Here is a 72,089-nt window from a genome sequence, read left to right on the forward strand (position 1 = left end):
CTCAGGCTTACATCTCAGTCATACAATGCTCAAACACCTGTCCTTTCACCAGTGCCTGTATTCCACCACCAAAAAAAAAAGAAAAAAAGAAAAAAAACCCAGTATACCTCCCACCCCCCACCCCCCACCCCCACCCTACAACCCCCCACCCCCACCTGCATAACTGATAAATTTCACTTCATTTTCTCTTTACCTTGATTACATTCCATATTTCAACACAAAACTCACTATTGTTGGAGTTTCAACACAGAACTCACAATTCTTGTTGGAGTTTATCCCCCCAAAATACGACCCTATTGACAAGGAAACATTTGATATTTAGTTTTCCACTGATGAGAATGAAGAGATATAAAGTCTTATAAAGGTTTAAGATTTCTGTATTTTAGTAGTTAAGTCCAGGGAGATTTAAGTTGGAAATTGCATCATTTCCCTCATTGGGGCAGCATGGAGCAAAAGCTTAGTTCACAGTCTGGAGACATGGCTGCAAGCACTTGCTGGGACCAGAAGTCATATCGCTGGTTCTTGATCCTGGTTGTTCAGCAGCAAATCGGCTGTGTAAAGGCATGGCCACCTGGCTTGAATCTCAGCAGAGCTCGAGCTGGTACCGACCCCGGCCCGAGACTGCCCAAGGGTCCCGCTGTTTCAAGTTCAAAACACATTCCCCCCCTCCCCCCGCACCAAGTTCATACCTGTTTAAAAGTTCCATAATATGGCGGATGCCACACCGCTTCCTCCTGGAGGGAAGAAAAACCAAGGAAGGATATTCCCCCCTTAACCGGCGTGGGGCAAAAACTTAGTTCAGAGTCTGGAGACATGGCTGCAAGCCGGTTCCTGGAATTCTTGCCTTGAATGCTAGGGTTCCTTTTTAACAAAACAGCTACATTTGAGTCTTTTTTTCTTATCCTTAGCTTAGCACTGTAGCACTGTTGTCCCATTGTTCATTGATTTGCTCAAGCGGGCACCAGTAACATCTCCATTGTGAGACTTGCTGTTACTGTTTTTGGTGTAACAAATAAGCCACAGGTAGTTTGCCAAGCTCTGCCGTGTGGGCAAGATACTCTCAGTAGATTGCCGGGCTCTCTGAGAGGGATGGAGGAATTGAACACGGGTCGGTCGCGTGCAAGGCAAATGCCCTACCCACTGTGCTATCCCTCCAGTCCTTCTTTCCTTGATTCTTGGGTCAAATGCACTTGGGTAAAAAAGAACTGCTGCTTCTTGATTGTCTGGCCCAGTACACATGCATGAGAACTGTTGCTTTTTCTGCGTCTTCCCAAGTGAGGAGTCAAAGGGAGACTTCCATTTATCTAAGCCTGAGTGTTCATTTTAAGAGGATGTTCTCTGACCTGTGCCCTCTATTAGGTGTGATTATCTTTGCCTCTTAGCCATTTCTATTATCTGTCTGATAGGCTACAATTCCTGTAGGTGAGATTTAAAATGACTATCAGAAAGTTTGACTGGAGTGATAGCACAGCGGGTAGGGCTTTTGCCTTGCACGTGGCTGGCCCTGGTTTGATTTGTCCATCCCTCTTGGAGAGCCCTGCAAGCTACCGAGAGTATCCCGCTTGCACGGCAGAGGCTGACAAGCTACCTGTCGTGCATTCAATATGCCAAAACAGTGCTACAGTGGAATGGAAAGTTTACGATTGTATTTAACCAAAATTCTTGGTGCCCCTCACTTTGACAATAACTAGCTAACACTATTGCTAGTTATAAATCCACAAGTGCTATTATTGGTTTTGTTCAACCACAAGGTGGTATGAAAGTGCCAATTGATGACTAAATCAATTTGCAATGTGAGGTGGGAGTGTATAGATTAAACATTTCACTTTTTTTTTTTAAAGTGCTTGTTCTAGAGGCAGACTGGGGATTGGGAGGGAAACTGGGCACATTGGTGGAGGGAAGTGGATACTGGTGAAGGGACTTATGTTGGAGCATGTCTGAAACCCAATCACTAAAATCTCTGTAACTCGTAGTGACCAAATTATATCACTGTATCACTGTCATCCCATTGTTCATCGATTTGCTCGAGCAGGCACCAGTAACGTCTCCAGTGTGAGACTTATTGTTACTGTTTTTGCCATATCGAATACACCACAGGTAGCTTGCCAGGCTCTGCAATGCGGGCAGGATACTCTCGGTAGCTTTCCGGGCTCTCCAAGAGGGGTGGAGGAATTGAACCCGGGTGGACGTTGGGCAAGGCAAATGCCCTACCCAGTGTGCTATCGACCAAATTATTAAAAAAGAAAGAAACAAAACAAAAATTTTCAGTTGGGTAAAATGAATAGGAATGTGTTGGGGGTGGGGAGGTGGGGGAAGGGAGGAGAATAAAAATTCCAAGTAGCAGAAAGGCACATAAAAATGCGTGGATCTGTGAATATCTATGTTGTGTGTAAGAATGATCAAATTGTATGGTGACTTGAGGGGAATACCCAATAGGAGTCAATTTTATCAGGTTTTACTTAAGAGTCAATTGCAGTATTCTGGGTGAAAACCAGAAGTTTTCAAATGCCCCTATTTTCAGGTCAAGAAACTTTTTTGTTATCTGTCTGATCGATTTATCACCAGCCCTCTCAATTTGGGTATGTACCTAAGTCCCTTTCTGTGTATAAGGCTCTGTCTAAGTCTATTTGACTTTTCAGGTGTATCTCTTTCAGAATGAAGTAGTAAACAACACCCAGACTTTCAAAACACCTTATCTTTTGCAGTGGCCAGGAAAACCCAAACTGTGTTAATGAGCAGCTAACACCTACTCAAACTGGTAACTGGGTCAAAATGTTAATTACTCTTCAGTAGCCACATTTCCTCCTCTCTCTTCATTTACTCTTAGACCTCTTCAGAGACTTTAATCAAGTTTGAGTTTTCCTTACTGCTAGACTACTGTGGTGTTAAAAATAAGTTAGCCCTTTGCCTGTCTCCTGGGCACCTATGATCTCGGGCGTCATTGGCTTCTCTCCCTTTCCGAGTTAATTATATTCAGTGTGAGCTTGAATTTTCAAATCCATCTGTTTTCCCCATCTTTGTAGACAGTGTATTTATATCTATCTTTTAAATAGGAAAGAGATAAAACAGTTTCCTCATACTTTATACATTTTGAATTCAATGCTTTAATCATATATTTTAGGATAAAGTCAGATAGAATTTATTTCACAGCTACTATATATCTTAGAACTGATGGAAAAACTGTTACTGCTCTTAATGTCTGTTATTTTCTCCTCTCGATACTTATCACAATTTATAATTACATACTTATTTATTTTCAATGCTATCTGGGCTATAAACTCTGGCAGGAAAATGTTTTGTTCACTAATTTGGAATTTTAGTATATTATATGGAATATACTAGGTGATCAATAAATACTAGAATGTATAAGCATGGAATCTATTTCATAATAACTGCTGGAAATTAAAATTTGGTTTTGTGACTCCCCTTCATGACCTGACAGACCAAAAAGAGAGCCTTTTCAGGGACTAGAGTCTGAAAAATAAGGAATTTTTATTATTCAGCTCCATAAAAAATCATGAAGAAATAATTGTTGAAAAGTCAAGAACTTCTCATTCTCTATTATTGATCAGATAGCAGTTATAGGAAGATCAAATAAATATCCAACTAAGAATGTCAGCTGAATTAGAATAAGTTTAACAACCTTGACATTTGACTTTTTCTTTCAGTCACAGATAGCAACAGTTTTTCTGAATAAGAACACTCAGGAAAATTTAACTCCTCAAAACTTCTAAACAAAGCTCAAAAATGCCATTAAAATACATTATACTGCTTTGATCACTGTGTTTAAAGTAATCAAATTGTTTGATTTATCATTCCCTTTATTTACTAAAGTATACAAAATCCTTCAGATTTTTACTGGTGAAGCAACCGTTTCAGAGTAAAACCTGTTAGACTGTTCTGGGATTTGAGTTCTCATTTTGATAATAAACTTAATCATTCATTATAACATTTTATTTCAGTCAACTGCACTACTGTAGAGGCTCACAATCTCTTCTATCAACAAGGATAATTTTATTAATTTTTACTTAACTGAATTGTAGTTTGATTACCTATTTCTGTGGAAGAAACCCCACCCAAGTTGATAGTTTAAAGCAATGATAATCCGTTACTTTGCAAAACTCTGTGGATATGCTAGATAGTTTCAATGTTGCTTTTACCTAGACCACTCACTCCGTTTTAAAAGCTGGACGGTCAGTAATGCTGAAGGGTGTGAGACGGTCTTGTCCTATGCTTGGGAGTTGTTGTTTCACTCTGAAGTACCTCAGTTCTTCCTGTGATTATTCAGCTTCAACTGGACTTGACTCATTTTCTTACCTTCTAAGGGCAAAGGTAGATACTTAAGTGCCTCTAAGGCGTAAGCGTTGGAATTCACACAGTGTCCTTCCTGCCACAATCTAGTCACAAGACCAGCCTACATCCTAGAATTAGAAATATAGGCTTCTCAATGGGAGAACTTGAAGAAAAAATTTCAATCTGTTTTTTAAGTACTAAGTGTTCACAACTTACAACAAAAGTATTAAATTAATGTCATCATCAATGTATGGATGGGTAGCTGAATATTAGAGCAACTGAAGAACTTGCTCCAAGTTTTACAACTTAGCAAGTAACCATTTAGGAAAGCAAGCATAGGTTGACTAAGTTTATAGCCTATAGTTTCCATTCCTAATTTTTCTATGCTCTTTATGCAATAATTAACCTGTATCTTTATTATGCTTGTTCATCTCAATAGCAAGCCTGACATTAAGAAATGATACAAAACTCTAAAGGATGATAACTTTCTGGATGGCCTCGTCCACTGTGCTAGGGTCACTGGAGCTATATCTGGCAGTGCTTCAGAGACCATTTTTCCTTTATTTGCTTTTTGGGTCACACCCAGCATTGCATAGGGGTTACTCCTGGCTCATGCACTCAGGAATTACTCTTGGCAGTGCTTGGGAGACCATATGCTAGGAATTGAACCCAGGTTGGCCTCGTGCAAGACAAATGCCCTACCCACTGCGCTATCACTCTAGCCCCATGATCCAAACCTCCAACTCTTTAAACTATCTCCATGGCCAAAAGAATAATGATTTTTATGAAACCAGGTATTATTATCGTCTGAGGGTTGCTATGTTATGGTAGAAGTAATGGGGCCAGATAATCAAGATAACCCAATTGGTCATTTTTATATTTTGGTGGGGACACACCAAGCTGTGTTCATATTTCACTCCTGGCTCTGTGCTCACAATAACTCCAGAAAGGGCTCTGAGACCATACGGGATACTTGGAATAGAATCCAGTTGACTATGTGCAAGACAAATGCTCTCCCTGCTGTAGTATCTCTCCAGCTTTAATTGGTAATTTTTAAACATCAACTCTATGAGGTGTAGCCAGTCACAGCAGCAGATATAACTAAGCGTAGGGATAAGTGTAACATCAAAGAAGGGCACCGGAGAGATAGTCTTCTCGTTGGCACCACACATGAGTATAGACAAGATGGCCTAAAGGAATAGCAGCTCTCATATATATGTGTGGATGGAAACCGAAGAGGCAACCATTGGGGCAGTGAGCATCAGCAAGGAAAGACACACAAGTGCCCAAGCAGCTGGCCACAGACCTCTGAGCAGCAGCATTTGTAGGTGGACATCATGCACTGGACAGCTTAGGATCTCTGTGTTGTAGAATAGACAGCATGAGACCTGGACCTTGCACAAGGGACCCTATGAGATCTGAACATCAGACACTGGCTACAGTGGCTATTGTGTGCAGCAGAAGTGTGCTTGTTTAAATTATTAAAGAACTGATAAATTCTCCGAAACATGTGGGGTTCAGTATGCTAATCTTAGATAGAGTTCTCAAAAGCCTAAAAGAAGTGGGCACCTTCTGTAGCACTAGTGAACAATAAAGTTGAATAAGTAGGTAAACACATATGCACTGTCAACTACTACTGGTAGTTAAGAAAACCAAATTTTTTATAAGTTATTGGATTCTATTTGCTAATATTTTGTTGAGGATCTTTGCATCCGTGTTAAGAACCTTCTGCGCTGCAAAAGATACAGACCAAAATACAAAGACGATCTACAGAATGGGAAAGAACATTCACCCAATACCCATCTGATAAGGGGTTTATATCAAGGATATACAAGGCACTGGTTGGAATCTGCAAGAAGAAAACATCCAACTCCATCAAAATATGGGGCGATGAAATGAACAGAAACTTTCCCAAGGAAAAAAATACGAATGGCAAAAAGGCACATGAAAAAATGCTCTTCATCACTAATCATCAGAGAGATGCAGATCAAAACAACTACCACCTCACACCACAGAGACTGGCACACATCCAAAAGGACAAAAGCAACCGTTGTTGGCATGGATGTGGGGAGAAAGGGACTCTCCTACACTGCTGGTGGGAATGCCTACTAGTTCAGTCCTTTTGGAAAACAGTTTGGATGCTCCTCAAAATATTAGAAATTGAGCTCCCATTTGACCCAGCAATACCACTCCTGGGAATATATCCCGGAGAGGCAAAAAAGTATAGTTGAAATGACATCTGCACCCGAATGTTCACTGCAGCACTGTTTACAATAGCCACAATCTAGAAAAAAAACCCAAGTGTCTGAGAACAGATGACTGGTTAAAGAAACTTTGTTACATCTACACAGTGGAATACTATGCAGCTGTTAGAAAAGATGAAGTCATGAAACTTGCATATAGGTGGATCAACATGGAAAGTATTGTGCTAAGTGAAATGAGTGAAAAAGAGAGAGATAGACATAGAAAGATTGCACTCATCTGTGGAATATAAAGTTACAGAATGGGAGACTAGCACCCAAGAATAGTAGAAATAAGTATCAGGAGATTGGCTCCACAGCTTGGAAGCTGGTCTCGCATGCTGTAGGAAAATGCAGCTCAGATAGAGAAGGGAACACCAGGTAAAGTGTGGTTCGAAGACTCCCTGGGGATGGGAGATGTGAGCTGAAAGTAGACTATAGATCAAGCACGATGGCCACTCAATACCTCTATTGCGAACCACAACACCCAAAAGGGAATTTCCTGCCACAGAGGCAGGGTGAGGGGGGATGGGGTGGGGGGTGAGAGGATACTGGGATCATCGGTGGTGGAGAATGGGCACTGGTGGAGGGATGGGTACTCGAGCATTGTATGACTGAAACACAAGTACAAAAAGTTGTAAGTCTGTAACTGTACCTCATGGTAAATCACTAATAAAAAATTTAAAAAATTAATAAAATCAAAACTTGGGGTTAAGGAGATACCACAGTTTGAATGCCTGCACTACATGACCCTTTGAACATCAGTTATTGTGGCCCTGGTGCCCTTCAGGACAATCCACTGCAGAGTCAGAGCATCACCATGTCCTGGGACTCTAGTATTGAATGACTGGCCCAGTTGGCCCAGCATTGCTGAGAGTGATCCCCAGTCCCTGCCCTCCACCCCCCCCCCCCTGAGTTCTGCTTGGGAGGAATACCTCTTCCACCAAAATCCTCAAAACTTTATTTTCAATATTCAAACCTTACGACTCCCAGTTATTAAGGTAATATAAATTCTTGTGGCACTGTTGCTATAGAAACATAATTTCAAAGTTATTTATATTTCTGAAAAATGTTATTTTCCAAATCAATTTTAATATTTTATATAATTAAATTATGTTTTAAGATCTAGGAATTTATTCATTATGGTAAAATTGCTTGATGACTGATCATTTCTTTGGGTAGTAGAGATAAATATATTTCAAGTTAGAAGATGCATGCATGGGTTCTCGATATTGTTTTATTTTCTCAATTCTGTGGTGTACATTTTTCCACATTAGTGTTTCTGAAATCAGTACAGTTTATTGAATTTTTTTGCTTCGCAAACTCAGTTGTTAAATTAATGGTGCATATTATAATATTTATTTTTAGAATTGATAAATCATTGTAGGCTGTGCTCTGGCTCATTCACATATGTGTAATTAATCTACAGGAAACACAGGTGACATTACATTTTCAGTTATTGAGATTGGGTGATATCTTAGACAGCATTTTCCAGTGGAGTCTAGCATAATGCCTTGGAAGCACAGTGTTCTTTAAACATGTATTAAATAGTAACCGTAAGAACAGCAGACGTCGAGAAAACAAGAGTAGAAATCAAAATTATTTGAGTGGATTTTAGTTGATTTGGAGCCAGTTTCTAAAAGGGCAAATGAAACAAGTTGATGCTGTCTCAGCTGAAGTGAAGTCATAAATGCATTACGGCTATAGTGTTTTCCCCAGCTTTATTCATGATCACAATCATGATCACAAAATCTAGTTGATCATCTAGTGGCTTGAGCGATCTCAGTAACCTGTGAATTCGTCCTATCCCTGAGATTTTAGAAGCTTCTCTCTTCTCGGCCTTCCCAATGATGCCGAATTGGAGGCTCTTTCAGGGTCAGGGGAATGAGATTCAGCTGGTTACTGGCTTTGGCATATAGATACACAATGGGAAGCTTGCGAGGCTGTCCCATGTGGGCAGGAAGCTCTCAGTAGCTTGCGAGTTTCTCCCAGAGGGAAAAGTAGGTTGTAAAATATTGCTTCTGGGAGCTTGCTTTTAAGTCTCTGGATGTTGGCTGTTGATGGGATTACATACACCTGGGTTCCTCTGCCGGTACCTTCATGCATGAGGCCTGTCCAAACATGTGGAGAGGGGCCTTGAGCATGGCTGTGGCTAGGTTCCGGTGGTCTTTGGCCGCCAGGAACTCTGCTCAGGGCACGGAGGGAAGCTGGAGCCCATCCCCTCCAAGGGGCCCTGGGGAAGACAGTCAGACGTGCGGGCAAGAGACTTTTCCCAGCTTTATTAGGGAGGAGATCTCTGCAGAATAAGCTCTTGGTATAAAGAATTGAAATCAAAAGTACTTATTAAATATATTCAACAAAATGGAAAGCATTAAAGTTACTTAACTTTAATGTAAAGTAAAAGAAAATCTTGTTAATTTAATTTAGATATCACTAACTTTATGTGCCTATATAGGTGCATATGTGTGTGCCAGTTGTCAAACCCAAGGTCTCATACATACAAAGCTTATGCTCTAGAAATAAACTACGTCTCTGGTCTAAATATTTTAGACTTTGCTTTATGCTTGATTTAGAGAATTCTGTGCTTATAAAATTAATCTCTGCCATTCTGACAATAAATCCCTCCAAATTTGGAATAATAGTTATTTCTTCAATTATATATTTGTTCTCTTTCAGTGACAGGGATTGAATCCATGACTTCACACATATGAGGCATGTCCTTTATTGTTAAAGCCTGATCCTGGTACTAATTTGACAATTTTGGAAATAATAATAAAATCATAATTTACTCAAGAAACTTTGTTATGGAGATTAAATGACAAAAGCCATTTTTTTGCTAGTTAGTTTTGACTGTCTCACAGGAAGGAACTATTATTTTATGGAAAGAATTCAGGGTTGTTTTTAGCTGATCAGTAGGTTTAGGTCACTGGATACACATAGTACTGTGATTAAAAATAGTTTGATATGTCTGGGCTTCATATTTCTCCTCTGTAACATTGGATAATCTCTAGAGTGTATTTCAGATTCAAGATTCTAAGGTCTTTGTGACTTCATAGTGATACAATAACTTTAGTTGATAAGTAGATTCCTGAGAATGTGTGAAAGAGGCCTTTAGACTATTAGCCATATTTAGTACATAGTTTACTAGTTTTGAAATCTGTATTGCAAATCATAATGCCTCCAAGTAGAGAGAGTATGGAGGAAATTGTTTGCCATAGAGGCAGGGTGAGGTTTGGGATGGGGGAGGGATACTGGAGACATTGGTCGTGATAAATGTGCACTGGTGGAGGGAATGGTGTTCAAATCATTGTATGATTGAAACTCAAACATAAAAGTTTTGTAACTGTATTCTTACAGTGAGTCAATAAAAACGTTTTAAAAAAAAATCTATTCTTTGTTTAGGAGAAACTACCTTAAGGAAAAGATAAGGAAACTTTAAGGAAAGTTTAAGGGTAGAAGTCATAGCCCGAAGTAAATTAGTACACAAACAATTTTTATTCATTGATTTGCATTACTCAATGATCAAGGTTTTAGTGAGGAATCTGAAATTGAATAAGCATAGAGAAGAGATACCACCATGATTTTACATGATGAGAAATATCCAACTATTAATTAGATCTGTTAACTATATACTATAGTGCATACATACTATTGAAAGTAAATGCATATATACTATTGACAACTATATAAAACATGTAGAGAATATCTATCAAACCACCTCTGCAAATCTATATATAAAATTCTTACACATAAAGAACTATATAAAGGTACAAAAATGAATTTAATAGTCACCATTTTTATTTTTTACCTTGATTTAATATTTAAATATAAATGAATTTACTGACTGTTATATTGGAATATTTTAATGCTGGTTTTAAAGCCATGTAATTTTCTATATTAAAAAAGACAATGGATGTAAGCATAACTTTCTTGCCAATTATCAATTATTACATGTTATCCATTGTGTCGGTCTTTGGATAGGGTTATATATTAAACCCTGATTAAAAAATAATGAATTCCCTTGTAATTATAGCTATGACAATGACTCTGTTTTAGATTAAAATAAAGGGTTTAGATTAAAATAAAGGTATAAAGGGTTGGGGCCAGAGTGGTAGTACAGGGTAGGGGATTTGTCTTGTATATGGCTGACTCGAGCATTGCCAGAAATAATTCCTGAATGCAGAACCAGGAGTAACTTCTGAGCATTGTCAGGTATATCCCAAAAGAAAAAAAATATAAAGGATCATCCAACCTCTTGTAATATTCAGGGCTCAAGTTCAGGACTAAAATATCTCCAAAGTGACCTACCTCAGTTTATATTTCTCATTTGTTTACACAACCATTTATCTAAACATTCATTTAAATATTACCTTGTTTCAAAATTTTCTATGAAATATTTAGAATTAAATGTTCTGGGTCATTAGTCATGTGTCTTTGTTTATCAAATGTAACTGACATATAATAATGGAGATCAGGGGTCTGGAGCGATTGTACAGTGGGTAGCGTGCTTGCCTTGCATGTGGCCAACCTGGGCTTGATCTCAGCATCCCATATGGTCCTCCAAGCACCGCCAGGAATGATTCCTGAGTGCAGAACCAGGAGTAGCCCCTGAGCATCATTGATTATGGAACCAAAAAACCCATCTATCCCAAAGAACCAAATGACAAACAAAAAAATGGAGGCCAAGTTGTTTAAAAATAGAGCTGGTATCTGTGACTTTTATATAAGGGACTGATTAAAAATCAGTTTCAGATACGTAATAATCTCTTTTGTATGTGGGATATACATAAACATAGTAAGAAATAAAAATGACCAAAGGCAACAGAGCATGAAAACTGGTCTACAGATCTTGGCATGGGGGTTAGGGTGAAGGTTTTGGTGGGGTGGAGGTGGTACTCTAAGATATTGATGAAGGGAAGCAGACTCTGGTGGAGGTTGTGATGCGAGAAAACTATGCACGAAACCCTATCATTAACAGTATTATAAATCACAGTGCATAAAATAAAATAGAAAATATTTTTAAAACTTCACAATTCTAGTTGCCTGTTAAAGAGCAGGCATACATAAATTGTACAAATTAAAATTACAAAAAAATTTAAAAGGCTATTGTAGACTGCCTTACATTATTATATCCAGAAACTACCTCTAAACTTTAAAGTTATATATATATGCAAGGATGCAATATGGGTTTTCAAAAGCAAATTTGGGAGACATTTTGGAATTTGGCAAATTTTGGAACTTTCTCATATTCAGCTTATTTTTAAAGTTTTGCTTTGAATTAGTTCTATTAAAAAAGAAAGCATGATTTTTCAAATACAGAACTTAGTTTCACATGTTCGTGAAACAGATGATTTTATGTATCTAAGTAAAAGAGGTGGGTTTGCAGATTTTATCCACAAACAAAATTATAGTATTAACCATTGTTGAAAACACAGGCTTGGAAAATATTTTCTTAATTTTACCAAAGTTCATGTTGTATACATGCCAAAAGATAAGTATAATGAGTATTTATGATCTGAAAACTAATTGCTTTCTTAGTACTCTTAAACAAATATATGCTATGACTTAAAGGGAATGTGTCTGAATGAGCTCTAATTTCCTGAAGTGAAGAATCCTATCATTATAAAGCAGATACTGGTGGCTATAACTCAAAGGCATGGGTAAAAGCTGAAAACAAAAGAATATTCTTAAACCACCAATTCATTTATTTCTGAGATTTTTTTTTCCATAGTGGTGGTGATGGGGGAGATCATAGGAGAAAGCAGAAATAAAAACAGAGAAGAAAATATGCAACACAAATCCTCTCAAAAACAACAAACCAAATTGTTGCCTCTCTCAGTCTGATAAATAGACTGCAAAAGTGGTGCTGAACCAAAGACAGAGGCAGACTGGTTGTGCCCAACTCAGGTAATGATTGTGAGGCAGTAAATCATCACTTTACCTTTCTGTGCTTTTGCAAAACAGAATAGGTCTTACCCCATATTATATTATATATTATATTCATGTCTTCAATTTATATGATTGTTATGCAGAAATGTAAGACTGGTTATTGAAATCATAAGACTGGACCATATAAAATTGACATTTTTATGGATAACAAATGACCAAGTATCAATTCTAATTGTAAGGTGGTTCTTTTCTAGTAAACTGGAGGGCATTGTTTGCAGTGAGGTCAGTTTTCTTGGTAAACTGTTAGTTGATGTTCATGTTTGCTCATGATTATTATGATATACTGAAATTACAATTCACAGTCATGGAGTTTAGATACCTTAGACTATCCACGATCAACTCCTAAATAGATTATCCTTTTACATTTTACTAAAGTTAACATATTTAACCCATTGCATTTGAATGGTTGCTCTTCTGCATCACACTCCCAAAAGTCACAAGTACACATGAACGTGTGTACTGTTTCACTTGCCTTTTCTAATCATATTGAGAACATAGACAAGCCTATTTAGACTCACTTAATCCATGCACTTTTTAAAAGCTTGATTTTAAGGTGTTTTCTTGAAACATTCCATATAGTGGATTTCACTTTCTGTCACTCTTCTTTGAACTTGAGGTAGACGTTTCCGGAAATTTCCACTCAGCAGGATGTAGAGAAAAGGGTTAATGCTGCTGCTTGCATAGCTGAGACAGATGGAAAGATAATAACCCACGTAGAAAGCCAGCGTGGGATGCTCCATCTGTAAGTTCACCAGCTGTATCACGTGATAAGGGGCAGCACTTAGGATAAAGACTGCTACCAGCACCAACACCATCTTTGTCAACTTCATCACTCTCTGTCTGGGAACACTGGAATTGTAACTGCAAAGGAATGTTCAGATAGAGCATAAACACCATAGAAATTTTAAAATGATAACCTCCTAGAATTTCTTTGATAGTTCATAATGTACTTATGTTCATAATATACTGGAATTTAGAACTCATTTTTATTTATATTTTTTCAGAAAACTGTGAAAAGATACTTTTTCATTCCTTTAACAATTTCCCAGATTTTCAAAGGCTGAATATTTTGAGAAAAAGAGTGACAGAGTTCTGAATTATACTTCAAAGTACAATGTAAACATACATGGGTATATAAAGCAAAAACACATGAATATATAATGATATAAATAAATGTTAAATAAAATTTAGGGTAAAAAGATAAACTTTTTTTAAACATAAAAATTCCAAATAATGGGGCCGAAGAGGTTGCACAGTGGTTAAGCACTTGCTTTACATCCTAGTCTGGTTCAAATCTCTGGCAGCACACGTGGTCTCCTAAGCACCTCCAGAGGTTACTCCTGAGCTCAGATCCAGGAGTAGGCCCTGAGGACTGCTGAGTGTGCCCATCTCTTCCCCAATAAAAAGAGCTCTAAACAATACAGCAGTATATTCTCTTTCCTAGAGGGTAGGGATAATTCCTGCGTCTTCTCCCACTCCTTCCCCCCACTTCTTTTTTGGAGGGAGTGAACTATAATTAGCAAATCATCTTTATTTTTTTATTTTTATTTTTTTCCTTTTTTTTTGGGTCACACCCGGCGATGCTCAGGGGTTACTCCTGATTTTACACCCAGGAATCACTCCTGGCAGTGCTCAGGGGACCATGTGGGATGCTGGGAATTGAACCTGGGTTGGCCGCATGCAAGGCAAATGCCCTACCGCTATGCTATTACTCCAGCCCCAGCAAGTCACCTTTAATGGATGGAATAGAGAAAAGGATAACCATGTGATCAGGCTAACATCAACAAAGATGTAATCATGTACCCTTGATAAATGAGAAGAGCTGACTTTCGGCAAATACAGGTAACCAATCATGTGTCTAATCACGATATAATATCAGCAAAACCCAGACTGGGGCATTCTCCATGACCCTTGAGCAGCACTCCTTAAGTGACATAAGGTCATAAAAAAAAGGGAAAGAGTGAAAAGCCATTGTAAGAACTGGGAGTCATTACATCTAAGAATGATGTGACATCCTGAATGGGTCCTGGAATAGAGAGGAAACTTTATTGAAAAGATAAATGGAATCCAGAGAGATGCTATTTTTTTTGTTTTGACAAATGTAGCAAACATAGGAAAAATGTAGCAAACATGGGAAGGTAAAGTGTTCATGGGGAAACTGAATCTGGAATATAATAGAATTCTATGTGTTACCTTTGCAACTTCTATGCAGACTTCAAATTATTTTGTAATAAAAAATTAAATTATAATTTTATATATAAAATTTAGATATTAAACAGACATTTCCCTGAGACATGGTGGAAGGAAATGAATATGCAATGGAAATAATATGAAAAAAGAGCACAGCAATGGAAAATCATCTAAGATGGTGATTCCTTTACAATACATTAGTTTAGGCATCCTCTTTCCTCTGTCTTTTTGCATTCTGAGAATAAATGGACAGAATGAGCTTTGTATTTTTCATGTGGGGGTACACCAATGATATTTAGGATCTTTTCCTAACTCTGTATCCACGAGTTACTCCTTGAAGTGCTCAGGGAACAGTATGGAATACTGGGGATTGAACCCAGGTCAGCTGCGTGTAAGGCTAGCACTCTGTACTATTGTTTCAGCTTTAGAATGAGCTTTGTATTATAATAAGCATTTAGTATTTCTGAGGGAAGGTTAGGAACAAAATTATCTTATTTGGAGAACTACTTTTTAAAGGGGTTCAAAGAGGGCCAGAGAGACCTTAAGTGGTCTTACATGTGGAGGCTACAATTCCCCAGGACCTGATAGGCCCCTGAACACAGACAGATGTGGTCCAGTGGCGCCTGACCAGTACCGCTGGAATGGCGCATGAGTATGACACCACCAGGCTCAGGTATCAGGGTTAGGCATGCAGTGTCAGGACAGGCACTCGAAACTGAGATCAAAGGCTCATACATTCTTCAACGTCTGTCAGTGTCTTCATATTTCATGTCCTTCCATTTCTATTTTCTCACCAGCTTAGCCCTATTTGATATATTTAGAAGATAATTCCTGACCACCCCCCCTCCATGCCCAAACTGTGGCTTTCCTATTCTAAGTAGGATATTCTTCACTATCTAAGACTTCCAAAGAATTTTGAGAGACTAAGTAGGAAAGACATAAACCATCAGATCACCCAAACTGGGGGCCAGAGAGATAGCACATATGCTTGCCTTGCATATGGCCATCCTGGTCACCACATGTGATCCCCTGAACCCCATCAGGAGCAATTCCTGAGGGAGTAACCTGTTAGCAGCCTAGGGTGTAGTCCAAACACCCCACCTCAAAAGAAAAAGAAAATAAGAAAAAAAAGAAAGCTCAGATCACCTATACCTTTGGTACAATGGTTTGCACACATTTGGAAAAGGCGATTACATCTTTAGAGCCTTCAAAAAGAACTTAGTGTTTCATATGGGTTGGGAGGAAATGCAGGAGTCTTGTCTTTCCAAAGGAATACTACAATTTATTCCAAAACAAAATTTTCATGTTTTTCAGGGAGACCTGGGGGCCTTTCCCAGTGATATCTGGCCAAGCAGGCAGTTGTTTTAGTCCAAGGGCATGAGGATACAGCTCTGCTCTGGCTCTGTGGTGCTGGATAGGAATTACCCTGGTGGGCACAGGTTTGGGGGCCTGCAGGGCCATTCACAGATCAGAAGGCCGTGTGGTGTTGGGCCAAGTATGAGCCCTAACCCCTCTCCTCCCCATTTCTAAATAATTTTTTTTTTTTTTTGCAGTGGGTTGGGGGATGTGGGGGTACTGCTCTATGGTACTTAGCTATTCCTGGATATTTGCTCAGGAGCGACCCCTGGTGTTTGGGGAACAACATGTGGTACCTGGGATTCAAACTGGATCACTGCATTGCAAGGCAAGTGAACTATCTCTCTGGCCCCTTAATGATTTTTAAAATTTAACATGTTATATTATCAATGATGGCTATTTGTATAATTATATATATATATATATACAATTTTGAGAATAAATTATTGTAAGTTTATCTGTGAAGTTTTAGAGATGATTTTTGAAGTTTCTACTCAAACTTATTGTACTTAGGTAAGTCTTTGGCTTTATTTAGTCCTGATTAGTCTTGTCTTGTGTATTCAAGTATCAATAAGATAATTCTCTAAACTAAAAAACTAAAAAGCAAAATTATGTTTTATATAACATTTTTAATGTTTCATAAGTCTGCATAAGTTCTGCAAGGTGTACATATAAAATACATTGATAACATACAAAACTATTCTTTAAATAGAACATTGGGTTCTAATTAACATTATAATTAAGCCACTACATCAGTGATTTCAACATTTTTTATGGAGAAGCTCAGTCAGCTTCTTCAGAACATGCCTAGGTAAATGCTGATGCCCATATACCTAAGTGAAACATTCAAATGATTGTTGCTTAAGTTTCAGTTGTAGATGTCATAGTATCTCATAATTGTTTTTTCAAAAAATAAGGCAAAATAAAGCAAAAACTTACCATCTGGCATCCTTATTCTGTTGATACATCTCCCAAGTATAACATAAAATTAAAATATAACACACCAAGATCAAGGGTAAAGGGAAAAAAAATGTTGTTATTGTCAAATAAAGTGTATACCTGTAAAGGAAGAAAGAGATAAGACATAACTATCACATTTATTATACTAGGTATCATCATCTATAGTTTATGAGGCAAATTCTCTCACTTCTTAGAGCCCTAGATGAAAACTTCTTGGGGGAAAATTTAGGGTTTTTGGGGTGATTTTACATAAAAATTATTCTGTTCTTTATTGTCTACCAATAGTTGTATCTTCCCTAGCTAAAAAATGCTTTCATGAACAAGGTGTAGATACTTAATATCATGTATATGTATACGTTTATATTTTCTCAATTTTTTTAGGCACCATTATTTACAATACTGTTAGTTATAGAACCTTAGGCACACAGTATTTCAACAAGATAAAGCAAACCACCAGAATGTCAGCATTCCTCCACGAATGTCTCAAGGTTCTTTTCCACCCCTCATTCCACCCTCTTGGTACTAAGAACTGTAGGTGCCACTTCTCAGGTCTTTTACCATTGGCCATTTGTTATCCTCTCACTATGTTTCTTTATATTCCACATATGAGAGAGATCATTCTGTGTCTGTCCCTCTCCTTCTGACTAATTTTATTTAGCATGACATCCTCTATTTCCATCCATGTAGCAGCAAGTTGCATGATTTAATCTTTTCTTAGAGATGAGTCATATTGCATTGTGTACATATATACCGGTTTATCTGCTTCACTGTTCTTGAGCACTTGGGTTGTTACCAAATCTTAGCTCTATGAAGAGTGCTGTGAACATAGGAATGGAAGTAACTTATTGAAATACTATTTTTTTAAGATCTTGAGGTAGAAGCTAAGAAGTGGAATTGATGGGTCATTTGGAAGCTCAGTTCTTAATTTTCCAAGATGTCATCTTTACTGTTTTCTATAGAGGTTGAACCAGACAACATTCTCACCAAGAGTGGATGAGGTTTTCATTTTCTCACTTCACCACCAACACTGGTTGCTTCCACAGATATTTTAATATATAAGCTAATATCACTGATATGATGTAAAATTTCATAGTTGTTTTGATTTGAATTTCTCTGAAAAGTGATTATCACTATACTTTGCATTATTAATAACAGGTAACACCAGGTAGTATTTATTATATAGTTGACACTTTTCTAAGTGCTTTATATGTTTTAAAACATTACAGAAGAAATAGAAGGGAAGTGACTTGCTCAAGGTCCTCAGCTAATAAGTCAAAGATTTGGAGTTTGAAGACAGCAGGCAGTCCAGCTCCAGAATTCATACTTATAACAATGTCCCCAAGTAGCCTTTCAATGGCATGGAGGGAAACCTATTATAAAATCAACCAGTTTTTCCCTGAGTGCTTCTTGTAGGGGAAATTCTCAGGTGAGCCGATTGATTTCTGCAGATACTAGGTATCATATATTTCTAGCTGAAATCCTTATGTTGATGAATGAAGACAGTTCGGCTGACACCAAGCAGTGAAAGAACACACCTGAGCTAAAGAGAGTGACTGTTACCAAAGATTCTAGTCTTGGTTTGCAGTAAGAACTTAATTCTAGAAGGAAACACAGGGGCAGAAACTTCAGAATATTCTTGATAATAAGTACACAAAATAGCAGCAGCAACTGTTGAAACGAACAAAACTATTTCTTAGTTTTTGACACAGGCCAAAGTCATATAGTCATAGAATGAGCCTCAGTTTGTACTCATTTTTTTTTCTTTTTGGGTCACCCCAGTGATGCACCTGAGTGTTAACTCCTGGCTGTGCTTAGGGGACCATATGAGATGCTGGGAATTGAACCTGGTTCGGCTGCATGCAAGGCAAACACCCTACCCATGGTGCTATTGCTCCAGCCCTTGTACTCACTTTGTAAAGAGAAAAGCCTATATTAATTTATGTCTATTTCAGACATTATTGGTTAAGCTCCTGGTTACCAGGACAGAAGCTGATCATTGCCTCCGAGAACCTCCAGGAAATGCTTAAAATAACAGGTCTACATTTTATCTTATGTATGAGTTCAAAGTTTACTTAAAACTGAAGCAAATTTATGAACTTTTTCTGATATATTTCAGCAATAAGAAATTTTAATGAATTGGTAAATGGGCACTCATTTTATCTGAAAAGTTTCATGTATGTCATATGGCATTATCCAGTATTCTCAGTTACATTTTTAGTGATTATACATGTAAATATTTTTTAAAGTTATTGTATTACTGCCAGTGATAATGTATTATTTCATCTTTATATTTGCTCCTAGTTTTTGTGAGTGTGGCCAGTGTTGGTGTGAGAACCAATGGGTATATAACAAACCCTATTTATATTTCAGTCTTGTGAAAAGCTTTGTTTCTGGACTAGTGGTTCTTTATCCCTCTCCCATCATGTCCACATGACACAGAAATCATTCATTTATTGGACAACGGATGAGTAGGTAAAAGAAATCTGAGACACTGACTTGAGATATAAAAAGAGCATATATATAAAAAGAGCACCTAGAATAGTACTTAGTAAGTCATCAGAAAATTTTCATCATAGACTCAATGTTATGTTAAAATTTAAAATTTAAAAAACTTGACTTAATTTCTCTTTTCAAATTAAAATGTAAAGATGCATTTTTTGGTTGCTGTATTAGCTATAAGGAGCTGCTGTAACAAAGTACTGCAACCTGGAAGTTAAAACCATAAACTATAGAGCAAAACCATAGACCAATAGACCACTGTTTTACAGCTCAAGGGCTTGAGGTCTGAAATCAAGGTATGGGCACTATGGATTTCTTCTGGAGACTCAGAACAGACCTGCTTACACCCTCTCTCTAGCCTCTCCTGCTTTCTGGCAGAACTTGGTGTTCCTTGGATTATAGAAATATTAGTTAGGTCTCTGCCTCTGGCTGCACATGTGTTCTCTCCCTGTATCTCATAAAAAATTTCTCTTTTCTTATCATAAGAACGTACTCTAATTGTTGAATTTAGGGCTCACTTGCACCCAGTATGATGATATCTCTATTATATCTGCAAAGACACATTTTCATATAAGACTACACTCACAGGTATTGAATGGTTAAGATTGGAACATATCTTTTTGCTAGAACACAATTCAACCAAACTGTGTCGCATGCTGAAAAAGTTTGTGTCTTCAACTCTCTTGGAAATTCTGCTCCTTCCTTGACTCCTGTGTTCCTGCTGCATCTGAATAACACAGATCTTAAAAATCAGTATTTAAATAGATTTGTGCCCTCTGAGGTTACATGAGCAAACTCAATTTTTTTTCCGCGAAAGACTCATATCTCCTTAAAATCAAATTTTCAACTTGACTATGGAAAGCACAACACTGAGTTGGGAGTTCTGGCCATAAAAGGGTGCCCAAGGATACTTTGTACAGCTGGTTATGTGTTGACAAGGAAGATGAAACACTTCATAACTTAATTCAACTCCATTTTTCTTAAGCTTTAACAACCTACCAGAGTACATCGTCAGGAGATGTTAAATCAAAAGCACAACTCTCAACGCCGTCTTTAAATTTGATGACCTTTGAGTAGACCCAGACAGGCATCGCCAGAATAAAGGAGGCTGCCCAAAGGCCCAAATTGATGCGGATGGTTTTGCACCTCGTTCTCCAACTTGTAAGTCGAAATGGTTGGACGAGAGCCAAGTACCTGCAAAGCCATCAATAAAAGCGATGAGCTCCAAAGAGGAAAGGCTCATGACAAGAGTAAATTATTAGTATTATTATCCTTCACGAAGCACGCCTCTATCAGGGAAAGAAGAAAGTCATGCTTTTTCTTTTTTTTTATCTTAAAGAACTGTCTGTTAGCTGTAGAAAAAACAGTTCTTGAGTCTGCAAGTCTGAATGAAACACTCACTTAAATAACTGTCCCTTTCAGGACCATGATGGTAATGATCAATTCTGCCATGCAAACTTTCTCTTTACAAAGGTGTTTCTCTGATAGACGAGGCTTTGAACAATGTCTCTGAATATGAATTTCTCCTGAGAGTGAAAGGCCCTTTTCCCAAGAGGGCTGGCTGGGGTCCAGGCAGGCAGGAGGGAAGTACTCTGCTGGTAGGCAAATCCCCGAACTGGATGAGGTTCAGGTGTGTGGCACCGACATTCAGTCCAGCTGGCTTGGTATTAGGATCCCCAGGCCCTTGAAGATTCAGTTCACAGAAACCACAGCTTCCCCCACCCCTCCTTCCCGTGTAGATGGAGCAAAAGGGATTGCCATCAATTAAACTTGAAAACCTGACAAATAAAATGTATTTTGCCTCTGGCACATCTTAGAGGATTTTCTTCAGATTCAACTGAAAGTTGAAAGAGGAAAATAAATAGCTCAGATTCATCAGGATATTTGAAAAAGACGGTGAGGGTAAGGGGGAGGGTGCCAGATGATATTCATGGAAATGAACTAAACATAAAAAAAGTGGTTTTGATGGCTGTTCATTTTATCCGTTTAAAACAATGAAAACTAACAGCACTGAAAATTTCTCTGTCTCCTTGCTCTTTCAGTTTTGCACAAGAGACAGGATGGTTAGTGCTCAGTTGAGAGATCCCGTAGCATGCAGGAGAGGGGCTATGGCTGGGCTATTCAGTCACTAGCCTCCTGCACAGCTCACTTTGTTACCTGTGCTAAAGAGACAATGTTCCCCTCCTTCCCTGCTGGGAAAGGAGATGAGGCCATGGTCATACAGCAACCCAGCTATCACTCTCTCTGGGATTAAAGGATGATAAAGACATGGTGTTGATTAGGGAATCTTTTCTAGAATATCCACAGTGAAAGCTCTCCACAAACTTTAGATTAATGTGAGAATTCTTGCCATGACTCACAAAGTCTCTTTCTATGTTGTTCTACCAGCCACCTGGTTGGTAGATTGTGCCAATCTTTTACTGATCTTCCTTCAAGCTCTTCCCACTTTCAGGGCTGGTCATGCTGTTCTGTCTGCCTGGGAGGATTACTTCTGTCTCTGTTCTTCCTTTAAATCCTTATGTTTCCCCCCATCAGAGAAACCTTCCTTGATAACCCATGCTGTTTGCCCATGCCTTTAAGTATAGGTGGTAGAAGAGCTTTACTTTTCCTTCCGAGGGAGTGTGTGGATAATTATGTGGCAATATACACTTGTCAGTTACTGTCTACACCTCTAGACTGGAAGTTTCACAAGGACAGAAGTCCTGGCCAGCAATTTGATTCTGTTGTATCACTTGCATCCAGCATAATTGTTGGCATATATTCTGTGCTTAAATTGTATTTATTGAATGGATGAACAGCAATGATATAAAATAAATAGGGAATCTTAATTTTTAATTATTGACAATGATATTTTAGAGAATCTGCTTATACAAGTAGTCACTTATGGTAGTCTGGGTAGCTTTAATTTGAAGGAAAAAATTGTTTGAATTTATATGCACACAAAATTTTCATATCGTTTCACAGGCAGGATCCAACAATTAAAATGTATACACTCATTTAGTAATATTAATTAAAGAAAGAGCAATGAGGGAATTTTGGAAACATTTGAGTTATGGATATTTATATTGGCAACTGAAATGCATTTAATTTATGCACAATAAGTAATACTGAGAGAATGGACATTTGGTTATAGGCTTGAAAGGAAAGCCCATTTATGTTTTATGAAATTTCATATTTTTGTTGAATTTTAATTAATTTAATAGAGCTATGATTATAGAAAATGCAGAAGGGAAAGGTTTAGTTTTACACTCTTAATTTGTCACTGGATACTTGATCCACGATCAAGGAAAAGAGCCTGAGTGATTTTAATTATTAAGCATAAGCTTAGCATTCTTTTTTCAATCAGAGTAAGAAAAACAAAGAAAATGATATTCAGGTGTACAAGAAACATGTTAAGACACACCCACTCATGTGTGCAAGCACACACGCACACACATACAGTCATGTGAATCTTGAGTTCATCTATTGCAAGACAAATGATGGATGTACATGTATATGTAGTTTATTTGCAGTTAGAGGTTTACAGAAGAAGCACAATTTACCCTCTTTTTAAAAAAGTCAATACGTTTCTTCCTTCAAGGTATAAAGTATAGAATTTTATTTTATTTTTGGGTATTCGGTCACACCTGGCAGTACTTAGGGATTACTCTGTGCTCTGTGCTCAGGATCACTACTGGTGGTACTCAGGGCCATATATGGTACTGGGCATTGGGCTGCAATTGGCCACAAGTAAGGCAAACACCACAAGCCCTGTACTATCTCTTTGGCCCCTGAAGTTTTGTATAATCTTCAAGAATGAGATTAGTTGGTAAGGCTGTGATTTAGGTTATTATTTTTTTTTACAGTGGACCTGGAAGGTTCAGGGTCCTCTCCCTGGTGTTGAAGCTTTGGTGAGTTTACTAGGGTTTTCTCAAGACCCTGTCAACATCGGCTGATACCAGCTTAACTAACTACACCTACACAGTGCATGGATTAAAATATGGGATAATAATTATAAATTGAGAGACATACTCTGCACTTTGAGAATTCTCATTTTAGAAAAACATCAGGATTAAAAATACATTAAATAATGATCATTCATGTTTGAATAATATGATCCAGTGACTGATTTATATAAATCTTGCTATTCCTTTGTTTATCCACCTGAAGAACTTCACATTAATTCTACATTCTGAAGGCCCCTGGGAAGGAGAAAAGTGGCAGAGCTCAGGAAGAAGTTAACAGGAAATTTTAACACAGCTCCCAAGACATTCATTTACTGATTCATCAATATGTTTTTTAGTACTCAGGTGCCAATCATTGTTATACAGATATGTGGGTTTTACTAGTCATCAAATACCTTGCTTTGTGGAATTCACACTTGTGGCGTAGGGAAAAGTAGGTGATAAACAATCACAGTACATTCCTACACAAAATAAAGTATGTATTAATTTGAGCAAAGAAGAAAGAAACAATAGATTAGGGCAAGTGGGATCAAGTGTGTTGGGCTGCAGTTTGATTGTTCTCTGTATATTGATTATGGACATATTTATTACTCTTGTCCTTAAAGCCAATGCAGGGTGCATCCTATATTACATATTTCTAAAGAGGCCAAATGGGGAGACAGAATCTAGATACTTGCTATCTCTAGAGCTGGGCAGTGTGAGTCTAAACTGTGCTCCTACCACTGGCTTCAAAAATACCATTACTGTCACCGTTTTGAATTACATTGACTTACATAGCTGGTAAAGATTGCTATGGCACATTCAAGGCCACTGTGGTTAATCAATCATAAAATATTTTCATTAACTATAAAAATGGTCTTACTGGCATGTTTCTTTAAAATCTCACTGTATAGGAGCCTATATCTACTTCATTGATACCTCAAAACTCCGAAATCATAACAAGAGTATGTAAAACAGGGAACATAAGCAGAAATAGTCCAGGATAAGTGAAAAGACCCTTTCAGGTCTTCGTTTTGCCATTGACTCTCTGTGCCTCCTAAAATCCCCTAACCTTTCTGGATCTCAGAATAATAGGGGATTGATGATGATGATGATGATGATGATGATGATGATGATGATTGTTATCATTATTATTAACATAGATTCTGTTTTCTAAAATTTCATAACTTTATTATTTTTTATTGATTGTTTTTATTTTAGGGCCCCACCTGGCTGTGCTCAGAGGGCACACCTGGCAGGGCTCGGAAGAAGATAATTGAACTGGAGTCAACTGCATGCAAGGCAAGCACCTTATACCCCTGTACTTCTCTCTCTCCAGCCTTCATTATTTTCCTTGTAGTGAATTGTAAACAAAATCAAGGTCCAAAAGAACTTTTAGAAAAAAAGAAGATTCTAGTGTGATTAGTTTTCCCTTAAGAAAAGACTCTGTAGGGGCTGAAGCGATACTGCAGTGGGGAGGGCTTTCACCCTGCAGGTGGCTGCCCCGGGTTCCATAATTGGCACTGCATATGGTATCCCAAGCCCCACCAGGAGTGATTACTAAGTGCAGAGCTGGGAATAACCCCTGAACATCACCTGGTGTGCCCCCCCCCGAATAGATTCAACAGTTGGAAAAATATTCTTAAGAAATGTATCCTATAATGAAACAAAGAAAGGTGAGCTTTGCTTTTTACAAAATGGCACTGAGTTTGCATAAATTGGGATCATCTTGGGGAAGCTCAGGCACTTATAAATTATGTCAAGTGTTGTCAGAGTTTTTTCATTTACCTGTCTACACTCATTACCGTCATGATGGCACTACAAGCAAATTGGTTGCAGGTATCCAGGGATGTAATGATGGTGCACAGAGGTCCTCCAAACACCCATTCTCCTCCCCGGGCCCACTGATGAATAAGAAAAGGCATTCCAATGATGTGGACCAGGTCAGCCATAGCCAGATTGCAGATATAAATGTCAGGAATCGTTTTTTTTCTGGATCTGAAATAAAGGGAGGGGAACCAATAATTGACATAGAAAGTATACACTTGTTTCTATTTATGCCATCTACTATGATTTTCCAATTTTCAGGATTAATTTTAACTGTTAAAGGAAAACCTACACAAATGCATCACATGAGTACCTAATCTTATATATACTTAAACATATTGTACTGTTTATCTGATGATGATGGTGGTTTAAAAATGTGCTCACACATTCTTTGCTATTCCTAACTATAGGCAGAGCCCAGTTTCCTTCCTCTGAGTGTGGATTAGATACAGTAATTCCCTTTTAACATATTGAATATGGTGGATTTGATGGTGTATAATATTTGAAACAACAATAAAAATGCATGGTAGGCCATAGCTTTGGATTATATTTTTTTCCCTTCAGGGAAACCAGCTTCCATCTTGTGAGGATACTCAAGTAATACCACAGAGATGGACAGAAATTTCATTTCAAAAACTAGCCCCAGTTAGCTAAGTGTGTGAGTGAGCTACTTTGGAAGTGGATGCTCCAGGTCTTAGTAAGAATACTGTTCATCTGGGAATGGGGTGTTGGGCAACTTGACTAAAACTTTATGAGAGACCCTGAGCCAGATCCACCCAGTTAAGCTGCTCCTGCATCCTTTTTTTTTTCTTTTACTGTTTTGGGTCACACCCAGCAATGATCAGGGATTACTCCTGGCTCTGCACCCAGTAATTACTCCTGGCAGTGCCAGGGGACCATATGAGATGCTGTAAATCAAACATGAGTTGGCCACTAGCAAAGCAAACACCCTACCCGCTGTGCTATCACTCCAGCCCCTGTTCCTGCATTCTTAACCTTTAAAACTATATAAGATAATGAATGTTCATTGTGTTAAACCACTCTGTGTAGTGGTAATTTTTACATAACAACAAAAATTTACCACTCTCAGGATAGATCAGTGGGGAATGGCCTTAGCCTTTACTTATTCCTAATATCTAAAATAGCTCGACACTGAAAATGTTTTCTATTACAGAATATGATTTTTCCTACACTGATGCTGAAAATACTAAGGCCATTAGTTTAGAGAATTCAGTCAATACTTAGTTATATCAAGGTTAATCCATAGAAGAGATTATTCACTAAGACTCTGGGGTCCACTGTGGAGAAGCTATCTGAAACTACTGGGCTCGGAGAGTGCACTGAGAATGATCTCACGTCTCCTTCAGGGTGGATAAATGTCATGCAATCACGATGCGGCACTCTCAAGATGTGGCTCTGGAGATGCAGAGATAGTATAGTACTTAAGGTATTTGCTTTTCAAGCAGCGGACCTGGGTTCAATCCAGAGCATTCAATCTGGTCCCCCCAGCCAGAAATAATTTCTGTGTGCTGAGCCAGGAATAACATCTGAGCATCGCTGAGTGTGACCCCCCCCCCGCAACAAGATATGACATTCTAATTTATTCTGAATATTCTGAGAGGGACTAAGGGAAAAGTACAATTAGCAGGGTGTTTGCCTTGTTCATGACTGGCCAGGGTTCAATTCTAGGCATCCCACATGGTCCATAGAGCAATTGCCAGGAATGATCCCTGAGTCTAGAAGCAGGAGTTAAGCCCTGTCCACCGAGTTTGGCTTCAAAACAAAACAAAACATAAAACCAAACATGAAGAATTTTCTAAGCAAAAAATCGCAATTTAAAATTTGTGTGGGCTTAGAATCTGGAAAAAACCCGAGTGCCCTAGAACAGATGACTGGTTGAAGAAACTTTGGTACATCTATACAATGGAATACTATGCAGCTGTTAGAAAAAAATGAGGTCATGAACTTTGCATATAAGTGGATCAACATGGAAAGTATCATGCTAAGTGAAGTGAGTCAGAAAGAGAGAGAGAGAGAGACATAGAAAGATTGCATTCATCTGTGGGATATAGAATAACAGAGTAGGAGACTACCACCCAAGAATAGTAGAAATAAGTACCAGGAGGTTGACTTCGTGGCTTGGAAGCTGGCCTCACATTCTGGGGAGAGGGCAACTCAGATAGAGAAAGGAACACCAAGTAAAATGTGGTTGGAGGCCACACAGGGGAAGGGTGATGAGTGCTGAATGTAGACTAGAGACTGAACACAATGGCCACTCAACACCTTTATTGCAAACCACAACACCTAATTAGAGAGAGAGAACAAAAGGGAATACTCTGCCACAGTGTCAGGTTTGGGGTGTGGGGAGATGGGATTGGGGGGGGGTGGGAAGGATGCTGGGTTTATTTGTGGTGGAGGATGGGCACTGGTGAAGGGTGGCTTCTCGAACTTTGTATGAGGGAAACATGAGCACAAAAATGTATAAATCTGTAACTGTACCCTCACTGTGACTCACTAATTAAAAAATAAATAAATTTAAAAAAATAAAAATAATTTGTGTGGGCTTAACTTTTGTGTAGGGAACTCAATAATAAACAAGTATTTTCATACGGAAGACAGTTTTATTAATTCAATGTTTTGTTGTATGCCCTTATGCTTTGGGGCTACAGAGTTAAGTAACTCACAGAAATGAGCAGGTTTATGAAGCTGGAAGGAGCTATGGTCTAGCCATGTGTAAACGAATGGTAAATTACAATATGATCAGAGGAAGGTAGAGACATGCACAAGGAGCCTACCAAAGGGATCTCTGCTTCTGCCCCATGGGGGAAGTCAAGGCAGAAGCAAGACTGAACTGACTAGCCAAAATAATGAATGAAAGTTGCCAAAGAATTAGCCCTAAGCTTATGCATAACTGCTTAGTACACTCTAGGTACGGGAGGAGTGCTCTGTGGTTTGAAAATTAGGGCATTTCTTTATTATTCACAAGCATGCTAAGTCTTTGGCCTTTGAATTTTGTTCTTCATGTGAGAGATCAGTTGGGGTGAAAATATTTTACACAGGCTCTGGCAACATGCTCTGCAGGAAAGTTACTGTCCCTAGTGCTCACTCTACGGTCACATTCTAGGTATTGTTGGTGCCATTAATGAAGCATGTTGGAGGCCTGGGACTCAGAATAGCAAGAACAAGAAGAGACTTTAAAGAACTTTGTGTTGACCCAAAGAGTAGCCGAATGACTACCCTTTGAATCTCATTCTTTGTCTCTGCTAGGCCATTGGGAGTGGGAGGTGGAGAGTGGACAGACGAGGGGACAGAATAAAAGTTACTAGAGGTCTCTTGGCTATAAGGAATTTCAGGTTAAGAAACAAAAACACAAGCAAACATACCACCACAAAAGTCCCTGTACATCTTACCCTATTAAATGGATGTTATTTCCATTTGAATGGGAATATATATCAGAGGATTTTATGTAGGTCCCGATTGCAGTAATTACATCCCTGGCCTTTGCTCTTGTCTGGAGAGATACCCATCATTTACGGACACAAATTATGGTAATGCTACTGTAGAGGACAGAATGGGTCACTAACTGGTAATTAAAAAAATTAAATAAGGGTGTTTCTAGAGGATATTCTGTGTAGGAAAAAAAGAATTCTCAAGCAAATTTATGTTGTTATCAGGGCAAGAGACATTAGGATAGAAGATAGCATTTATATTTTTCTTGGTTTTTGTCACTGAAAGTGACAGCACAGAAATAAAAAAAATTAAAATGATAACATTCTGTGTATAAAACTTGCATTTAAAATTAGGTCTAAATTATCTTCTAATTTTCTATTTCCAGAGAAACATTATTAGAATTGTTTCTCATGAACAAACCCTTCAAATACTAAAAAAGAAAGTAACAAGTGAACGTTTTATTTAACATTTTCCCATATGGTTAACAATGTCAATCTGATGCTCACTAATTTGAGGAATGATAAAATAAATTGTAATCCATACAGTTGTTATAAAGCAGTATATGAGAATATTTAATCAAATAGAAAAATATTTAAGTAAAAAATATATATTAACCATGTCTATATAGCACAATCCTAAATGTATTTTACACACTTGATTGCAAACATGTTGAAATAGTATTTCAAGTGATCAAGTGATTGCATGTTTAGTGGTAGTATCGTGCTGGATTTTTAACTTTATTCTTTGTAAGTCTATTAATTTATTTAAATATTTATTATTTATTTGGCAGAGAGTCTCTTGCTCACACACCTGGCTGTCTTCCCCGGGGCCCCTCAGAGGGGATGGGCTCCAGCTTCCCTCCCACCCAGAGCAGAGCTCCCGGCAGCTGAAGACCACCAGAATATAGCTACAGCCATACTCAAGGCCCCTCTCCACACATTTGGACGGGCCTCATGCATGAAGGTACCCGCAGAGGAACCCAGGTGTGTGTAATCCCATCAATGGCCAACATCCAGAGACTTAAAAGCAAGCTCCCAGAAGCGCGCCGCCGCAAAGCAGATATCTTGTAGCCTACTTCTCACTCTGGGAGAAACTGACAAGCTTCTGAGAGTTTCCTGCCCACATGGGACAGCCTTGCAAGCTTCCCATGGTGTATTCATATGCTAAATCCAGTAATAAGCAGGATCCCATCCCCCTGACCCTGAAAGAGCCTCCAGTGTGACATCATTGGGAGGGCTGAGTCAAGAGAGACTTCTAAGATCTCAGGGAAAGGACGAATGGAGAGGTTACTGAGCCCGATGGAGAAATCGATGATTAATGGGATTTCGTGATCGTGATCCTGAAGTCTGTTTATTTATTATTTTGGATCACACCCTCAGTGCTCAGGGACTACTCCTGACTCTGTGCTAAGGATCACTCTTGGTGGGGCTCCAGGGAACTATATGGAATTCTGGGGATCAAATCCTGATTGGCCATGTGCAAGGCAAGTACCCTACACACTGTGCTATTGCTCAAGACCCACTCAATGTAAGTTTAATGTTAAAAATTATATTAAATATATTTGTTTTTACAATTAGACAAAAACATATGCTATGGATTATATAAAACTAACCATTGCACCATTTATTCAGCACTGTGCACTCAGGTCTACTTTCCCTTTTTCCTTGTTTTGTCCTATTTTCTTTTGCCAACTGGCTTGAGACTAGGTTCAGCCAATAGGAAGAACTCGTAAAGGAAAACTGGGGGAGGAGTGGGGAAGAAAAGGCAGTTCTTTTTATTCCCTTCTTTGCTGCTGACTTCCTGTCAGGGGCTGCCTCCCTTTCACGGCTCTAGCTATTCCCTGCAGCTCTGACTTCTTGCTCCCAGATCTCTCTGTGGCTAGAGTTGTAACAAGGAATTCTTGACTCCTGAGGCATGTACTAATCATCCCTTCCCCACTCTAGAGTGATAAAAATCACTCACCCTGCTCTAGGCACACTGCATAATATGGTGGAAAGAAAACCTAACTGGAAGTTTTATTTTCACTTTCGTGCCTTCATTTATAGTGTCCGTGGACAAAGTTTTTAACCTTTATAGATTTTTGATTTGTCTTGATGTATTGTACATGAGCAACAAAGGTTCTTTCCAAATATTTTTTTTAGTTCATTTGAGTAGTTGTAACTGAATTTAGTAGCATCTAAACCGTAGGAAATGTGTGCAGCAAGGGTATGGTCAACCCAAAGCATAGTATATAAGTGGCCAAAACTGACCATAATAAAGGTATGACTTAGAGACAACCATTAATCTGGATTTAAACTGAGTGGATAAAAAGAAAGAGCTTTGTTTTGAAACACTCCTCCTCCCTGTCTGTCTCAGCAACTGGACATTCCATCATTAGGTCATCAGTATTCTTCAGGTTAGCACTCTGTTCCTCTTTTCATTTCTTTCTATCCAGTTTTTTTGAGGGGGGAGAGGGAAAGGTGAAGGGCACATTTGGTGATGCTCAGGGTTTACTCCTGACTCTGCACTCAAGGATCAGTCATGGGGGGTTAGTGGATCAATATGGGATGCTGGGAATTGAATTTGGGTCAGCTTCATGCAAGGCAAGCATTCTACCCTCTGTACTACTACTCTGGTCCCTATAATTTCTGTATAAAATGAATACAGAGTTGAGAGGGTTAAAAAGTAAAGTGTGGTTTCAGCAATTCATGACAGTGTGTGAATTATTAGATTTAACAGAGAGATGACAAAGGAAATGTCATGATACGAATTTTTTTCATTTGGGGAAGGTTAGGGCATTCCATAGAGAGTTTCTCTGTCCACTTAAAGAAGCCTGTCAGTAGACAGGAAAAATATGAATTCAGGAGGTAGAGGTGGGGAACTGTCTAAGATAAACTTCACCTCATTTATTGCAGTAGTTTCCCATGCTCGACTATGGCTATGGAGAATAGTTGAGTAATAGAACTGAGTTCGTTAGTTTCTCTCTGGGGACAAGAAGGAGGAAATATTATGTTATAATTGGCTGAATTTTATTCCTATATTTCTAAACTGACTTCCTTTGAAAAGCTATAAATTTGAAGTGTGACAGACTAGTAATGATCTGGTTTCTCTGTAGTCAACCTCGTAGTGCACTTTAACTTCTTGCTTTTTTTTTTTTTAAAAGCTAATAGAACATCTTATTCTGGAAATATTATTTTCTTTACATCTATTTTTCTATGCATGCCTGCAGTCTCTCTTTTGCAAAGTTAGAAGTTAGTTTATTGCTGCTTCCCAGGATCAGTAATGAGCTCAAGTATTCCTCCTCTTCATTATTATTAAATCTTTTTTCAAATGTATCTTTTCAAATGTATAATTTTAAAAAAATTTTGTACTTTTAATTGGGCTGGAGTGATAGCACAGTGGGTAGGACGTTTGCCTTGCTCTTGGCCAACCTGGGTTCGATTCCTCCATCCCTCTCAGAGAGCCCAGCAAGCTACCAAGAGTATCCTACCCGCACAGCAGAGCCTGGCAAGCTACCGTGGCATATTTGATATGCCAAAAATAGTAACAAGTCTCACAATGGAGACATTACTGGTGCCCGCTCAAGCAAATTGATGAACAATGAATGGGAGGACAGTGTTACAGTGTTACAGACAGTAGTTTTACTTGAGTCACCCATTTTTCAAGAAATGACAAGGATCAGAAAGATAGTACAGAAAGTAGGATTTTTTTTTTTTGCATATGACAGTTCCTTTTTTTTTTTCCTTTTTGGGTCACAACCAGTGATGCACAGGGGTCATTCCTGGCTCATGCACTCAGGAGTTATTACCCCTGGTGGTGCTCAGGGGACCATATGGGATGCTGGGAATCGAACCCAGGTTGGCCGCGTGCAAGGCAAATGCCCTACCCGCTGTGCTATCGCTCCAGCCCCACGACAGATCCTTAGCATATTGGTTCCCCTGATCCCCACTAGGAGTGATCCCTGAGCATAGAGCCGGAAGTTAGCCCTGAGCACCATTTGGTGTGGCCACAACACCAAATAAACCAACCAAACAAAATGGAAGTAAGCAAATAAAGGATTATAGCACATATAATCAAAATATTAATAAAAAATAGCCTTAAAATTTTTGGAAATTTTCAAAACAAATTAGAAAAATTCTAAGTCTCCCTATGCTAAAATTAATTTGCTTACTAATGACTTCTGAAAAAATAATCGAGTTTTGAAGAGCTATTTACAAAGAACATATACTGGCAATAAAAAATTTAAGTTGCTTCCAGAATTTTTTTAAAGATTAAAAAAGTTATCTTTACAGCTTCATTAACATTTATCATATATTACTTCACATATTATGTATAAAATGTTAATGATATGAGTAAAAGCAGAATTTTCATAGTCATTTGGAAATAGATCTGTCAGTGTGATGGCTCAGGTTTCCTTTCTCAGTTATATAATTATTTGCATGCTACTGAGATTCTGTTTTCATGAATTAGTTATAATAGTTTGACTTTTAAAACAGTTTACATTTCATATTCTCCTTTTCCAACTTTGTCTTATGTGAGTAGATGGGATCAAGCTTTGTTCTAAGGTTCTAACAGGAGAAGGACCAAGAAGTTTATCTGGCTTCAAATGTCTTTAACGATTTTTTTAATAGGGTCTAAAGCCCAACACTGAAAACACATTGCATATAAAAGTTGCTTGTAAAATTATTAACATTTTTTTTTTGCTTTTTGGGTCACACCCGGAAATGCACAGGGGTTACTCCTGGCTCTGCACTCAGGAATTACTCCTGGCGGTGCTCAGGGGACCATATGGGATGCTGGGAATCGAACCTGGGTCGGCCATGTGCAAGACAAACGCCCTACCCGCTGTGCTATTGCTCCAACCCCAAATTATTACCATTTCTGAAGGGCTAATACCCTGGGTTGATTTAAATAAGTACAAGTTATATGAAAATAAAATAGTGAAGATATCAAGCAGTGAAGGAGCCACCTGCATGTTAATTCTAAATCAATTGGACAAGTCAGTGAAAAACAAGTTCAGTAGGTCCTGGATAACATTCAGTGTTGACTTTTTCCCCTATAATGTTAAGAAAGAAAATCCTAGTTGACAATGAACTAAATATTTATTTGAGAACTTGTCCTCATTATAATATATTCTTTAAGTTGTAGGTTCCAAGAACCTATCAACACGGAGAATTTGCTATAATCTGTTTTTATTATCCAGGTTATTTATTCTGTAAATTTGAGAAGAAGGAAATTTCCAAATGAGGAGATTAGAGAGAAGGCTGGAGATTTAGGATTGGTCTATATTGAGGGAATAGCCTGCCATCTGTGACTGTCTGAATAATTGGGTGTCAGGTAGTCCCCAATTATTTCCCTTTCCCAAGTAAGTGTAAAAAGGAGGGGCAGCAACTGTATATACCATAATTTAACACCACTGTAAATATGTCACCTTAATCCCCTCTTTCCCCTGCCCCTTTTCCCTGCCAGCTCTCAGCTGAGAGTCTTTCACCAGTTAAATCAGATCAACTTATTACTGAATAGTAAAATAGTTTTATTATAGTTTCAATCCTTGCCTAACACCATGTCTAGAGATTCTGATTTAACTTATCTGGGTTGAAATGACATATAGGATCTTAAATTTATTTTTCCCTTTTCCCTTTCTTGCAATGATCAGAGGACACACACACGCTGGCTTGTGTATATTTGCACATATGGTTGTAGTGTGACAGAGACTGCTCACTTTAACTGCTCTAGGGATTGCAAACAGCAGTACCATTGGGATTGTCCTTTGTGTGAGGAGTAGCACGGGGGATAGAAGTCAAACCTGGCAAAATTGCAAGACAGACGTCTACCACTGAGCTATTCCTAGGGACCCATATTATTTTAGAATAAAACAAAACAAAAACCAAACCAAAACAAAACAACTCCCAAGTGGTTTTAATGCACAACTAAGATTTAGAATCATGTATCACTGTCACCCCGTTGTTCATCAATATATTCGAGCAGGTGCCAGTAACGTCACCATTCATCTCGCCTTGAGATTTTAGCAGCCTCTCCTTACTTGTCTTTCCCGATGATTGGAGGTTCTTTCAGGGTCAGGGAAATGAGACTGCTATTGTTACTGTATTTGGCATATTTAGAATATCTGTTCTAAAATTTCACTAACCTAACAGTAAGAATTGGCTCAGTCTTCTCATTACTTTTGTTTTTATTTTTGGGCTGCACAGCTGTATTCAGGGCTTACTCCTCACTCTACACTTAGGAATCACTCCTGGCAGGACTCAGTGGACCAGATGGGGTACCAGCGATCAAACCTAGATCTGTCATGTACAAGGGTAGTTCCCTATTTGCTGTACTGTCTCTTCAGCCCCAAATGTTATCATTTTATGAGATATAATTCTTATCAGATGATAATATACATAAATAATCTTTAATTATTTTAATACAATATATCCCAATCCTGATATTATTAAGAAAAATATAAGGAAGGAAAGAATTCATTTAAGAAGATTGAAATATCCCTAAATTATAGGAAAATGAAAGTCCTTACCTGATTATCGTGAATACAATAAGGATATTGCCAATTAACCCCATTGAACAGATGATTCCAATCATGGAAGGTAGGATGACTTTATCCACAATGCTGAGTGTTTTATAAGCAAACTCTTTATTCCAGGATTTGTTCAAAAGTTCAGCAGAGGTATTCCAATAGGATGAATGAAGTGAATTCATTGTTCATGAGTTTGCAGTGCTTCTCACTATGAAACAATAGAAAATGATTTATTTTTATTTTTGAGGCAGTTACATCCTCAAACAAGTGGATATTTTATGACCCAGCAATACCACTCCTGGGAATACATCCCAGAGATGGGGAAAAATACAGTAGAAGTGATATCTGCACTTGTATGTTTATTGCAGCACAGTTTACAGTGGCCAGAATCTGGAAAAAACCCGAGTGCCTGAGAACAGATGACTAAAAAAAACTCTGGTACATCTACACAATGAAATATTATGCAGCTGTTAGAATTTCATGATTTCATCTCTATGAAATCATGAAATTCACATATAAGTGGATGGACATAGAGAGTATCATGCTAAGTGAAATTAGTCAGAAAGAGAAGGTCAGACATAGAATGACTATACTTATTTGTGAAATATAGAGTAGCATAATATGAGACTAACACCTAAGGACAGTAGAGATAAGGGCCAGGAAGATCACACCATGGTTTTGAAGCCAGCCCCACGTGCTGGGGGAAAGGGCGATTAGGATGGAGAGGGGACCACTAAGTAAATGATGATTGGAGGGATCACCCAGTTTGGGAGATATGTGCTGAAAGTAGAACAAGGACAAAACATGATGACCTCTTAGTATCTGTATTGCAAATCACAATGCTCGAAATTAGAGAGAGAGTAAGAAAGACTGTACCTGCCACAGAGGCAGGGAGTGAGTAGGGTGGCGGTGTTGGGTGTGACACTGGGAACAATGGTGGTGGAAAATGTGCACTGGTGGAGGGATGGGTGCTCAAGCATTGTTTGAAGGAAATGCAATCATGCAAGTATGTAACTGTATCTTATAGTGATCCAATAAATTTTTTATTAATTAAAAAAAGTGGATTTTTGAGGCAGTTCCATTAATATAGATTTTTATGAATTCATATCTATAGGGCCCTTCATATAAAGAAACTATGCAAAACAAGATTACCAAGGTGCATATGATTGCTTGTTTTCCATAATGATCTCACAGATTACCAGAGTGACATATAAACAGAAAACTAGAGAAAAATATTAGAAGTTCTATAATAGTGTTTACATATTATCATATTTTATTGTACTATCTGCTTTGAGCATAGCTGATATTCATTCTGTATGCATTGGTTTTGATTATTTACAACTGGCATCTATTCTTACTGGCTTCTGTACTTATTGGCTAGTGCAGCTCAACCAAAACATACATTCTGAGTGCTATAAAGTGCATGTTCGAACACCAATATTGATTGCTGTGGAATAGAATGGGATAAAACTTCATCCCTGTTGATTTAGTATCACTATACCGTCCACCTATCCTATTGCTAGGCATTTATTTGAGGGAAATGAAACCTGCAGAAATGTATGCATTCTTATGTTTACTGCAGCATAATTTACATTGGCCAAGACTTGGAAACAAGCTACATATCCATTGGTGGAAGAAGGGGTAAGCAAAGGTCATACACATAAGGAGATAGTGGAGGGTTTTGGGGGTTTTGGGCACCTTGGTGATGGTGAATGTACAGTAATATCGTTAACCAAAAGCATAAATATTGGCACTATTTTAATCATGTTCCCTCAATTATAATGAAAAGAAAAAAAAGGGAAAAAGTTAAAAAAATAGAAATTTCACACACAGAGGAACATTTTTCAGTCCTAAAAATAAAGGAAATATTTCAATTTCTTTTCTTTCATTCTGCAGAATTTTATAAGGAGAAACACATGTGCAGTCAGACATCTCATGTTTTTTCCAAACAACAAATGGAGTTATTTGAAAAAGTGAAGATAATTTATTTCAATGTTATTTAGAACATAAAAAACTCAATATCGAAGAGAGATTTGGGAAGAATATACAAAGGTTTAGTGTTTACTCTGTAGTAAAATTAACTTTCATGAGAATTATTTTGTTTCTTTTTTTTTAAGTTTTGGGGCTCAGATTTTACTCCTGGCTCTGCACTTAGGGATCACTCCTGGCAGGACCTAGGGAACCATATGGGTTGTTGGGAATTGAACCCAGGTTGACCTAGTGCAAGGCAAGCTCCTTACTCACTATATCTCCCGTCCTATGTTCATAGTTTAAACCTATTAATATTTACTCAGAAGATTATTTCTTTAGAATTTTTCAAATAGAGAATCTTGGTTCTTAAGTATACGTGCATTATATGTGAGAGTTACTTTCATCCAGGACAATTCCCATTTATTAAGATGGACTTAATAAATGCTCTGTTGCAGGTCTTCCCTGCACCATCTGAGTCTGACCTCATGTGCTAGCACCGGGTGACCCCACCCACCCAGGCATTAAGGCAAATGCTCTCTCCTTGAAACTTCTAGGCAGAAAACTCTGCTTGGGTATTAAATTGCAAGTTTTGACACTTCTGTGTAATATAACCCCACACAACTTATCTTCAGTAGTTGAGAAAGCCTTTTTGTAGGAAGATATTTCCCCTTAAAAAAAAAAGAACGAAATTTATGCTTGTGAGGCTGGTGTTGAAAGAAGACTGACAGTGTCAGTTTAATATATTCTGATTCACATCGTTCATCCATATACACTGACATCTTCATACATACACAATTTATTCATGATGACTAGGACAAGCAAAAGGAGGAATGAATTTGAAGGAAATTAGTTTTTTTAAAAGGAAAAAAGAGAGTGTTAAGAAGTCTGAAAAGTGATAAGGAAACGTATTTGGCAAAGGAGCATCATGTGAAGAATAAATCAAAAGAACTAACAGATGACAAGTTTATGTACACTGCAGTGTTACTTTCACACAATTTTGATTATTTAAAAATTAAACCCTAAAATAATAGTCTTCAACAATTTTTCAGGCAACAGTCATGATGATGGGATTAAGTGACTAATGAGCCAGCTTTATGGCTGCTGGTCTTGTTGCTATTTTCAAGTTAAATATCAGAAAAAAAATCTGCTGCTAGTAACCAGCCCACAATCATAAAGGATGTTTCAATTCCACAAAGCACAAAATATAAAAATTACATTTACCTACTGCATTCCTGCCATTACTATTTCACTATCTCCCCCCCATCCATAGGACGTAGGGGTACAGATTTTTGCTTTTCTAGTTATGGACTACCTGGGGTTGACTATTTTTCATTTGATCTATCTCTTTCCATTCTATTAATCTTATTTGGAGAATATTTACTTTATCCTCAGATATTCTCTACTTGATGTTATTTATTCATTTAACAAACATACTATACAAAACAAAGAATAAGCAATTAAATACATAGTCTTAAGAGTTTAAAGTTTATATAAATGTACTGTGCTCTGCCATATTTAATTTGTACATTTTATTAGGTAATCTCTGTAGTCTCAGATTATCTATCACTAAAGCTAAAATAACAGCAGTACATTTCTCAAAGCATGGTTGTAATGATTAATGGCTATAAAAATGTTCAGCATAATATTTTCTAGTCAGTTTTGTATTAGTATCAATCATTATAATTACAATCCTCCTCCTCTATCATTATCATCACTATCATAGTCATTGTGATCAGCATAGAATAGAGTTTGCTTTCTGAGTTACAGAACCTTGGTCTGGGCTTAAGGTAGTAAATGTAAGAATAGGAGTTGTCTGACCAAGATAATAATAAGGTTAAAGTAATTTTTAATATATAGTGAGCAGGATTTGAACCATTAAAAACTAAATTTAAGCATATTAAAATTGTCAGGAATTTATGTGAGCAAATATCAATTTAGTGCAAGCACTAAATTATTAGGAAGACATCATATCAATAGTTGCTATGAGAAAAGTTTTCTAGGGAAAACAGGCAAAGCAAGAAAGTTACCGAACTGGTTCTAGGTTAAGCACTGGTAGAGGGATGAGTACTCTATCATTATAATTTTTGAAATGCTGGCATGAGAGTTTGTAAGTCTTTAACTGTACCTCATGGTTATTCACTAATAAAAAATTAAAGAAAAACTATTCTAAAATCTAAAAAAATGAAATGGATATATATTCACGGAGAAATCATATATAGTCATATCTCATCAATGTCCAAGTAAGTGTATTTCTTTGGAGGGTTGAAAATGAGGAAGAAGATTCCAGAGGCCCACAAAGAACCCAAATCAGTCTTGAAAAGCAACAATATTCACTAGATATCAAGAATAATCCTGAAGCAAGTGTAATATAGATAATGGTTTATAATGAAGGGAGCTTCCAGGGTCCAGTAGTCTGAGCTCCCCATCAGACAACTGAATAAATGGGTAGGCCGCCTTTTCTAATGGCTTTTGACACATGTCTCTCTGCTTCTTTCTATTTGACAGAGCACCCAGTTGAATTCCAGCTGTCTTTAATTCCTATGTCCTGCTTCAGCTTATCTTTTGGTAACTTCTTTTGCACTAAAACCTTGCAACTTCTAGACACAGACTGCTTAAACCTTGCCATTGAAAGGTGCTGGCTGGGATCCAGGGCGTAAACTGCATAAACCCCAGTTTTGCCTTTATTAAAGGAATTTGCTTCTTTTCCTAGTGTTTTTGTCTCACATGCTTGCTGGTTCCTTGCCATACATATTTGTTATTAACTCACACCTTCCATAACATCAAAAATCATCTTAGGTTTAAGAGCCATAATATTAGTAGTTACCTGCCCATTGATTTTCACTTAATTTTGACATCACTTTTATTATGCAGTTACATTTTAGTGAATTTGGTTTTCTGTAAGTAAATGCTTAACTTTTGATAAGCTATTAAGGTCTTGGATTTGTCTGACATGTCATCCTACTCATTCATGAATCACTTTCAAAATGTGTGAATAAAAATTAGGTTTTCTCTTTTCAACTTATAGCTAACATTTTAATTAGCACATTAAAAATCTCCTTTGACTTTGAACAATTTTAGTTGGAAAGGGATGTTCTTTGGAGAGAACGTAGATTGACTGTCTAGTACTTCCCCCTCGCCCCTGCTAAGACCCTAGGTACTTAGGAAAACTCCAGCTTATCATTTTGTTAAAAGGTTGTTGTTTTACAACAGTTAAAAAGGAAACTTACTCTTATTTAAGAACAGAATATCTACGAGAGGTCCCAGAACCTGTAGTATCAGAAAGGTAGAATATATTGGTACTTGCATAAGCCCTAGACAATTTTGCCATGCCATCTCAATATGAAATGTTTAATATTTTATAATCACAGTTGTTTATTTTATTTTATTTATTTATTTTGCTTTTTTGGGGTCACACCTGGCGATGCACAGGGGTCACTCCTGGCTCTACACTCAGGAATTACCCCTGTCGGTGCTCAGGGGACCATATGGGATTCTGGGAACCGAAGGTTGGCTGCGTGCAAGGCAAATGCCCTACCCGCTATACTATCGCTCCAACCCTGATAATCACCCTTGTTTAAAGACAAATATAAGGGCCAGAGAAATTGCTTAATGGAGTACAATGCATTTTTTTTGTAGGAGGCCCCCAAGCACAGAGCTAGGAGCAGCCCTGGATCATTACTGAGTGCAGTCCTTGACACCCCCCCCAACACACACCCAAAGACAAATATGGTCCAGGTTGAATTTTCTTATTTTCCCTTCTAAAATGGAAATAAATGAAAACATTTACATTTTCCTCTAAAAGTGTCATGGGTGCTAGATACCTGGCTTTATGACTAGTGATGAGTTGATTCTCCTTGTCTTTACACTTTATAAAAATAGCAAAATAACAGGCCAGAGGGAGAGTACAGGGGTTAAGGTGCTTGCTTTGCACAGTGCAGCCAACTCTGGTTCCATCGCTAGTACCACCGACAGTTCCCTGATCAGAGAGCCAGCAATAGCCCCCAAGTATCACTAGGCATGGTCCTCCCACCCCACGTTGCAAAATATTGAATTAGAAACTCAAAACATCATTGTTTATTTTGGAAATAAATAGATAAGTAAATAAATACTGAATACAAAAAACTTTTATATTCATATAAAAGAGTTTTATGTAATAAGCTTAATAATTATATCCACAAGGATTACTCCACAGCTTAGAAGCCAATGCATGATGCAGAATTAAGAGCAGCCTATCTGAACCTTCTTGGAAAGCAAGTATTGCCTAGGATTTCAGAATCTGGAAGAGGCTATAAAGGTCAAGGAAATTTTTTAGAAGAATGTTGTCTATTGGTTTTCCTTGAAAAACTAAGCTGGATAGCTGTTGGTATGGAGTGTTCGGGGAAGTTATAAGCTTAAGGAGACTAAGAAAACAAAAAATTACTCTCCACAATGTGTGCCAAAATTAGGGTGAGGGGAAGTGGAATTTTGGAAGTGATCTTAGAGGGTCTTGTTCTTCTGAGGTTAGTTGGGTGTTGGCAAGGATACCTTGAGAAGAAAAGGTGCCATGACCAGAATTAGGACAAAGGAATAAGCAGGGCTCCAGTACAATTGTGCGTGTATAGTTTTAACATACAATTTTCATAAAACATTATTAAATTTAGTTTCAGCTGTTCCTCTTTGCTTTTCTTATTACCTTCTTTTGCAATTATTAAATTATTAAAAAGTAATTATTTTGTCACTGCTGGGGTCTCATACATGCATGGCATTTGCTGTACCATTGAGTTAAATACTTGTCTCCTTTCTAAAATAATTTAATTTTTATTGAATCAGGGAAGTTTTTTTATTTCCCCCACACCCCATACCAATAGCTATTCAGCTTCCTCCTTCAAGGAAAACCAATAGATAACATTCTTCTAAAAAATTTCCTTGACCAATTTATGCAATGCTGTGAGATACAGCATTACAAAGCTGTTTATGATTGGGTTTCAGTCATACAATGTTCCAACACTCATCCCTCCACCAATGTAATTTTCCAGCACCAGTGTTCCCATTTTCCCTCCCACCCCCGCCAAGCCACTGTCTCTGTTCTGTCTCTCTTTCTTTTTCTCTCTCTAATTTTAAGCATTATGGTTTGCAATACAGATGCTGAAAGGTTATTGTGTATATCCCTTTACGTGGTCTGCTTTTGCCTTTTAATGTGGCTACTAAAAAACTTGGGCTGGAGCGACAGCACAGTGGGTAGGGCATTTGCCTTGCACACAGTTGACCTGGGTTTGATTCCTCCGTCCCTCTCAGAGAGCCTGGCTAGCTACCAACTGAGAGTATCCCACCTGCACAGCAGAGCCTGGAAAGCTACCTGTGGCATAATCTATATGCAAAAATAGTAACAAGTCTCACAATGGAGACGTTACTGGTGCCTACTCGAGCAAATCAATGAACAATGGGACGACAGTGCTATAGTGCAACCTAAAAAACTTAAGGTTACAAGTGTGGGTCGCATTGTTCTTATATTGTTTGTTAGTCTTGGAAGATTTAACTCGAGAAATATGTCCTCATTAGCAATTTGCTTAAGATTATTCTTGTTGGTGATAATTTACTATCCTTCTAACCTACATTTATAGAATTGGATAAGGTATAATCCTAAACAGGAAATAGGATTAAAGAGGAAACTTTCTGAAACATTTCTGTTTCTTCCTGGTAAAGACTTAAATAAAAAAATCTTCCTAACTTGGCATTTTGACCAGTGGATCTATAAGCTTTTATTGGGAAAAGAATTGTTGCTAAAAATCAGCTAGCATCATTTAGATAGTTTTATAAAAGTATAATAATTCATTTTGGTAAAAAATTATGTTTAGTTTCTGCTGGAGAGATAGCACAGAAGTTAAGGCACTTGCCTTGTATGTGGCTGACCTGGTTTCAATTCCTAACATTGTTAGGAATGATCCTTGAGCACAGAACCAGGAGTAAGCCTTGACCTTCTCTGGGTGTGGCCCCAAAACAAAAAAAAATTTTGTTTAATGATTTTATTCTATATCATAATTGTTTTGTGATTTGTCTAAAAATTTACTAGAAATCAAACATTCTGAAAGCAAAGTAGCAGACTTTACTAACTTAGAGGCCTTTCATTGGTTTCCATATGTGCCCTTCCTGTGGAGATGAGTGAAAAGAATCAAACAAAGGTCAGTATGTTGCACTAAATCTAGAATGTGTTCATGCTACCTGTGTGGAAGCTTCTTCATGATTGACAGAATAGGGAAGGGCAGGAAAAGGCTGCTGGTGTGTGCTGGTGTACATACGTGCATGTGTGTGTGTGTGTGTAATTTTTTCATTAACTTTTCAAGTACTAAACACTGTCACTGTAAAGTAAAGTACAACTGTATTGAGATTTTTTTGTGTGTACTGACTCAAAGTAAGACTGTACTGAAAATTTGGAGTGAGATATATATAATAACAATAGTTAATATTCAATGCTCCATTGACAGGTTGACAGATGCTGATTACAAGACCAATTCGGAAAAAGTCAAAGAAAAAAAATTTTAATTTAATGGTACAATCCCAAAAGGAATGTATGAAACATTTAGTATTCATTTCTGCTGCAAGTTTTATGATAACATTATTATATTTTCCAGGGAGTATTAAGATAGGGACATGGATTTCACAAAAGAAACTCATAGATAATTTATACTTCTTTCAAATTGATCAGATGCCCATAAAAGAAGAGACATTTTGGTTTGACAATCATAAATCTACAGTGAAAACAAGGGTATTCCTCGTAGCTACTAATCCTTAAGTTGGCTGTCAAAGCTAGTATTTCATATGCTTGCTTATTGTTGCTGCATTCTCAATCAGAATGATCCATATGTTTGATATCACCAGGTCCTGTAAACCTTGGGGTGACACAAGTTTGGACCTTTGGGGTGTTTTTTTTTCCTCCACAATATCCCCAATTGTGTCAATGTAGCATAGAGAGAAGACACCCAGGCATTAGGTGAGAGACTGGTATCTGGGGTGAAAAGTGATACGTGACAGTGCCAGGGGGTCTGGAAAGCTAGCAGTGAGGGCATGGGATCAGAGGGATGATACAGAGATAGAGATGGTGAAATAAGAGAAATAGAGCAGCTTTTTGAGACCAATACCTATTTAAGAGACCATAAGTGTCTACATGTACCTTTGAGATCCTTTTAGCTGTTTTAGCCCCAGTTTCTCCTCATCAGGGAAGATGAAAGAGAACAGAGAACAGAGCCTCTGGTGCTTTTCTCATCCATCAGACAGCGCAAGATCTAATCCTGGTCCTGCTGCTTTATCTCACTGAGCCTCATTTCCCCATTTTTGACTGCCCCACAATGCACACAATGCTATCTACTTACATAATTACAGTGAGAATTTCATAAGTGAAGCACCCGAACAGTACTTAGAACAGAGTAAGCTTCTGTGAAAAGCTCTTTTCTATTGCTCCAACTCACGAAGTCTTTCCCATTTCTTTTCCATCCCTAGTTTCTCCCAGTTCCCCCCCTGGTATTTATTACGTCTTAGAATCAGAATGTTAAAAATAAATGCACAAGGGATTTGGCATAAGCCTGTCTGTGACAGCGGCTCCTTCCAATTGAACTGGAGGACGGAGTATTGCAGTGGGGAGGAAGGGTTGTGGAAGGGCACAGGAACACTTCACAGTTTTGCACCCTGTGGATTGGAGGCTAGGGTGTCCTTCCAGGAGCATCTGGAGCCCCCGGTCAGAAACTCCCAGCCTCCAAAAAAGTGTGTTCGGAGGACCAGAGAGATAGAAATAGTACCTCTGGCAGGGCACTTGCTGGCATCCAGTACAGTCCTCCAAACACTGCCAGGAGTGATCCCTGAGCACAAAGCCAGGAGCAAGTCCTGAACACCAGTGGATGTCATCCCAAAACCAAAACCAAATAAAAATACCCAAACCCCCAAAACTGTCTCAGCCAATCCTTTCAACAGACATCCAAAGGTCTGTGGCTGGAAAGTTTCAAATCCTTCTTTGGGATGAGCCCAGAAAATGGGAAGTTTGGAACCCCTGGCAGAAGTATTGTTTCACTGTACACATTTAGCCTAATATTTAGGCTATATTTTCAAGGCTTACCTCTCAAAACAGGTAAGGATACATGCCACTGTGTTATAGCTGCCCCCCGCCCCCCACCCAATTCTGTATTTGAAAAAAACATCTGATACTAAAAATCAAATGTGTTCTCCCTAGCATTTCAGGCGGTAGGACTATTCTTAGTCTCTCCTCAAGTTGCCTCATGGTTTCCCCTTCCCTGTTCATTCTCTCTGTAACAATCTGCATAAATATTTCAGACACATTAGATGGCCTGCGAAATCCTTATTCCCCAGTCTGGAAAAATTCTTTTCTTGGAATAGGATTGCGTTGTACACTTTAGCAACCTGCGCTAGGCTAACAGGTTTCCTAATGAGCTTATCACAACCACAGACAGCTGAGGGCTTGCTGGCTCTGCAAAAGGCCAATCCAGTGGTGACATTAAGCAGATTCATGATCCCAATGAAATAGAAAAAATGCACTGCCAGCCCAACCCCCCATTTCTAGAGATAGTGGGCACTGGAGATGGAGTCTCTTTTCCCACATCTCTATTCACTAAGTTATACTACCAGATTATTCAATAAGAAATGCAGTTTTCACTGAAAACACCCACCTTCAAGTTTGCACTGAAGAATTTCAGTGCATGCCTCAGACAGAGTGACATATTTCTGTGGATTCGTCTCCACAATTGGTGGGTTGCTGTGGCCAGGGTCTTACACAGGCAGATGAGCCCCCCTCTGAGCTCACACCCCTAGGCCAATTTCTTAGATTCTTTGGCAGTACTTTCAGGAGAATCTTAATAAGAAGATTCCAGTCCAAATAACAATATACAGACTCTTTGAGGGCCAAGCCATCTTAAGAAGTACAGGGAAGTGCATTTCTCTCATTCCTTAGGAAAGTACATTTGGAAAGAATTTCTCGGAGATGAAGAAGCCCCAGGCCAATGTGCAAAAGCCTATGCTGTATGCCGCCCTCCTACCCTCTGCTGTCCCTGACAGCTGCTCAATTCCTGAGGGCACCAGTGCTCAGATGGCCAGGAGGGACCAGTGAGTAACAGAAAGTTAACCCAGCGGGGAGGGGCTTCTGGGAATGCAGGCTGCAAGGCACCATGCAAGCAGAGATGGAACTGATTTGAAACCCTGCTTCAGGAAACACAAGCCCTCGCTCTTGACCACTCTGTAGCGACGTCTTCACTCCTGGAAAGCCGTGCAATGCGGGAGATCCGCGCACCCGGGGCTGCAGAGCCCTTACTGAGGTCCCCCAAGCCTTTCTATGCCCACCGGGTTTCCCCTGATTTCCTGAGGATGAAACCGGCCGCCATCCGCGCCCCCCGCCCTCCCCTCTCCCCGTCATCCACGGGTGCATCCACAGACGCAAACTCGGTACCTTCCCGGGCAGGCGACAGGATGCTCACAGACGCGTCACCTGCAGGCGAGGTCCCCCCTCCCACCGCCCCCGCCGGGAGGAGCGCGGGTACCGCCGGCGCGGGACGATCCCCCGGCACCGCGAGCTCCACTCCCCGCGCCCCTGGCCCGCAGAGCTCTAGTCCCAGGAACGTCACCTGTGGGTTCGACCCGGCGGCCGCCTCCCCGCTGGAGAGACACGGCGGCAAGTCAGTGGCCCAGGCGTCCTTCTCTGCAGGACTGGGGACCTGGCTGACAGCTGTGCTCTGGGCTCACAGCCTCGCGCAGCTGCTGCAGCTGGTGTGCACCCAGTCCTGGTGTGCGACCCCGAGGGAGGCTACCGCGTCTTCAAGTCTGAAAATACCTCGGCAGCCCTAGGCTAACCCTGCACCAGCACCTGCCCCGCGCTCTACCCCCACCCTCCCGGGGATGGGGGATGGAAATCTTGGCTAAGAAAATGTTCCAAACACCTCGGTTCTGGCGGAGTTTGGTTGTCCTACCGCCCCCGCCGCACTGCCACTCTGGATATTATTAACGAGGCAAACGTGGCCAGCTTGGGGGTTCTTTGCAAAGACAGGCAGCTAGTTCAAGGCCTTTCAAGCCTTCTTAGCCAGGACTCTTCCCCCAATTCCCCGCGCTCCCCGCCCCCGCCCCACGATTGCCTCTCCCATTCCAATACTTTGGCATGATTAGGATGGAGTAGTATCCGGAAGCACCTCATGGGCTCGCACCTGGGTGCTCTTTGCTTCAAAAAACATCCACACGCTCCCATTAACTCTTATTTTAAAATTTTTGTTTTGGGGGATATCCCTTAAAGTGCTGGGGTTTTTCTCCAGCACTTTAGAAAAAGCTTTTTTCCAGGTTTTGTGCTTGGGGTACTCCCTGAGAGACTCAGGGGACCATGCAGTGCTGAGATAGAATCAGGATGCATGCTAAGCATGCACCCCAACCGTTTGAACTATCTCCTTGGATCCCCAGTTCAACCAAACCCATCTAAGAGACTGACTGTTTATCAAGAACCTTTCTTTTCTCTCTCTCTTTTTCTCTTTCTTTCTCTCTTTCTTTCTCTCTTTCTCTTTCTTTCTTTCTTTCTTTCTTTCTTTCTTTCTTTCTTTCTTTCTTTCTTTCTTTCTTTCTTTCTTTCTTTCTTTCTTTCTTTCTTTCTTTCTTTCTTTCTTTCTTTCTTTCTTTCTTTCTTTCTTTCTTTCTTTCTTTCTTTCTTTCCTTTTTGGATCACACATGATGATGCTCAGAAGTTAGTCCTGGCTCTGCATTCAGGTGGGAGGGGTGCTATGGCAGTGCTAGGGGGACCATATGGGCGCTGAGAATCTAACCTGTGTCGGCCTCGTGCAAAGCAATAGCCCTACCCATTGTGCTATGCTCCAGCCCCTATCAAGAACCTTTGTTAGAAACATTTGTAGGTGTTTTCAGCAAAGAAGAGGTGGAACAAAAATCCTGCCTTTCGATTTCAACAAATGTTTCTTGTTTACTGAAAGGGAAAGGGGAAGGGAAGAAGAAACAGCACTTTCAAGGTATTAGTTTCTTTTCAGGAACAAATTAAGCTCTTCCATATCCCAAAAGCTATTCACTCAAACCAGCAAAACTGCCCAATAATGACCTTGAGTTTGTGCTTTCCCCTTGATCTAATCCACCAGTCTCAACTGTTACTTAGCATCTTATTAGATGGCTTACAAAGTGGAACCAAATCACTATCAGTTGTTGCCCAAAGGAGACTTAAGGTTTTGAAGAAAGATAGATTCTGATTCTGTCATTATTGTAATTATTGATTTATGTTCAGATTCAATAATATCTCTAATCCTTAGCTGCTCCTTCCATAAAATAAGGATTTTTTTTTAATTGTCCTACTGGACATGTTGGGAGGTTTTGTTGAACTGACTTTTGTAAAAGCATCTAAACCAGGCCTGGCATCTGGTGAGTGCTCAACGAGTAGTTCCTGTGATAAAGGGATTAGACATATTTAGAAATTTTTCTTCTATGATTTGGGTGTGGTCAGAGTATAGTGAGATGTCATGCATTACATATCAAATTAGAAAATCAGAAAAAACTAGAAAGTTCATTAATATTTTCCAAAATATAACAGATTTAGAATTTTTTTTTTTGCTTTTTGGGTCACACCCAGCAATGCACAGGGGTTACTCCTGCACAGGGGTTATTCCTGGCTCTGCACTTAGGAATTACCCCTGGCGGTGCCCAGAGGACCATATGGGATGCTGGGAATCGAATCTGGGTCGGCCTCGTGCAAGGCAAACACCCTACAATTTTTTCAAAAAGCAAGTGTAGATTTTTAGAAAATGGCACTACATTGTTATTAGTGATTAATGTGAAAAGATGTTTCTTCTAAATGAGTATAAGTTATAAAAGCTCTTGCAGGAAAAAACCCAAGAGGATGAGTATAGACTGTGAAATTTCTCCAAATTAAATTCTCCAAATTGAATTTCTGAAGTCTATTTCTCTGATTAAGCTTTCTATACCTGACCAGGCTTTGAGTTTGATGTAGATACGTGAGAAATATCCCACTTGTCTAAAACATATCAACTCAGAAACTAGAAGAACAGCAAGAGAGATTTCACTAGCTATTGATTACAGTCGTGAGGTAAGGGGGCTGGCAAGCAGGAAGACGCCAGCATATAGAGTCAGGGGTTCTTACCCCTAATGCAAGTCTAGGCCTGTTTCCTCATTGGTCAGTTACTCCTGGGCTCACATTCTTGGCTGAGCAGTGCCAAGTAATATTGGTATTAATGACTTAGAAGATTGCATTCATTTGTGGGGCACACACAAAAACTACAGTGTGAGACTAATACCCAAGGACAGTAGAAACACAGGCCAGGAAGATTGGTCCACGGTTTGAAGCCTGCCTTAGATGCTGGGGAAGAAGCAGTTAGGATGGAGAAAGAACCACTATGGCAGAGATTGCTGAAAATGATCACTCTGGATAAAAATAATGTGCTGAAAGTAGGTAAAGGAACAAACATGATAACCTCTCAGTGTCTGTATTGCAAACCATAATGTCCAAAAGAGGGGAGAGGGAGAGGGAGAGAGAGAGAGAGAGAGAGAGAGAGAGAGAGAGAGAGAGAGAGAGAGAGAGAGAGAGAGAGAGAGAGAGAGAGAGAGAGAGAGCTCCTGTTTTCATGGAGCTCTAGAGGAGCCACATTTCAGTTCAACCCTCCTCCCTGGGCTGTCAAGATATATAGGGGAAGTCTCATGCCTTGCATGCTGCAGACCCTGGTTCTCTCCCAGGCACCATATGGTCTCCTGAGCAGCCATAGGTATGATCCTAGTGGGTGCTGTCCCCTGCACTGTTGGGTTCACCCAGTTAATCCGAGGCTCTCAGGGCAAGAACAGCACAGCATCCTCTAGTGCTTGCACTTAACAGAGGGACCACAATTGGCCAAAAATGACTAGGAGGGGCCCATGCCTCCTGAGCACCTTACAAAATCCCTTCTCACCTATTTTCTCCACAATTCCCCAAAGAAAGAGCCTCAACACCAGAACATCTATAAAATTTTTCTCAGTTGGAACCTGGACTGAGGTTTGAGATATACTTTGTGTTACTGGGAGTATATGTCGAGCCTTTGCTACCCTGTTGTAGTCCCGCCCAGGCAAAGACTACTGACTCTGACCATCTGGGGAAGAACAGTTGCTGGGGAATATCAAGGGTTTTGTTGTGGGGGATGGAAAGGGGAGAGTTTGAGTTACACCTGGCTCTATGCTCAGGATCCTCCTGGTGGTGCTCAGGGGACAATATGTGGTTTGTGAGTTGGAAAGTACAAGGCCAAATGTTGTCATCGTTTTTAATTTAAGAAAATTTAGGCACTACGATTTACAACTACTGTTAAAGGTAGACCTTCATGTGTACAATGTTCAGCTCTCCATCCTTCCATCAGAGTGTCTTCCTCCTCAAAGCCCCCACCCTCACCCCTATCACCCCATCATGGTGAAGTCAGTTCTGTTGCCCTTGGCCATCTGTTGTTCCCCTACTCTGCTTCTTTATATCCCACAAGTGAGAGAAATCATTCTGTCTGTCCCTCTCTTTCTGGCGGACTTCATGCACCATGATACTTTCCAGATCTATCCAAAAAGAAAATTGCTTGATTTCATCTTTTTGTATAGCTGAGTTATATTTTATTGTGTATATATTCCACAATTTCTTTATCCAGTAATCTCTTCTTAGATTCTTGGACTGTTCCCAGAATTTGCTTACTGTGAATAGTGCTGCAATGAACATGGGAGAGCAACTGTCTTTCCTGGATAGAGTTTCTGTGGCCATGGGGTAAATACTCAGAGGGCAAATTGCTGGGTCATATGTTAGTTTTTTTTTTTGAAAGGTATCCATATAGTTTTACAAAAAGATTGGACCAGTCAACGTTTCTACCAGCAGTGGATGAGGGTCCCTTTTTCCTACATCCATGACTACACTGTTGTTTTTGTTTTTTAGATGTATTCCAGTCTCTTGGTGTGAGGTGATACCTTATTGTTCTGATTTGTAGTTCCCTGATGCTAAGGGATGCAGAGCAGTTTTTCATATATGTATTGACCATCTGCATGTCTCTCCCTCCCTCCCTCTCTCCCTCCCTCCCTCCCTCCCTCCCTCCCTCCCTTCCTTCCTTCCTTCCTTCCTTCCTTCCTTCCTTCCTTCCTTCCTTCCTTCCTTCCTTCCTTCCTTCCTTCCTTCCTTCCTTCCTTCCTTCCTTCCTTCCTTCCTTCCTTCCTTCCTTCCTTCTTGTTTATGTTTTGGATTTGGGGCTATATCCAGCTGTGCTCAGAACTTACTCCCGGGGGCCCTGGGGGATCATATATGGTGCCAGGGATCAAACCCAAGTCGACTGTGTGCAAGACAAGAGCCCTACCCTTTGTACTATCGCTCCAGTCCATGTATATCTTTGAGGAAGTTTCTGTTATCACTTCTTCAGTAACAAAAGGAAAATAATAACTATTGTGGATACTGAGATGAATGAGGTTGGTTTTGGCCTGTACACACATTTGCATGGATTCCAAGGAGAAGCAGTGGAGCATGGTGTCTTCTTTTTCATTAATGAAGACACATTTCTCCACAGAGAAACCCTTACAAATGGGGTTTGTGTTTGTGATGGATGGAGTTATTGATCCCAGGTCTTCCTCCCCATGCCTAATTCCAATTTCCTGCCATGGCTTCATCACGGACAGAGCATATTTTATCACCTTTTTATTTTGGCCTTGTCTCTGTGATTTATTGTTCAGTTGAATATGGGTTAGAGAGACAGAAAACTAATTCCAAGACAAATAAGTCAGAGATATGACACATTTTCATTGTTTCTTTTGCAGCTCTGCCATTGCCTGAGAACATGTCTTATTTAACCTCTGGGCTGAGAAGGGAGAGGGAAGTGTGGAACATTCCAATCCACAGACACGCAGCAGGGCCCCCATCAGTCAAACTGCAGAGTTCTAAGAAGAAATGGTCATTGTCTTATGCCACTGAGTTTGCTTTGGCTTGCCTGCCAGAAATATTGTGTCAATAGATAAGGGACATTCTGGTCAAAACCATTTGGGACCCATTATATACTAAATAACTAGATCTTTCTTTGAGATTCATTATCCACATTAAAATATTAGAGGTTATTTTATTAGCTATACCTGCACTTTATTTCATTTGGCTGAAGAATTTTACATCAATGCCTTGTCTTATAGCACTGTACTCCCATTGTTCACCAATTTACTCAAGCGGGCACCAGTAATGTTTTCATCGTGAGACTTGTTGTTACTGTTTTTGGCATATTGAATACGCCACGGGCAGCTTGCCAGGCTCTGCTGTGTGAGCTAGATACTCTCGGTAGCTTGCCAGACTGGAGAGATAGCACAGAGGGTAGGGCATTTGCCTTGCATGTAGCATCCTGGTTTGATTCCTCCATTCCTCTAGGAGAACCTTGTATTGTATAGTTTTAAATTTCAAACTGATGAAAAGTTATTTTTCATTGCTGAAGCCAAATTTCAGAGTAATTTTCTAATCAGTGTCAGAACATTTATTTATAAGTCAATGACCAATAAATTAAATTAGGCAATTTTAATTATATTCATTGCTTTAAAATAACATTTCCATATTTACTATTAAAGTTATTTTAAAGTTATAATGATATAAAATGATAATTAGTAATCTGAAATAATCATTAATGTCTTTTTTTCTTCATTTTTATCAATGTGGAATACATACAAGAGAGTTCTTTTTCAAGATTACTGAAAATACCAAGTTCTAAAGAAGCCATAGGATATTCAGGAATTATATAGAAAATTTTCCTTTTATTTACTTTGTTGGATGCTGCTCTGTCTAATGTTCATTGATTTAAAGAAGGCCTTTGATTCTGTTGAGACTGAAGTGGTCATCGAAGCCCTAGCTAAATATGTTGTTCAAACTCAATACATCAGGATCCTCCATGAATTGTATTATGGATTCACCACCAGGATCTCACCATTCTACAAAGAAGTGATCATTGATGTAAAGAGAGGGGTTCAGCAGGGCGACACCATTTCACCAAAACTCTTCAGTGCCACCCTCGAGAACGTTATGCGATGACTGCAGTGGGAAGGAATGGGAGTGAAGATAGAAGGTCTTCTACACCACCTCTGCTTCGCTGATGACATCGTTTTCATAACACCAAAATATCAGCCAAGTGGCACGAATGCTGGCCGACTTCGACCATGAGTGTGGAAAGGTTGGACCACAGCTGAATCTCACGAAGACAATGTTCATGAGAAATAAAGTAGTTCCTGATGTTCCATTGCCCTCAATGGAATGAATGTCTCCGAATGCAGCAGTTATGTGTACCTAGGTTGAGAACTCAACATGACAAACGACCTGGCACCTGAACTGTGCAGAAGGAAGAGAGCGGCATGGAATGCCTTCAAGAGCCTCAACGATGTGGTTAAGAGGATGAAGAACCATTTCTTTTGAAGTGCAGAAGCTTCTTAGTTTGATGTAGTCCCATTTCTTTATGTTTTCTTCTAGTTGCATGGGCAGTGCTGTTTCATCCTTAAAGATGCTTTTAGCTTCAATGTCATGGAGAGTTCTGCCTACATGTCGCTCTATATACCTTATAGATTCATGTCTGATATTTAGGTCTTTAATCCACTTTGATCTGACTTTTGTGCCTGGCATTAGACAGAGGTCAGAGTTCATTTTTTTGCAGGTAGTTATCCAGTTTTCCCAGCACCACTTGTTGAAGAGGTTTTCCTTGTTCCACTTCACATTTATTGCTCCTTTGTCAAAGACTAAGTGGCCATATATTTGGGCATCTGTGACAGGATAGTCAACTCTGTTCCATTGAGCCCACAGAATAGGAAAGAATATTTACCCAATACCCATCTGATAAAAGATTAATATCCAGGATATACAAGACACTAGTAGAATTGTATAAGAAAAAAACCTCCAACCCCATCAAAAAATGGGGAGAAGAAATGAACAAGAGTTTCCTCAAAAAAAGAAATACAAATGGCCAAAAGGCATATGAAAAAATGCTCCACATCACTAGTCATCAGGGAGATGCAAATCAAAACAGCAATGAGATATCATCTCACACCACAGAGACTGGCACACATTCAAAAGAACAAAAGCAAACAGTGCTGGCATGGATGTGGGGGAAAAGGGACATTCTTTCACTGTTGGTGAGAATGTCGACTGGTCCAGCCTTTCTGGAAAACAGTATGGATAGTCCTTCAAAAACTAGAATTTGAGCTACCATATGACCCCGTAATACCACTTCTGGGAATATATCCCGAGGATGCAAAAAAGCACAGTAGAAATGACATCTGTACCTATATGTTCATTGTAGCACTGTTCACAATAGCCAAAATCTGGAAACAACTCAAGTGCCCTAGAACAGATGACTGGTTAAAGAAACTTTGGTACATTTACACAATGGAATGCTATGCTGCTATTAGGAGAGATGAAGTCATGAAATTTGCTTATAAATGGATAGATATGGAGAGTATCATGCTAAGTGAAATAGAAAGAGAGGGACAGACATGGAAGGACTGCACTGATTTGTGGAGTATAGAATAACATCACATGAGGCTGACACCCAAGGACAGTAGATACAAGGGTCAGGAGGATTTCCCCATAGCTATAAGTCTGCTTCATGAGTGAAGGGGAGAAGGCAGATGGAATAGAGAAGGGATCACTAAGAAAATGATAACTGGAGAAATCAGTCGGGATGGCAGATGTGTGCCGAAAGTAGATGATGGACCAAACATGATGACCTCTCAGTGTCTGGGCTGCAAGCTATAATGCCCAAAAACAGAGAGAGAGAGAGAGAGAGAGAGAGAGAGAGAGAGAGAGAGAGAGAGAGAGAGAGAGAGAGAATGGGGAATATTATCTGCCATGGAGGCAGGGGGAGGGTGGGAAAGGGGATGTATATCAGGGATATTGGTGGTGGGGAATGTGCACTGGTGGGGAAATGGGTGTTTGATTATTGTGTGATTGTAACCCAAATATGAAGACTTGTAACTATCTCACAGTGATTCAATAAAATTTAAAAAAAAAAGAGGATGAAGAACCTCCGGCTCTGGGCACATCTTTTCGAGTCCACTGTTCTTCCTATGCTAAAAAAACACCTCAGAGACCTGGGCCCTCGGAAAACAGGATGAGAACACTATTTGGGTATCCCAAAGAGGAATTGAAAGAGCTATGCTTGGAATATCATATTTTACTCAAGTGAGAGAAGGAATCGGAGTACTGACCTCCATTAACAATCAAGAATCAGGGATGCTGTCTTGTCTGCCAAGGCATCGAAAATCAAATGGGCCAGACACGTAATGTGATTTTGAGATGCTGGACTAGAGCTGTTAGCAACTGGATTCCACGGGACATCAAAAGACCTCGGGGCCGCCCACCTACGAGATGGTCAGACTTCTTTGTCAGGACCCTGAATGAATGGTTTGAGGCTCTTGTGTTCCTGGAGCGAGCAGACGCCATTGGGCTACACGAATACGTGATAGGAACAAACGGAGACATTACTGGCACCTACTGGAGCAAATCAATGAACAATGGGATTACAAGTGATACAAGTGACTACTTTGTTATTTATGTATGAAGAGTGTTTTATGTATGTTCATATTTGTTAATGGGCCTTGATATCTAAATTTAAGTCTAGGTACATATGTTCAAAAGTTCATTATAGTTAATTTTTGGGGGAGTGGTGCTCAGGGATTACTCCTGGCTCTGTGTTCCATATATGGTGCCAGGGATAGATAGAACTTGGATTTACCACAATTGCTGTTTGGCCCTCTCCACCCAGCTTTTTGAAAGAATGGTTAGAGATAATCATTATCCTGTCTTAGCAACTATAAATCATGATGACCTAGAATGTCTTAGTAAAAATCATTTGACCTTTTATTTCTTTTTCTTCTTTTAAGTAAATTTATTTCTTTGTACTATGTTTATCCATAATTGAGTGGTCAGTAGTAAAGCACTATCTTTTAAGTAAAATGTAATAAAAATGGTTTGTTCTCGAGTACGAGACTAATACCTAAGAATGGTAGTATATATAATACTAGGAGGTTGGCTCCATAGCTTGGAAGCTGGCCTCACACGCTGGGGGAAAGTCATCCCAGATAGAGAGGGGAACACCAAGTAATATGTGATTGGAGATCCTGCGCGGGAAGGGAGATGCATGCTGAAAGTAGACTAGAGACTGAACAGGATGACCACTCAGTACCCCTATTTCAAACCACAACACCCAAATGGAAAGGGAGATATCAAATTGGAATGCCCTGCCACAGAGGCGGGGTGGGGTGGGGGGATGGAACTGGGGGGAGTGGGAGGGATACTGGGTTCATTGGTGGTAGAGAATGGACATTGATGGAGAGATGGGCTCTTAAACATTGCATGAGGGAAAAACAAGAACAAAAGTGTGTGAATCTGTAACTGTACCCTCACTGTGACTCACTAATTAAAAAATAAATTAAAAAAAGCCAGGGAGTAGGGTGGGGATGGGTGGGGGTAATGGGAGGGATACTGGGGAAATTGGTGGTGGAAAATGTGCTTTGGTGGAGGGATGGATATTTGATCATTGTGTGACTGAAGCTCAAACACGAAAGCTTTGTAACTATATTTCACGGTGATTCAAATAAATGAATAAATAAAAAATAAAAAAATAAAATAAAGAATGAGAAAAAAAGAAAGATTATATTCAAAGAGTTAAAACTGACAACTAACTTCCCAACAGAAATAATGAAAGTCAAAAGACTAGAAAAGTTATTATCAAGATGTAGAAATAAAATGCATGACAATCCACAATTCTTTACCTTAAAAAATAAAAGCAGTCTTCAAAAATTAAAAAAAAAATGGTTTGTTCTCTTAAAGAAGTATTTAAGTAGCATTTAAAAGACATTTTAAAAGACATCAATTTCCCATGGGAAAAATGCTTAGAGACTAAAGAAAACAGTCTTGGAGGATAGAGACAAGTGGGAAGATTGATGGTACTGACAATGATTTTTTTGTAATGTCTTAGTCATATGTTGTGTGTTGTTGGCAAAACTTGACAAATACTTCTAAAGATTAATCTATGCTATAATTGGGATTTTTACACAACTAAAAGGTAAAATTTGTTATTTAAGGGTTTTCAAAAAGCAATTTGGGGGTCTGAGACACAGCACAGTGGGTAAGGTGCTTGCGTTGCATGTGATCAACCAAGTTTCATCGTGGTACCCAATATGGTCCTCTGAATACCATCAAGAGTGTTCTCTGACAGCAGAATTAGAGGTAAACCCTAATTACTTCCAGGTGTGGCCCTCCAAAAGAAAACCAAGACAAACCATAAAGTAGTAACTTGACCTTAATTTTCATTTCTCGGTATTTTGTAACAAAAAAGTTTTGCAAATTTTTAGAATTTACAGTGCAAACATTGTTTTTAACTATTTAAGAATTTATTTTTCTTGTTTTTGGGTTATACCTTGATGTACTTATAGTCGACTTCTGTCTTTGCAGATTCTTAGGAATCACTTCTGATGGGATCTGTGGACCATATGGGATGCTGGGATTAAACGCAGGTTGGCCACATGCAAGGAAAGCACTGTATCGCTGTATCTGCTGTCTGTCTCTCCGCTCCAACTATTTAAGAATTTTACCAATTTTATTAAAGAAGATATTTGATTTATTTGAAATCTAGACATGATATAAAAATTATTCCGTATGATAATTTATTTAGAAAAGCTAATGTACAAATATTTTCAATTTATTCTAAAGATTTTTGTTTCATAGTAAAAATTAATTCACTGTTTTTTTCCTAGTGAATTAGAATAGCAATAACTAGCTAAAGACACTCAACCAACTAACCTATCTGCCAATCAGCCATTCAGCTTAAAAGTCAACCATTTAATAAACCAAAAGTGAACTAAGAAGAAACTGACCAACTCGACAATTAGTTAGTCAACCAATGGCCAACACATCTCTTTCATATTAGAAATTATTTCAAACACCAAGGGTACAAAGGTGAACAAGATGCCAGTCTTGAGAGCCAGGTATTTTTGCAATCTGTGAGAGAAATAAGCAGATAATCACCCAAGAATAGGAAATACATTCCCATGTGTTATGTATCTCTAGATAGAAGTAAGATACGCTAATTGAGTATATTCTTGAAGGACTTCTTTTTTAAGGGCTTGATAATATGGGGAGAAGAATTTTGACTAGTTAGGCAAAGCATGCTTAATCTAGCATTCTTTCTTTGAAAAAACACGAGAGGGTTTTAGCCTACATCTTACCACAAGACTCACTCCTTTAATTTTAGGAGTAAGAAAGATATGCTATGAGTTAAATAGTTATCCCAGCATAATTATGCATAATAAACCTATATGAGATAGAAAGAGAAGGTGGGAGTTAATATTCAAGTATATCCTCAGGAATTTTGAAAAACTTTAACTAAGTAAATCTAAGTGATCCAGCTATGGTTTAGTGTGCTACTATTTCTACTAAATTATTTAATGTACTACATTTTCACTACTGCCTATCTTCAGTTAGCCTCTGCTATGTGTCCAGTGCTTCCCGGACTAAGTTAGAAATGCCAAAACCTTTATTAACTATTTTAGTGCATTCATTTGTCTAAATTTCACTTTGAGTCTACAATTTGTAGGAATTGTCTTCTAAAATGCTCTGAGATACACATACTTACATATGCATATATATATCACTTACTAATCAGGTCACCATATATCTCAGTTTGTCATTAATTTCACATAAATTAATGCTTTGCCCCCAGTGTGATTATTAATAGTATCTAATATAAGTATTATGTAATGCTGGGGAAATCAATCACCTACTACCTATATGTCCTGCTCACTTTATTTATTTATTTATTATTATGGAATCACCATGAACCACAGTTACAAAGCATTCATGTTTGAGTTTCAGTCATACAGAGATCAAACACCCATTCCTCCAACAATGTACATTTTCCAGCACCAATGTCCCCAGTATTCCCCCACTGCCTCCATCCTACCTCTTCCCCTGCCTCTATGACAGATAATTCCCTCTTACTCCTTCTTTCCTTATGGGCATTATGGCTTGTCCTGCTCCCTTTGTGGAGAATGTTATAGTCTACTCCCTTTGCTTTCAAGATTAGGTATGAATTGGAAGCAGGAGAGAAGTGTGCATACCATAGTATTTCCCATGGGACATCATTAGTATCTCTCCTTGGAGCAGTAACTCAGGAATATTACCATTTTACATCACCACCAAATGAACCTCATGAGCGCCTGGGAGAAAGTTCAGGGGTCAGGGTGAATGTCAGGCATGCACAGGAGCCAGGTTTGATCTTGAGCACATCATTGTTGGTAGCTCTGGGTCCAGCAACACTGCAGAGCTGTGCCCCAGCACTGACCTATGGAATCATCTGTCCCAGTGAGCTGAATATCACAGGGAATGTCTCCCTGGATCCTCAACACAGATTGGAAGACATTCATGCCAACTCCTGCTGAAACATGAGAAAACATGCACACAGGCAGGGATGCATTCTCTGAATATGGAAGAGGGTGGTGGCTGTGGGAGAAGGCCTTTATAAGATCTGTAGGGGCAGTTGCCTTGAGATTTTTTTGGAGAATGAGCAGAGAGGAGGGTAGAAAAGCTCAATAATCCCATGTTACAAATGTACACCAGACAACTATTTTGTTGCATCTCTTGAGCATGAGTCTGAACATATGTGCTACTACTTGTGAATAATAAAAATGTGAAATTATAAGTGGTGACTTATGCAGACATGTGGTAGTAAATGTGCTCTCAAAGGCAAAATGAAGAGTCTGGGTACCCAAAGGATGTCTTAGGCTTTTTTGTTTGTTTGGGGGCAACAATAGATGATTCACAGGGTGGTTCCATGCAGTGCTTGGAAAATCATGTGGTGCATTGATAAGAGCAGAACCTGGATTCCTGATGTAAAGGAATGTGCTCTAGTCTTTTGAGCCATCCCCCCGTCTCCCACTTCTGAATCTTCTGGATCTTCTGAAAAGGGATTCATCCCAGTAAGTTCATCATCATCAGAAATAATCTCGCTTTTCCAGGCTTTGAGTGTCAATTGAAGCAATCATTATTTTTCCTGTGTTCTACTGAGTAATACCTCTAAATTATTAGGGCTTTAATGATTCTGTTTTTGAAAAGTTCAATTTTCAATTCCATCAAAGTAATCTCTTCTGAACTAATTTAAGGGAACTTATGAAGTGTTTAAAAGCTTACATTTCAAATTTTGTAGCATTTTTATTTTCACATTATTGTTTAGTCTGTAAAAACAGATGCTCTTATTTTTACAGATATACTCAGAAAATGATTTAATTTACCCCAATTTTAGTAAAAAGCCACATGGCAGATTGAAGTGAACTTGCTGGTTTACTGTTTGTTTCTTAATTTTGTCTTCTTTTTTCAAAGATACACTGTGTTCTTGTGCATTGAACAAAAATAGCTCTACTCTATTATTTAAAAGAGCATGAAGTAGTTGACAAATTGCAGATTAAAATAAATGTTTTTGGAGAATTGATATTAACATTTAAAGGAGGAGAATGAGATGGAAACAGATATAGTTAAGATAAAAGAAAAATCAGGTCCAAGAACCCCTTTTCTAAGCTGTGTGCTTTGTGGATTGTTTTGGAATTGCAAAGTTATCATAAATTGAGGGGAAATAAAGCTAATATAACCCAATTTTATAAGATAAAAGATATGACTAAATATAGAAAAGTACTGTATCAAGTGGTCCCTATAAAGTGGTTTTGTACTTTGGTCTACTTGGTGGTTTTATGTTCATCACTGTATCACTGTCACTGTCATCCTGGTTCTCATCAATTTGCTCGAGCGGGCACCAGTAACGTCTCCATTGTGAGATTTGTTGTTACTGTTTTTGGCATATCGAATACGCCACTGGCAGCTTGCCAGGCTCTACTGTGCGGGCAGGATACTCTCAGTAGCTTGCTGGACTTTCTGAGAGGGACAGAGAAATCGAACCCGGGTTGGCCTCATGCAAAGCAGACGCCCTACACGCTGTGCTCCACTTTCAAGACTGAGCTTCTGGTCTGCCTCTCTTTCTTCTATTAGCATTAGTTCCACTTTGCACACTAAATTTGGCACACAAACAAATTTGTTAAGAGTGATAGTTATTGCTGTGAGGTAGACAGAGGTACAAGGCAGTGGGTACCTCAGATATTACTCTTTGCAAATTCTACACTGATGGTTCCTGCTCTTACTCGTATACAAAGAGAAGTAAAGTATAATTCCTTCCCTAAAGTAAGGGGGAAAAATATATAACAAAGATTAATTCCAAAATAATATACTAAATAGCATAGTTAAAGACACATTTTACTTGTTCTATTTCTGTTTTTTGAGACAGAGACTTATTAATTAATTTATATAGGATAGATACAGAGATAATATTTAAATCAGGATACTAGAAGTTAAGGTACATGAAGGCAAGGATTCTGATTTTTTTGTTATTGATGTTAGTTGTTATATTTTCATCATTAAGTGAATGAATATATCCTAAAAACTTCCCTGGCCAACAGAAAGTGCTCAGTAAATAATTGTTGAATTTGGTGAGTGAATGAAGGTGGTATAAAACTTACTTTTCACCTAGTTCTAGTGTGAAGTCACAATAAAATTGAGGAGAATTTGGAAGAAGCTCACTGATTTGTGATTTGTGAATCAAATATGTCTTCTTTTGTTTTCCAAATGGGAATTTGAAAAGATACCTGACATCCTTATGTATTGAGTAAAAATTATTCCAACATATGAGAAAAAAGGAAAAATGTGAGGTAGTTTGTGTTCCTGACTCTTTCTAATGGGTATACAAGTTCTCTATGTTGCAATTTCCATCCACAGTAAAAATTCTGCAAAGTTTTGAATCTCAGGTCCATCTATAAAGAGCATCACTATTTTCACTTCTTTTCCCCCAATGTTTTGGAGTTTTTGTCACTCTCAAGTACATAATTATTCTGAAAACAACCTATGCCAATTGTCAAAAAAGTTATGAATGTGGTGGAGTAATCATTTATCAGACTATATCTTCTTTGTTTGTTTTATTTTGGGGCCACACCTGGCTGCGCTCAGGGAATACTCCTGGTTCTCTTCTCAGGTCTCAGTCCTGACAGAGCTCAAGGGGCCATAAGGATTGCTGAAAAGCAAATCTGGCTGATTGCATGTAAGGCAAGTGCCTTTCTTGCTGTAAGATCTATCCTCACCCAAGACTTCTCTGTACATCCTCCTGTAATAAATTGACAGATTGCATGTGTCACTGGGGTATTATTACCCCAGAGTATTAGTTGATCATCACAACTGGAAAATTGGGTCTTGGCACTTTTTATTGAAGAGACTTTTCTTTTAAAAAATTTTTTATTAGTGAATCACTGTGAGGTACAGTTACAAACTTATGAACTTTGATGTTTGCATTTTGTTTGCATCCCTCCACCAGTGCCCATTCTCCTCCACCAATGTTCCAAGTATCCCTCCCACCCTCCCACCCCATCCCTCCCACCTCACCCCACTCTGTGGCAGGGCATTCCATTTTGTTCTCTCTCTCCTTTTGGATGTTGTGGTTTGCAACATACGTGTGTCTGTTTTGAGCTTCACCTAGAGGAGCTTAGGGATTATTTCTGGCTCTGCTCTCAGGACTCACTCTTTTTTTAAATTTATTTATTTTTAATTAGTGAATTACCGTGAGGGTACAGTTACAGATTTATACACTTTTGTGCTCATGCTTCCCTCATACAAAGTTCGGGAACCCATCCCTTCACCAGTGCCCATTCTCCACCACCAGTAAACCCAGCATCCCTCCCACCCTCCCCGATCCCATCTCCCCCCACCCCACCCCGCCACTGTGGCAGGGCATTCCCTTCTGTTCTCTCTCTCTATTTAGCTGTTGTGGTTTGCAATAAAGGTGTTGAGTGGCCACTGTGCTCAGTCTCTAGCCCTCATTCAGCCCGCAACTCCCTTCCCCCTCATGGCCTTCGACTACATTATAGTTGGTGATCCCTTCTGTGAGTTGCCCTTTCCCCAGAATGTGAGGCCAGCCTCCAAACCATGGAGTCAACCTCCTGGTACTTATTTCTACAATTCTTGGGTGTTAGTCTCCCACTCTGTTATTCTATATACCACAGATGAGTGCAATCTCTCTAGGTCTGTTTCTCTCTTTCTGACTCATTTCAACTCAGCATGAAACTTTCCATGCCGATCCACTTATATACAAAATTCATGATCTCCTTTTTTCTAACAGCTGCATAGTATTCCATTATATAGATGTACCAAAGTTTCCTCAACCAGTCATCCGTTCTAGGGCATTCGGGTTTTTTCCAGATTCTAGCTACTGTAAACAGTGCTGCGATGAACAGATAAGTGCAGATGTCATTTCGACTATACTTTTTTGCCTCTCTGGGATATATTCCCAGTAGTGGTATTGCTGGGTCAAATGGGAGCTCAATATCTAATTTTTTGAGAATTGTCCGTATTGTTTTCCAAAAGGGCTGAACCAGTCGGCATTCCCACCAGCAGTGTAGAAGGGTCCCTTTCTCCCCACATCCTCTCCAACAGCAGTTGCTTTTGTTTTTTTGGATGTGTGCTAGTCTCTGTGGTGTGAGGTGGTATCTCGTGGTTGTTTTGATCTGCATCTCTCTGATGATTAGTGATGTAGAGCACTTTTTCATGTGCCTTTTGGCCATTCGTATCTCTTCCTTGGTAAAGTTTCTGTTCATTTCTTCACCCCATTTTTTGATGGGGTTGGATGTTTTCTTCTTGTAGAGTTCAACCAGTGCTTTATATACCATTGATATCAACCCCTTATCTGATGGGTATTGTGTAAATATCCTTTCCCATTCTGTGGATAGTCTTTGTATTCTGGTCACTGTATCTTTTGTGCTGCAGAAGCTTTTTAGTTTAATGTAGTCCCATTTGTTGATCTCTGTTTTTACTAGATTGCTTAGTTCCGTGTCACCTTTGAAGATACCTTTATCTTCAATATCGTGGAGGGTTTTGCCGACCTTGTCTTCAATGTACCTTATGGTTTGTGGTCTACTGTTGAGGTCTTTAATCCATTTTGATCTGACTTTTGTGCATGGTGTCAGGTCAAGGTCTAAGCCCATTTTTTGCATGTGGTTGTCCAGTTGTGCCAGTACCATTTGTTAAAGAGTCAGGACTCACTCTTGATGAGACTTGGGGAACCATATATAGAGTGCCAATGATTGGACATGGGTTGGCTGTGTGCAAGGCAAACATCTTACTGCTGTACTGCTTCAGCCCTTATTTGACCACTATTTACTTGTTGTTCTTGTTGTTGTTGTTGTTGTTGTTCTTCTTCTTCTTCTTCTTCTTCTTCTTCTTCTTCTTCTTCTTCTTCTTCTTCTGCTTCTTCCTCTTCTGCTTCGTCATCATCATCATCATCATCTTCTTCTTCTTCTTCTCCTTCTCCTCCTCCTTCTTCTTCTTTTTCTTCTTCTGCTTCTTCTTCTTCCTCTTCTGCTTCATCATCATCATCATCATCATCATCATCATCATCATCTTCTTCTTCTTCATTTTTTCTGTTTCATCATCATCACCTTCATCATCATCATCTTCTCCTCCCTCTTCTCCTCCTCCTCCTCCCTCTCCTCCTCCTTCTCCTCCTCCTCTTTCTTCTTCTTCTTCTTCTTCTTCTTCTTCTTCTTCTTCTTCTTCTTCTTCTTCTTCTTCTTCTTCTTCTTCTTCTTCTGCTGCTGCTGCTGCTGCTGCTGCTGCTGCTGTTGCTGCTGCTGCTGTTTCTGCTTCTGCTTTTTCTGCTTCTGCTTCTCCTTGTCCTCTTCCTCCTTGTCCTCATCCTCCTTGTCCTCCTCCTTTTCCTTCATTGTCATCATCATTGTCTTCTTCTTTTGTCAATTTGATGTGGATAGGACTTCCAATATTGTGTTGAGTAATAGTGGTGATAGTGGCCATTCTTTTTGTGGGTCTTGTCTAAGAGGAAAGATTTTTGCCCTTGAATATGATGTTAGCTGTGGGTTTGTCATATAGAGTCTATACTATCCTTATTTTGTTGAGGGATTTTTATTATAAATATGTATTGAATCTTGAGAGCTACATGCCAAAAGCAACAAAGAAAGAAAGAAAGAGAGAAAGAAAGACAGAGAGAAAGGAAGAAAGAAAAGATGGACCCCCATTCTCATACTGTATACACAAAATCATTAATTATAGATTAAAGACTTAGCTGTTGGACTTGAATCCATAAAATACAAAAGGAAAAAAGGCAGAAATTTCAGTGATACTGACCTTAGTGAAGTCTTCAGTGGTTAGACCCCTTTGGCAAAGAAAAATAAGGCTAAAACAAATGGAAAGAAATGAGACAAAGTTGAACTTAAAAGATTCTGTACTACTGAAGAAACAAAAGACTGAAATCATTATTTGTTTTGTTTTGTTCTGGGTTTACACCTGTTGGTACTAGAGACTATGTGGTGCTGAGGATCGAGCCTGGGGTTCCATCCACACTTCAAACCTTTGAACTAATCTCCCTGGCCCCAGGATGGCTAAAATAAAAAGATACCCAACTGAATGAGAGAAAATATTTGTGAATCATATCTGACAAAGGGTTACTGTGGTTCTGTAACATTGAGGCTGTACTAGTAATTCTATTGTAAATAGTGATACCGTAGTAACGTTTTTTGAATGGAACAAGAAAGTATATATGACAAATCAAAAAGAAAATTTGGTCTTGGAAATCCGTAGAGCTTATTTACAACTGCAAACTAGCACCAAATGCACTTTTCACTACTGTCCACTTGGTGGCAGTACCAACTCAAGAGGTGGGGTACATACAAATGCTTGGAGTACTAACTTGTCTTTATTGTTTAAATTTTGAAACAATAAGAGTTTCAAAATTTATGATTTAAATTATAAAATATGGCCAGTACCTTGGGTTAGGATAACTGCTAACAGCAAACGAGGCTGTACTGAGGCTGGAGACATAATCCAGTGAGTAAAGTGCTTGCTGCAGATTTGGGTTTAATCTCTGGCACCACAAAGGGTCTCTGAGCATTGCCAGGAATGAACACTGTGCCAGGAGTAAGCCCTGAGCACAGCCAGATTTGGTATTCCTCCTCCAATCAATATAGTTTTAAAAAGAAAATGGAGCTTTATACATTTTTAAATGTGCTTCTTACATTAGTTTATGACATTAGAACAGGTCCAAAATTAGGCGACATCTGGAAACATAAATAGTGAAAATTGTTTTAGTGAACCTGATTCATTTTTACCTACACTCTACATCATTTAGACATTTCTGGGGTTATATATTAAAAAAATCATTACCACTTCCACTTCTGAAATCTGAAACTCTGCTCTCTGACCACAAAATGTCGATAACTCCCCCTTTTTCCCCCTGTTACTCCAAAGATTATGTTCTCTCATGGACCCAATTTCTATTCTTTTCTCCTTTATTCAGTCCATACTCCAGGTACTCTCCACAAAAGTCCTTAACCTTCTTTCATACCCACAACAATTTCTCCCCTTTATGTTGTTCGATTTTGCTTAGTTGGGATGGCTTGAAAGAAAAGAGATCAGTTCTGTCCAACTGATTCGAGTGGAAGTGATGTCTAAAATTTCTACACTTCTCTTTCAAAGAGAATTCCTCACTCTAGATTCCTCTTTGTGATTCCCTTTGAGCTAGAACACAGTTGAAGCAGCAAACCAACTTTGCACTGTTGGGGACAGACCAGGAAGAAACTGGTTCTCTGAATATTCTCCTGGGTATGAGCTTCCTGACCAATCTAGACTTTTCATCTCATGAATATTGTGAGAAAGAAAAGTTTATGTTTTATTCAAGACATCATATCAGGGAGTCTTTTCGTCATATCTCAGTTACCTTTAAGTATTATAGAACCTCATGTGTAGACCAACCCCACTTCAGATCTCTCTCGTGTAACAAACTGAGAGCTCCTGAGATAAGCATGCACTGACTGTACCCACTTCATACCAACACTGGCTTTAACATCCAGCTGGACCTTCACACTGCCCAGTGACCTCTTCCTCACATTTTAGTTGATTCTTTGATTTTTTTCCTCGCAGTTTGCATTTCTTTTCTACATAGAGCTTCTGCTTTTACTGAGTAAACAGAAAAGATCAAGAGAAATTACTGCCTAAACAATATTGCTAGCTATAGTATTTCTAATATCTTAAACTCCTGTCATAATGGAATTGCTTCCCATTTCTTCACAATTGTCATCATGCTTTGTAACCTGGATCTCGTGCTCTTCTATCTCTATGGAGATGGGTCACTGATAGATTTTCTTTGTTTTTTCTTCATCATCAAAACTCCCTATTTTATCCATTCTTTTAAATTAAAAAAATATGCTTGCTTGTTTCTTATCTTAAGGCAAAATGACTCAAAAGTTTACTTTGGTCCTATCAAGTTAATGCTCTATTGTTTCTTCTCTCAATCTATCAATCTAGCTAGCCAGCTTTACACTATTTTTTTAAAAAAAATTCTCTTTATTTAAACATCACAATTTACAAAGTTGTTCATAAAACAGTTGTTATGATGTAGGCAGGTAGATAGGGAAAGGCCCTTGACAATGAAACTTAGATTACCAAAGTCTCGGGGAAGGAGAACTAAGACTGATCCACCCTGTGGATACAGAAAACAGACCTGATAAGACCTTCAACAGACCCTGAGGAGGTTGGACCCCTCCCCATGAAGTTCCTCGAATTCCCTCGACCTCTCCCTTAATCTGATTAAAATGTGATTCAGCCTAAAGACCATCACCACTCCCAACTTCCCTGGTAACCTCCTTAGCAATGGGCTGTTACCTGGAAAGAAGACCCATGTGGGGGCAGGTTGAAGAAACCCTATAAAGGCCACCTTGAACAAAGGAAGCATGCGTATATGCCGTGCCCGAGCACATGTGTTGCCCGCATCTCCCCTCTTGAGATGTATACTTTCATGCTTTCGTGTCTAGAGTTAGGATGTGTGTAGAGCTCTCTCCATCCTTGGAGAAGCCAGAGTTCTCTCTTGAGAGCATTACTCCTACTATTTTTATTTCTGCGTATCCCTTCCTCCTTCCCTCAGAAACCTCTAAATAAAATTACTTCACTGCTTGTCTACTCCTGAAATTCTTTACACGAGCGAGACAAGAACCCAGTAACCCTGGGTCCCAGGTGGCAGAGGCGGTTGGGGAGAAAGTGACCATCTTTCTCCTCCCCACTTTACATAAATCAAAGTGGGAGTACACCGACATAAGTTATAGGCATTAAATATTCTAACACCATTACCAGTGTGACTTCCCCCCACCATTGTCCCCTACCACTCCCAAAGCCTTCCCCCTTAGCAGGCACAAAATTATTTTATGTTTCTTGTTATGACTAACAATGGACTGGAATGATAGCACAGCGGGTAGGGCATTAGCCTTGCATGCGGCCGACCTGGGTTCAGTTCCTCCACCCCTCTCTGAGAGCCCGGCAAGCTACTGGGAGTATCTTGCCCACAAGGCAGAGCCTGGAACCCTACCTGTGGTATGTTTGATATGCTAAAAACAGTAACAACAAGTCTCACAATGGAGACGTTACTGGTGCCCGCTTGAGCAAATCGATGAACATCGAGATGACAGTGCTACAGTGCAGTGCTACTTCAGTAAAAGAAAATTTGTGAAAATTGTTAAATCTCACCATGGCGTCATTAAGTCCTTGTCTGGGGGGTTACTAAGCTGTTAGTTGCTAGCTCAACCTAGTTGGATTCTATGTTACTTTCACATCTGATCTGGTGTGCTCCTACAGGCACATCAGTATTAAAGATTTGTGGATGTGTGCCCCAGAAACTCCAGGATATGTAATTGGTGTTTCATATTGTGGCAGTTGTGGATGTGGGTGTGGCTGCTGAGACTTCTGGAAGAATGAGGGAGTGTTGGGAGGCTACCCAGCCTCACTCTGAGTAGACCCCGGAATTCTCAGCCTGAAAATCGTTGTACTTGGAATCTTTTGGTAGTTTGGTGTCTCTGTGATAGTGCGCCATTGGCATGGCGGCAGCTGGGGTTGTGGGTGTGGCTACAGGGGCTTCGGCAGGGTGGGCACTTGGCCCTAGTGAAGTTTCATGTACGGCAGTTTGTCCATGTCACTTACGCCTTTTGTTTTCCTTTCTAACAGTCCATTTCTTTCTTTCTTTTCTTTCTTTCTTTCTTTCTTTCTTTCTTTCTTTCTTTCTTTCTTTCTTTCTTTCTTTCTTTCTTTCTTTCTTTCTTTCTTTCTTTCTTTCTTCCTTCCTTCCTTCCTTCCTTCCTTCCTTCCTTCCTTCCTTCCTTCCTTCCTTCCTTCCTTCCTTCCTTCCTTCCTTCCTTCCTTCCTTCCTTCCTTCCTTTCTTTCCTTCCTTCTTTCTTTCCTTCCTTCTTTCTTTCTTTTGATTTTTGGCTCAAAACCAGCAATGCACAGGGGTACTCTTGGCTCTGCACTCAGGAATTACTCCTGGCAGTGCTCAGGGGACCATATGGGATGCTGGGAATTGAACCCGTGTTGGATATCATTAGTTTGTCCTTTCCCCCTTGCCACTAGGAGCTTAGGTTTATCAGTCACACCCATCAAAGTGCTCCCGAGTCACTCCCATTCCTTTGTTTATCTGTAACCATTTCTACCAGTTTATCTGCTCTTCCCTTAATCAAACTCTGTTAATTGGTAAGGTCAGAACTTCCTAGGACACTGAATATTATAACATTGCCTTTCTCTCCTCTTTATGCCTTTTGAATAATTTACTTTAAAGCTATGTCTTTTTTGTATAGACACAAGAAGACAATATTATGTTTTTATAACTTAAGACTTAATTGGCCTCAATATTCCCTCCTGGGCATCTGCTTTCTCCACTTAAGCCTCAGTTGCCCTCAGTTCCTAGCACCCCAAAGTAGGGTCCCCGACGTGGGACGGGAAGGATCCAGGGCAAGCGGTGAGTTATGTGCTACCCTGGCATCGAGATGGGCCTGGCCAAAGTGCCTAATTCTTAACTATAAGTTAGAGCTTGATCATAGACAAATGCTGTCATGATCCAATAGTAATTATGAGACTGGGACCCTGCCAGGGATAGGAAAGACTGATCTGGCCTGAGCACTGTAGTCTGAGATTGAGATGGCCCCAGGAAAGCAATTCTATAAGCCTTAATGCATCTCTTATTGTGTCCATACAAAATGATTAATATTATGAATTCTTATATGTTTGCTGGCTGAGGAGAAGAGAAACACATTCATGGGATTCTGCCCTTGGGTGGATCCTCCTGCTGAAAGAGAATTAAGTCCTAGGAGAAGCATCCCCTGAGGGAAAAGAACCTTACCCTATTGCTGACCACACCTATGTGTATGCCCCAACCCCCTCATGCTGTGGAGATTTAACTAGGCTGTAAGAGTGGGTTGGGGGCCAGATCCACGGGGCGAGATCCACGGAGCCAGATCCACGTGGGCCAGATCCACAGATCGAGAGAGAGACCGAGAGCCGGGAGAGAGGCAGAGAGAGAGAGAATGAAGTAGGATGGGGGAGAAAGAAGCAGGAGGAGAATCAGAGGAGAATGGAGATGGACATGAAATAAACCGATCGAGCAACCAGTTTGGCCTTGTTCCTTCCTTCGCCTGCCTCGCCGCCTGCGCGCCCTTTCTTTTTATTTTTGTGTTTTACACAAACCCGGGTTGGCTGCGTGCAAGGCAAGCGCCCTACCCGCTATGCTCCAGCCCCAAGTCCATTGCTTTCTTTTATAAACTTTTGACGTAATCAATTATTTTGGATAGCCACACAGGTGGTCTACATTCTGAATTTCTCTACTCCTCAGTTTTTGAAATGAGTTTTTAAATTAAAAGCTGGGGAGATAGTGCAGAGGGTGAGTGTATGCGCTTTTCCTCTGGGAAACCTGGATTTTCCTGGGGTCCAGATTGCACAGGAATAATCCCCTGAGTAGGTCTGGATGTGGCCTTAAAACATGAACAAACACACAATAACAACCACAGCAAAAAACCCAAAATCATTAAAAAGAAAAAAGAACACGTGGCTAAATTTCTTTTGATTAAACAAGGGCGTTTGGCTAATTGAGCACTTTGGCATCAATGCCAGCCATAACTGCAGCTAGGTTTCATTCTAACACAACAGACTATTTATTTTACACAATTTCAAGGAAAGCGTCAATTATTTCAATGAAGAGTCCAGTTAAAATGTGAATTATTTCTCCTTTTCAGAAACCTGTTAAGTAATTTCTGAAACATTACAAATAGATTTAAAAGGAAATATTTTTGTACCTTTAAAGCAGGCTTCTTTTAGTCACATTTTCAATCGACATTATACACGAGCACATTCAAAGTAAAATGCTGTCACCACATGTTAAATAATATTTATGTACTAAATAGTCAAATTGAGTAATAGAGAGGTCATTTAAATTTTTGCTTAGTTATCTGCCAGAATATTTTTTTTTGGTCAATCTTGGTAGAAAATTAACTATATTTGATGCAGGCACAGGCATCAATCCAAATCAGTTCTCCTTTCATTTGATCACACTAACTTGTATCAAATCAATGAATAGCATTTATTTGGTTTTACTGAGCAAGATGCTGAGGAAAGACAAAGTGAATGTAACAGGTATGGTCCCAATGTTGGAAGATGTTATTTTCTGAGAGTGTAACTAAGAAAAACACTGAGATATGGTTTTTCCCTTTCCTTTGCAGGATATACGTAGTATTTATGCATAGCAGATATAATCATTGGGGGATATTAATTATTAATTTAAATGCTTCATTATCCATGGTCTTAAATCAACTGTAACCACATTGCACAGAAACTGGTGGGCGCTCAATAAATTGTCGTTTGCATGATTGAGCTAGAAATTGTTCTATGCATATTGCTATTCTCAAATTACTGTCACACATGCTCTGGGTGAATTTCATCTGCATTGAAATTTGGAAGAAGCTCTTGACAGATGACAATGTGGGGCCCTGCAGGGTGAGAAGAGAAGTGGTGCCAGCCTGGTGGAGAATAATGTGACCTTAAAGCTGACCTT

General features: G+C 39.2%; 1 protein-coding gene across 2 annotated transcripts; it reads right to left on the bottom strand.

Annotated features, from left to right (window-relative positions):
• Positions 1-10,246: 10,246 nt before the first annotated feature.
• Positions 10,247-46,987, bottom strand: MCHR2 (melanin concentrating hormone receptor 2). Of its 2 annotated transcripts, none has more exons than XM_004605690.3 (6): positions 46,769-46,987; positions 35,199-35,406; positions 25,199-25,408; positions 20,487-20,681; positions 16,968-17,087; positions 10,247-13,343 (listed from the first exon to the last, which is right to left on the bottom strand). In XM_004605690.3, exons 2-6 carry the CDS (start codon positions 35,378-35,380, stop codon positions 13,031-13,033), a joined length of 1,020 nt encoding a protein of 339 aa, XP_004605747.2. In that variant the 5' UTR covers positions 35,381-35,406; positions 46,769-46,987; the 3' UTR covers positions 10,247-13,030. The 2 variants fall into 2 exon arrangements, with proteins under 2 accessions (XP_004605747.2, XP_054992279.1); XM_055136304.1 differs by lacking the exon at positions 46,769-46,987 and adding an exon at positions 46,594-46,704.
• Between the last annotated feature and the right edge of the window lie 25,102 nt (positions 46,988-72,089).

Source organism: Sorex araneus, chromosome 4 (assembly GCF_027595985.1).
Source record: "Sorex araneus isolate mSorAra2 chromosome 4, mSorAra2.pri, whole genome shotgun sequence".
Classification (NCBI taxonomy): domain Eukaryota; kingdom Metazoa; phylum Chordata; class Mammalia; order Eulipotyphla; family Soricidae; genus Sorex; species Sorex araneus.

What these genes read in the sequence shown, in the direction of transcription:
- MCHR2 (XM_004605690.3), bottom strand. Translation starts at nt 35,380, where the DNA reads ATGAATTCACTTCATTCATCCTATTGGAATACCTCTGCTGAACTTTTG. An exon ending in ACGGTAATGAGTGTAGACAG is followed by an intron (nt 20,682 to 25,198) that starts GTAAATGAAAAA and finishes ATGGCTTTGCAG; the next exon opens with GTACTTGGCTCTCGTCCAAC. An exon ending in TCTCCTGACGATGTACTCTG is followed by an intron (nt 17,088 to 20,486) that starts GTAGGTTGTTAA and finishes CTTCCTTTACAG; the next exon opens with GTATACACTTTATTTGACAA.